The sequence below is a fragment of the Myxocyprinus asiaticus genome, chromosome 46 (assembly GCF_019703515.2).
Source record: "Myxocyprinus asiaticus isolate MX2 ecotype Aquarium Trade chromosome 46, UBuf_Myxa_2, whole genome shotgun sequence".
NCBI lineage: Eukaryota > Metazoa > Chordata > Actinopteri > Cypriniformes > Catostomidae > Myxocyprinus > Myxocyprinus asiaticus.
In genome coordinates, this window is record NC_059389.1 from 17,091,764 (window position 1) to 17,163,852 (window position 72,089).

At 38.5% G+C, this 72,089-nt stretch overlaps 1 protein-coding gene across 1 annotated transcript; it reads left to right on the forward strand.

The window, feature by feature from the left end:
• Positions 1-9,321: 9,321 nt before the first annotated feature.
• Positions 9,322-11,187, forward strand: LOC127435604 (kelch repeat and BTB domain-containing protein 13-like). The gene has a single exon (XM_051689189.1). It carries the CDS (start codon positions 9,440-9,442, stop codon positions 10,112-10,114), a length of 675 nt encoding a protein of 224 aa, XP_051545149.1. The 5' UTR covers positions 9,322-9,439; the 3' UTR covers positions 10,115-11,187.
• Positions 11,188-72,089: the final 60,902 nt, after the last annotated feature.

Sequence of the window (72,089 nt, forward strand, 5' to 3'; positions counted from 1 at the left end):
TAGACTGTCATTTAAAGGGTTAACTTCTGCCGCACCGACTCACATGACACAACAGCATGCCGTCAATTTCCTTGAAGCGCTTCTACGGATGCAGCGCCAACAAAAGTGCCTCTGGTAAGAAAGTTTTTTTAATTGAAACCTATTTGGTTGTAAAGAGTAGAGTCTCTACTTTCGTTTGATATGCCGCTTTAAAAAAAAATCTGTTAATTTTTCATGCATCAGCACGCTGATGAACATAATGTCCACATATGTGGAAATTGGCACCGCATTTCCTCAAAAGTAGAAAAAACATTCAACACTAACAAATCTGTGGGTCATTTTGTTTCATTTTAATATACATTTTGTTATATTTCATTTTGTTATCACTGTCCAATATGATTCTATTCATTAACATTTGTAAATGCATTCCTATATTTACTATGCATTTTCACATTGAGAATAAATGGGTTCATCCAAAAGCTGAAAAATGTTGCTTTCAGAGGCTTTAGATGGAGTTAGGATGAAAATAAGGTGCATTTCAAACTGTTCCGAGACCAGTGCAGACAGACAGCACATTGGAGGTTAAGTCATTCACTAAATAGGGAGCAAGGGAGCATCCTATAGCTTTAAGCTTTTTATCCTAAGTGCTTTAAATCCTAAAATACGACCAAAAGTTCAGTTTTAGGCTGCAGATGATGTTTGGACCACTCAATATGTTTGGCAGACATGGGACAATGGTGATCAGTACATAGATTCAGAATTTTATAATTCTACATTTTATTTTAACATAGTTGGCAGTGATTGGATGATGCTGGACATTAATTTCAAATCAGAATTATTTATTCAGCTTTAGAGAAAATCAGCTATAATGCCTGTAACCTCTCAAAAACATGAATAACCAACACTCCTGGAAACATAAAAAAGTCTGACTTTCTACAACGTAGTCTTGCTGTTCACATATGTGGACATCAATTTTTAGGAAAAAAAAAAAAAAAAAATATATATATATATATATATATATATATATATATATATATATATATATATATTTTTTTATTTATTTTTTTGCTTAAAGCTATAATATATATATATATATATATATATATATATATATTTATTTATTTATTTATTTTGCTTGTTTATTAGGTGCTACTAGTTACAAATAAAAAAGGGAAATGGAAATGGCACACAGCAGTCATGCAGGGGTCTCAGGAGGTACAAAGATGAAGTTTGTCATTCCTGCGACACTAGAGCCACTGAACGGAATTGCAAAAATAAATGTTTTCAAAACAGCTTTCTGAATACGCCCCTCATCTGCAGTTGTTCAGATAGTCCCGCCCCCAACTCACACCATTGGTTGAGTAATGTTGTTGGGGTGGGTCTAAGCAAGTCTCTCAAAACAAACACAGGAATTTTCATAGTGCCACTGAGACACAGTGTTTACAGTTTTTGAGAAAATTAACCTATGAATGGCTTATAGTTAGATAGTTACTCTGCATATTAAGCTGGAATAGAAGAAGTATTTTAACACTGAAAAAGTTACATGTTTTACCTTTAAGTCTAACTCCTAACCCAAACCTAAACCTAACCATAAAGTGTAGCCCTTTACCCAAACCCTAAACATTACCATGATTTTAATCAAAAAATATCTTTCTTCTTAATAGAAGAAAGAAAACTTTGGAGTTTGGAACTAGACAAGGGAAGTGTGTTAACCCTCCTATTGACTTAAGAAACTGCTCCCTCCTGGGTAGCTTAGCGAGAAGTTGCGAGTTTGAATCCAGGGCGTGCTGAGTGACTCCAGTCAGGTCTCCTAAGCAACTAAATTGGTCCGGTTGCTAGGGAGGGTAGAGTCACATGGGGTAACCTATAATGTGTGGTTCTCGCTCTCGGTAGGGCACATGGTGAATTGTGCGTGGATGCCGCGGAGAATAACGTGGGCCTCCACACACGCTACGTCTCCACGGCAATGCGCTCAACAAGCCACGTGATAAGATGCACGGATTGACGGTCTCAGATGCGGAGGCAACTGAGATGAACGGAGAACAGCGTGAAGCCTCCACACGCGCTATGTCTCCACGGTAACGCACTCAACAAGCCACGTGATAAGATGCGCGTATTGACGTGAGATTCGTCCTCCGCCACCCGGATTGAGGCGAGTCACTATGCCACCATGAGGACTTAGAGCGCACTGGGAATTGGGCATTACAAATTGGGGAGAAAAAGGGGAGAAGAAAAAAATAATATTGATTTTTTATTTATTTCTTTATTTTTACTTGGCAAATGTTAAACAAGGATGTCTCAATTTATGTTTATTTCAATCACTTTTGGCATTTTATTATATTTCAACCATATTACAACAATGTGTTATTTTACAAACTGATTTATTTTGCTTGTGGAAAATCAACAGTGTAAATTTTGGAGTTACAATTTTAGTACATGCAAATTTCACAAATGAATCTCTATTGTCTTTTCCTGCAGTCAAAAATGGCCCACTTTGCACGTCCACTGCAACAAATCAACAAATTATTTCCCACTAATGTCAAATAATTTGCTGCAGTGTTACAGGGGTTTAGGAAGGTGCCGTAATAGTTCTTTCTGCCATCTAATATTTTAATATCAGTCTTTTACCATTGGGGGGCCTTTAGCCCCATTGTACCCTATCATAAAAAATTATGTTAGTAAACTTATTTACTGACACATTACCTGATCAAAACTGGTAGCAGGTGGGGAAGCTAGAGAACAATATAAGGCTTGGGGCAAAAAAAAAAAAAAAGAAAAAGGAAATATTTTTAGGTCAGATTTGATTCATAAATGCACAAAAGTGCCGGTCCTCCCAGCAGACAAACTAAGCAAGTTGCTTAGGGCCTCCGATCCACCAGGGGGCCCCCACACTGTCAAAGACATTATAAGTAGTGTTGCGAACATACTGATGGGGGCCCCCAAACTAATTTTTGCTTGGGGCACACAAAAGGCTAGGATCCAGAAAATCAGAAGGTAAAAGGTCACAACTGGTTCTTATTCAGGTCAAAATCTACCCGTTAAGACAATGAAAAGAAGATTTTGTTTTAAACTGTTATTTCTCTTAAACAATTATAAACAAAAAATCATTTTCTTTGTTATTTAGTTTGTTTTGATGTTCTTGACCAAAAACCAAGTACACAAAACTATGCAGTATTTATAACATACTCTTTAACTGTCCCAGGTCAAAAATAACCCAAAGAAAATAGGAGGGTTATAGGTCATTTTTGCTGTTGTTGTTGTTGCATAAATTCCTTTTTGTACAAGCCAAGATATTGTTCAATTATGCCATCTCATACGAATTATAAAAATTTAGCATGAGACTACTGTATGTTGATAAATGCTCAGAATGCTAAAGTTCACAATGTCAAACACAAGATCTGAGGGACGAAATGATTAAACAATTATGCTACGTTTTATTTACTAACCACCTGCAATCCAGTTTAACATAAGCTAAATGTGTTGAAATGTTGCTAATGCACAAAGTCAATTCATTGTCAGCACAAACACGCATCCTTTATATGTAAATTAGGCTTATTATAGATTTTTTTTTATTTGCAAAACTCAGCGATATTTACCTGACACAATTAACATTGTGCTATTACCACCAATGGAAGCCAAGCAGTAAAATTAATTTTCTTAAAAAAAAAAAAAAAAAAAAAAAAAAGAAACAAATGTTTTATTTAACTTTATTAACTTAATTTTATGCAAAAGTTCTTTTTGAATTTTCTATTGATAATGGCAGTAGTAATTAACCATATAATGATCAAATGATGGATAAAATCACTATACCTAGTTATTTATCCAGACGCACGCTGCAGCCGAGAATGTCTTTTTGACATTTTAAACCTAACCCTAAACCTAAGAGCTTAAAATGCATTCATCAATCACCTGCTAAACTTTGGTAGAAGCAGGTGGCAGCATCACTCATACGAAATGACAGAAACACATGCCATTATGTGTCGAGCACCCTGCCAAATGTCCTTTGTAGATCTTGCTGTTGAGGACTGAGTGTACACATCTCCTGTACGGTTGGCAGATCTTTCATTCTCCCCTCTTTGTAGTGGGCTGTTGAAGTCACGAACTCCTTTATACAGCTGGGACGCGAACCGACACACACACACATTCAAACGGTTTGAAGTGGTTTGCTCATGCAGTGGTCCCAGCATGTGTTTTGGTAGGGCAACAACAACACAACGCTCTCTTCTATTGATAGACCATTTCACCTTCTGTTATTGTACCCACCCACACTTCCTTTCTAGTGATCCAAGCTTGTATTTTCAATGGATGTTTGTCCTCCTTTCTTTATGCTGTAGTAGCAGATGTGGTTTATAATTGTGATCAACTGGTTTTTGATTAAGGTGAGTTTTTGGTCACTCTTTGATCTTTTTATTTCATAGTTCAGCCAATGGCCTTTTATAACATCAAGGCTGCTGCACAACACACTACATTGGACCTTTTCACCCTTTCTATTTCTCAGAAGAAGTCAGACACACTACTCTCAATTTACTCCTACTCTACCATTCACATCCTCCGCTCTCAGAAAAATTATAGAATTCAATGAGATACCTGATTTAGCTTTTGTAACCCACACAAAGAAGATATTTTAAGCTCTTCATCTTTATTCTGCCATCCTCACTTTCTTATGTATTAGATAAAAAGAGGTGTATGTGAGATAGAAAGAATAAACCTAACACTTTGTAGTATCATTACTCCCAAAATAGTTCCCCACTGAACACTGAATAGTTTGATTTAAAAATTATTCTAGTTATTTCTTACTTTGCATGATTATCCTCCTGAGACCCGAGTGTGACTGCAATGTGCTCCATTTCCATTTTTGATTTGTAATTAGTAGCACCTAATAAATATGCAAAAATTAAAATTAAAACAATTTTCAAGAGCAAAAAGTTTTCCTAAAAATTTATGTCCACAATATGGACAGCAGGACTAAGCTTTGAAATTTTAAATAATACCAAGATATAGAAAGTCTAATTTTTTTTTAATCAAATTATTTACTATGTTTCCAGGAGTGTTGGTTATTCATGTTTTTGGAGATGTTACAGACATTACATCAGAAATTGGCATAAAACATTCTGATTCAAAGTAATGGCCAGCATCATCCAATCACTGCCAACCATGTTAAAATAAAAGTATACATTATAAATTCTGAATCTGTTTATTTCTGCCAAACATGTTGAGTGGTTCAAACATCATCTGCAGCCTGAAACCTTTGGTTGGATTTTAGGAGTGAATGCACTTAGCTGCATAGGAAAGCTATAGGATGCTCTCTTGCTTCCTTGCTCCCTATTTAGTCAACGACTTAAACTCCAGTGTGCTGTCTGTCTATACTGGTCTGAGAACAGTACAAAATGAACCTTATTTTCATCCAAACTCTATAAAGCCTCTGAAAGCAACATTTTTCAGCTTTTGGATGAACCCATTGATTCCCAATGTTATAATGCACAGGATTTCTAAGGAAAAGATACGCTAAAGTACACATTAGTGTACATTGTGTTTAGCAGCATGGCGTTTAGCTATAAATCGCTCACATTTTAAAAAAGGGCGTATCGGATGAAAATAGAGACTCTTTTAACTCAAACAGGTTTCAATATAAAAACTTAATTAGGTTTCTTACCAGATGTAGTTTTGTTGGTGTTTCTCCCAAAGACAAGCTCCACTGTGATTGGCGCCATGTTATTTTGTCACATGACTTCGTATTTCGAAAGTTTAACTCTTTACTGACAGCCCAGAGTCTCCTGAACTGAGATCAGTTGGTTAAATTAATTTAACTTATGCATTGTGTATAGCAAAGCCAAAATACAATGTCCACGCCTGTGTCCGCAGGGTCGCACAAGGTTATGCTTGATTGCATTTTATTATTTGCATTTATCATTGCTTTTCCCTGCTGACCCAAACAGACCTACGACCCACCAATTGAGAACCACTGGTCTAAACATAGAGGAATTTTATTATTTTCCCCAAACATTTATGTGCTGGCTATAAAATTCTGAAATATAATTTCAATATTTTTCCCCAATTTTTTTTGTGATGAGACTCAGCTATTGTAACACACAAAGAAGATACAGTATTTAAAGCTCTCCTTCTTTAGAGTCATTTCCTCTCTTGCTTGTATATTAGTTATAAAGACCTTTTATAAATAAAAAATGTATAATGTATAAGTTATATGTAAAGAGGTGTGAGGATAAAACCAAACATTTTGTAGTATCATTACTCCACAAATAGTTCCTCACTGAACACTCAAGTGTTTAAAATTAAACCTAGTTCTTCCTTTTACATGTGACTTAACTGAGAGGAAAAACTGAGAGGAATATTCTGGATTCGTCTGGAACACTCGCTTTCATAATAGCCAACTTATACAATGAGGTTACACCACTGAGCGCAATCCTGCATGAAACCTGTTACATAGCCCTGCTCCTGCTGGATTTGCCATCACATGATCAAAACAAAGAGGTCACATGGTCCTGCACATGGCTCACCATGACTCAGCACAGGCAACATAAACACATGATGACCTCTGTTTGTTATGTTTTGAATTCAAGCCATTCCCTTTGTTCTCACAATTTATTATTGTACACTTAGAGAAGCAGATTATTTTTCTCAACTTATAACAAAGGTAGAGGAAAAATGTATCACTCAGAGGTTGCTCTTTTATAGCTAAGTGGACTTAATGAAGTAATTCACTGAAGTATTAACATGGTCTCAGCTGTTTCTCCTAAAAGTCCAAAGGAGAAATACAAAAGACTCAAAAGTAAAAGACATAGTGTAAAAATATAGACCTTTAAAACTAACATGGATAGTATAGTTTGGATAATTTGGTCTTGGGAGAGTTTGATGAGAAATCAGTCAAAATCTCTGACTTTTTACTAATGGCATACTAATTATTTTTTCTTGCAGCCAGGCTTGCCTTTAAATCACCAATACTTGAATCAGTTACAAAAGTTACATAGTTCAAGTGTCTTCACCGTGCTTATCACTTGTGGCTATTTAAAGCATGCATTCACATTTAAAGCAGCTGCAAAGGACTCAGACACGTGACTGTGGTTATACTGAAATCCCATGTGTGTCAAAGTTCAACAGTCACGCAGACACTATTAGCACTTTAAACATTTAGGTTGGCCAGGGGTTGAGCTCTTGACTTTAAGGGAGACTGTGACGAGGAGGAGGGCAGGGCCAGGCCAGGCCGTGAAGGCACATGGCCGGCTCTGAATCGGGCTAATCAGCCGGGAGGGGGATAAAGACGAGATGGAGGTGCCAGTTTGGGAGAGAGAGACGCACACGGCCGCACTGCACTTTTGTTTATGTTGATTTTAAGTTTACAATTAAACTTTATGTTTACTGTTCAGCCAGTTCCCGCCTCCTCCTTGCCCATCTTTTAACTGTTACAGTGGTGCCGAATCCCTGGAAGGAGGATTGATGCGCCGTAGCAGAGTCCTTGCCACGTCCGTCTGCCTAAGAAGGGGAGGAGTGATTCCGTCTGCCAGGGGCTGGAGGAATCGCTGCCGTCCGCTGGGGGAGGAGCGAGCTGGCATCCGTCAGAGGGCAGAGGAGCGGTTGAGGACTGGGCGACAGCGCGACTCTCCTCTCTTTCTCTCTGTCACTCCACCTCGCTCTTTCCCTTTCACCTTTTCCTCCCCTCATCTCTCCCAGGGCTCCATAAATGTGGGGAAGACCTGCCGGCAGGCACGGCCGGAAAGGCAATGCCCCCCCTCCAGGAAGGGAGGGGAGTGCGTCATGTCATTTGTTTATGTTGTTTTAAAGTTTACCATTAAACTTTATGTTTACTCTTCAGCTGGTTCCAGACTCCTCTTTGCCCATCTTTTAACTGTTACACAGACCAAGGGGACTCTACCAGTATAGTTTCCATAGTAATGCTATGAGGGTGCCTGCTGAGCTTCTGTGTCTAGGTGTGTGTAGGTAATGAATTTGAGAACTCTTGGCAACCCATGTTGATCACTCACAGAGATATGAATGCTTATCAGCAAGACCACTGACCTGCAATTAACTCACAACTTGCACAGCAGGAGGGTTCATTGCTTGTTATTAAAGCTTTGAGTGGAGCCATGATGGGATATATTCGGCTCTATCTAATATACTCAGAGGTAAAGGTGTTAGGCAGAATGACAGCCTCTGTCACCATTCACTTTCATAAAATGCAATGAAAGTGAATGGTGACTGAGACTAACATACTGCCTAACATCTCCTTTTGTGTTCCAGAAGAAAGAAAGTCATTCAGGTTTGGAACAACAGTAGAATGATTAATTGATGATACAATTCCATTTTGGGTTGGACTATCTCTGTAAAGGCACGGTCACATTTCCCTTTGCACAGCAAAATTTTGCGGGCAAAGAAGGCATTGGCAGATGTGAAGCACGTGTGAAACAAGCAAAAAACGAATTGCCAAGCTGCTTCTTTATACTCTGAGAGAGTGAGGTTAAAAAGAAACTCGCTGCTAAAATGACATCCTTGTCCATTGAGAATATTCTGTGTAGCTGTGTACAAAGCACTGCCCACACAGAGGTCACTGCCACACAAAGATCACCAAACTTGAACTCCATGCGAGCAAAACTGGAAACCAGAAGTCCATTACAAAAATTTCAGACCGTGTGGATTCCTATTGAGATTACTGTATTTTGCCCGCTGAATCTGAAATGATTGTTAAAAGGTTCAGAATGGAATTGCAATTGTAAAACAAATGAGATTTTTACTCTCACAATCCTTCATGTTTGGACGAGTTACATGCCAAAGTTTAATACTTAGGATTAGGGGTTTGTTTTAATCAAAGAATCTAGAAGCTTAAGTTTAAATGCATCTCTGTTCAGTTGTTGGATAAAATGACATTGCCACAAGCAAGAACAAACTACTAATCAGCATAATTTATCACTGATGCAGTGTAATTAATATCATTGTCCTTAAGTGTTTTGAGCATGTTTTTTCTCAGTCATGCCATTGCTCATATCTGTTTAATGCTTGTCATGAAGCATTGCTGCTATCTATAGGCAATGCTATATTAGTAACAAAATTGGACCACAACACACCATGCACCAGCTGGAGGGAGGACAGTTTTGTTTACTGACACACAAGGGAAATTTCTGTGTAAATAACTTGGTCAGTAAAGAGTTTTATAGTTAGGGTGTTTTAAACATTTTGGTTGCAAAGTATATTGTGAACAGAGATACTTAATATCTTAAAATGGGGTTTAAACAGTATTTATAAATAGAGGACAAGAGAAATTTGATCTCAAGTAGGCTACTACACATGTATATTGTCAAGGTAATAGTCGGAGACAGTGTTTTTGAAGCAAACAAGTCGCTGCTGTTAAGAGACTGTGAATACTTCAGGGCACTTTACTGATCTGGGATGGTAGAGTGCCATCAGGATGAGATTCATGTGAAGAAACTTCCTACTCGTGGTTGTTTCCATCATGTTGGCAGTGGCCAGCGGTGAGAGACCCATTCTGAATGGTGACGAGATTCTGGAAGTTATTGAATGTGCTGCATTCGTCCAGGCAGGACCTCTTGCCAAGCATCTTCAGGATCTTCTCAACTCTGACAATTGCCTGCTCATGTACCAAGCCTCAGCCACCTATGGTGTATGGGGGCTCCATGAGATGTCAGCACAGTTCATTCAAAATATGCACCAAGACCTGCAAGAAGAGTTGAAGAACCTTTCTCAAGAGTTGATTGAACATGTTGAGTCTCAAGTTTCTAGTACATTTGTAGCTGTTGGATCTTATTCCACATGCTCTGCTGATGAGCTTCCTCTTGCTGCCACAAGGACAATATGTTACTTTGATGAAGATGATCAGGATTGGAAAGTCCTCACTGCCTTACCCATGGAGACCAGCACCTCTCTGGTTGGTGTGACCCTCTTGGAGAACATTGTTGGAGGTGTTCACGGTGTTGATAAGAAGGCTGTTGAAAGTAACTTTTGCTATGATGTCAACACAGACACCTGGAGCTTGCTTCCAGGCCACAAACAACTACAGTACAACTTAACTCTAATTGGGTTAGAAGGTTGCCTCTATGCCATGGGAGGAGAGTCTGAGAGAACCACCATGTCCTCAGTTGAGATATATAATGTCACTACAAAGAACTGATCCTTTGCTGCACATATACCGAGACCAGTAGCTGTGGTAGCTTGCAACAAAGCTATGAGCAGGATTTTTGTTTGTATCTGGAAGCCAAGGGAATCCAATGAAATCTCACTAATACATCTCACACCATGCGTGGGTTCTGGTCAGTAAACTCCTGAAGCACCAGAGCTATGTACACTGTATGGTGGCCCACAGGGACAACCTTCACGTTATACGCAATGGACCCAAGGATGACTTCTTGCATTGTTTGATGGACTGCTACAACATCACCACAGGCTAATGGACTTCAATGCCTGGGCACTACGGTAACAGTAAAGGAGCACTGTTTACAGCTGTAGTGAGAGCAGATTCTGTGTTCACAGTGAACCGTACAGTGACGTTAGAGTACAACATGTGGAAACCTCGTAACCAGATGAAAGGTTTTCCTAGGAATGGATCTGTGTGGACATTTCTACTGAGGATTCCGAAGGAGAAAAAAGAACCAAAGTGATTATGTGTTACAGGGGCCCAATTTTTGCAATTTCTGTGTTCTTTTGTTGTGAATAGGTCTTCTTTGAAATTAAGCATGCTTACTTATAGAGCTGAAAAGGGTACCAGCAAACAGAATTTATATTCTTGTCAATTTTAAGTATATACGTGTTTAAGTTTTCTTTCTATAGTTTAAGATCATTGTTCAAAACTTTTTATCTCAGATTAAACATTTGTATATATATATATTATTGGCTGATTTTTTAAATTAATTTATTTATTTATTTTTGCCATGACTAGATCAGGTTAATAAAATAATTTGTAGCTATAAGTGGCAGCGTTGTCATAAAATACGTTCTGGGACGTTATGTGACAGTCCCTCAAGAGCATGTTTGTGCCATTGGCAAGTCTAAAAGGGCAGAATTCAAATGCTTGTCAGATCCATGTGACAGCTGATCCTTCTGCCATGTTCTCTATCCTGCTCAAGGTGACATTTTCATTTAATAGTCATGTAAAGCTTTGAGCTCTTTAAGGACCATAGGGAAAATGTTCTTTCCTTAATAGACAGATTAAGGTATCCATGTCATATCATTTTGAAATGACTGATGATGAGGCTGACACTATATAGACACAAATCTTATGATCGGTTTAGAGACCATTCCCTATTGTAGTGTGGTATTCTAATAAATAGACTTGATTAAAATATATTTCTGTTTATTTCTAAGGAGATTTTTTTTCCCCGACATACCCAATAGCAATACTAAATTGTTTTTAGGTATGTGTCTTTTAGCATTTGCCCATTTTGAATGGTTATAATATAAATAATACACCATTAAATTTTATTATATACACATGCTCAGACATTTCATACAAATTCAAGACTGATATTTCGATAGGCTTAGACTAAACTGCATCATAAGCGCTGTGGCTTAGTTTGCAAGACCTTGTGATTTGTTAGTGTAATAATTTGTTTAGGAAACATGAATGACCCTTAACATTGGGCTTTACAATTTTGAGCAAACTCTGCAGTCTATTCAATGTACTGCAGTGACACACATATACAGAAAGCCCTTAGTTATAATACACTCTGACAACCAGTTAGTGGGATGGATAGCAGATACTACCAATGAGCAAGTAATTTGACTTTCAAGCGCAAGCAAGTAGAACGAGCTCCATGGGTAAGAGCTAAATAAGTTTTGACTGAAAATAACATCATGTGGGTCACCTCAGGACAGAAGCGTTTCAGCCAGCCTGTTCTGCCTCTTCCAAACCATGCTAGGAACTTGTTGGTATGTAGTGCTGGGTAGTAATGGATTACATGTAATCTGGATTATGTAATCAGATTCCAAAAATCTAGTAATTGTAATGGGACAAAATTACATTTTCAAATACTTGTAATCAGATTACTGTTATTTCTTTATGTGATTGCATGTTAATCAGGCAATGGCAGTAAATCGTTCAAAATGTATTGATCCATCCCATACTCTTCTTGTTTTAATCTTTTAATTTTTTTTTTAATCAGCCTACCGCTGATATACTGTAAATTCAGTTAGTCTTTGAGTGTTTTCAGAAGAGAAGGGGGAGGTTTGTGGAATTGCACACACAGACCTGATCCTAGATACTTGCCAGGTTGCTATAATTAAACTGAAGATGTCTCACTCAGCATCTGACCACTGGATTCACAAAAATCATTTCACTTTTAAGGAGACACAGGGCAAAGACATTACTGTGCAATGTAAGCTCTACCTTCCAAAACTTTATATCCTGTCCACTGCAAACGATTCCACATCAAATCTAAAGAAGCATTTGGAGGTGTGCTCCAAACTCCTGACGAACTAATTTGAAATATTATTTAAATTATCACTCTGTGTGTCATACAGCCATGTGTCTCTATGTCTTTGATTGTATTTTTTCCATCAAATGCATCAAAATGCACAAATACACATCATTTTATATTCGCAATGTAATCAACACATAAATGCCGAACCAGTTACATTAGTGCGGTAAAGTTAGTTTTAGTTTTGCAAATTAATTATGTACTCTGCCCAAGGGCGTAGATTTGGTGTGAACATTAGGGGGTTGTATTGTGAAGCGGGGCGTGGGGAGGGGGTTGTACTTGCTAGTCTTGATTATTGGGGGGGGGGGTTATCTCCCCCATCCCCCTAAGGGTACATTTACACAACAACGATGTACTAAAAACGGAAAAGTTTTTCCTTTGCGTTTTTGAAAAGTTTTGTGTACAGACGACAATGTTGTCAAAACGACCCTTGTTCACATGGATCCGCGAAAACAACTAAAAACGCCGTATTATGCATGCCAGGCCAGTAGTTGGCGATGTCACTTTCTAAAGAAACACTTAATGCGCACATAAGCATTCTTCCACAGAGCGGTGAATACAAACAATGAAGATGGCGAAAGTATCGAGCAATTTTGTTTGGACGGACGATGAGGTTGCTTTATTACTACAATTACTTTGCTGGAGAAGTGTCAATAAACTCAAAATGTTGAGCAGCTCAAACACAGTCCTGTTGTAGTTTTGAATGTCTCGCGCGTTATTTTGAAATACTCACGCGCATGCCTATAGACTGAACTCTCAAGATTATTCAATAAACTCATTTTTACCATCACTTCGTCTCCTGCCTTCTTCTGTATTCCTCCTGCTGACTCTTGGGCTGGTAGGAGAGTTAAGTTAACATAACAAGCTGTTGATGTTGACTGGTTTTGGATATCAGACAGAACTCTGATATATGGATATCTTCTGACGGAGAGAGAGGTCTTGTGTACACCAGATCTAACATGCATTTTCACTGCTTCATGTTTTCCTATTCTAAGCATTTCATTGAATATTGTACATGGCATCTCTGTCTATAGGATATGTATATAAGCGGTGGGTGAATTAATTGCCTGGTAATGGTACATCAAATAAAATTAAATAAATAAATAACATTTAAAATACAAATACATTTAACCCATCTGAATCCATACATTAATTTCAAGATTTTCAAATAGCAGGTTCTGCCTACTGTACAATGTTCACACTCCATACAAAACACTCCAAATTAATAAACTGTTGATTATTGATATTTGCACAGACACCAGTATTCATATTGATAATTCTACATATCAAATTGATGCCTATCAATCCATAATTCTTTATATAACACGTAATACGCGTGCGCATGACGTCATCGTTTTCACAAATTCACGTTTTTGTATGAGACGATAATGGCATAGTTTTCAAAAACTTGCACTTTGAAACCTGTTTTCAAAAGTTTGCGTTTTCAGGCCCCAAAACACCATTGTCGTGTAAACGAACACCCAAAACGCATACAAAGTTTTCAGTTTTTAGTTGAAACGTTGTCGTGTAAACAGCCCCTAAGAATCTACTCTGCTTCAAAAATGTAATAGAGTGTGTTTTCACTTTTGTGATAACTTTTGAGACAGTTTTTTTTTCTTCTTTTTAGTGACATTTATTCACAAATAATCTATTAATAAACAAAGATGGTGTTTGTAATGCCAAAATTGCCGGAGTAAGACCACGTTTGTTAAAGGCACACTGGGGTACCTGAGAGCTTCACTATTATATGATCTTTTTTCTGAAAATATGTAAGGCATAAACAGCTAAGCAATATCTTTTATATAAAACACTTATTAATTTAAAAAATACAGTATTGAAACACTGCAAAATACAGTTTTATGGCTGGTAAAAAAGATTTATGACTGGTACATTTTCACAATTCACCCACTATTGGCAAGTGTGGCAAAAAGTTAATTTTGGACACTGCTTGTTGAAAAAATGTGAGAACTACAGTTGCTGAAACACTTGATTTACTTGAATTATTTCCCTATTCAAATCTGCATGTAATTTTACACAGTACAATGAACCTTGAACATGAAGCCCATGTCCTCTTCAGAAAACTATAGTGAATTGTGAGGACCTGCCCAAAACAACTTATCTCTAAGTTGATTAAAAATGTCTAAAGTTATTTTCAACTCATTTTAAGTTTAAAGTCACCTCAGATTTGTTTTAGTTTCATTTTGCCCTTGGTAATTCAAAAGTGGCCTATTGATTATTTCTGATTCAAACCAGATATACAAATGAGACTTGTTTAGTGTGTGTTCATGTTTTTGTCTTTGGTAACAACATCTGTAAGAGTTCTCTAAACAATGCACGGAGCTGTTCTCATTGTCGTAAGCTATTCTTCTGATACTCATGGTTTCAACTGAGGTTAAATGAGGAGGCAGTCATTTGAGGTCAGTTTTTTTCTCCAGGGCATGTTTTTATCTGTACATCTGTCCACTGTGTGCCAAAGGTGGCAGCTAGATTTCTTTGCCTTATAGGGCACATGAGGTCTCTCAATATAGCACCACCTGTGCCAGGCCAGAAATGCCCCAGGGTGAGACATCATTACTATGTCTATGTTTATTCAAATAATTTCCAAATTAAACAGAACTAGTTATGGGTCACTATGGTCAACTAGTCATCCAACAACTGACAAGTCATTTAGTAAAGTCGGCAAGTTTATCTAGATTTGTTAATATGTATATATACAGTATATATATATATATATATATATATATATATATATATATATATATATATATATATATATATATATATAATTTTTTATATTTCTGGTGGTGGCTTTAGCCGTTAGACAGTTTGCATGGCAAAACTCTGAAAAGCTGCGTCTTTAATTCATCCCCTTGTTTCAACCCTAAAAATAGCTTCACCAAGATGTTTGTGGCGATAATGCTATTGCTAAGCCGCACAGCCATAGTATGCAGTGGTACGATAGCCTTGTGTACCGAGAGCACATGCACTCTCCCACCTTGTGACCTCAAATATTTGGGAATGAGCGAATAAAGAGCATACCACAACAGCTTAATTGGTCCTGTGTAAGGAGAGACATGTGCCAAGCATGTGTTTTGGCCTGACTGCCCACGTCAGTGAGCACCCACATGCAGCATCTTGCAATTACAAAATGAGGACAAATTGCCCACAAATGGCAGAGGTTATCTGGGTCCAACATGTTCTCACTGCTACCGTCAGGTAGGCGGTATCGCAGCATCAGGACCCGCACCAGCCGACTCCATGATAGCTTCTTCCCCCAAGCAATCAGACTTCTGAACTCTTGATCTCCCACGATCAAATACATCAGCCCTGCACTTTATTACTCTTTTATCTCACACCGGACTGTCATAAATTATATTACTGTTATTATATTATGTCTCTCTTAACAACTGACTATCAACCGACAGCCTGAATGTCAATACAGTACAATACTGTACATTCTATATATATATATATATATATATATATATATATTTTTTTATATATATTTTAATTTTTATTGAATAATGTGTATCTATATAGTATCTATATAGTAAAAAAACAAAAAAACAAAAAAAAAACAAAAACAGCATATTGTATACTGTACAGTGTATGTTATTATTTGTATATTGTTGAGTGTAATTATGTGTATAACAGATGTTTAAATTGTGTTGTGTTAATTTGATGTTTTAAGTTGTGTAATTATGTATAACAGATGTTTAAATTGTGTTGTGTTAATTTGATGTTTTAAGTTGAGTGTAATTATGTGTATAACAGATGCTTAAATTGTGTTGTGTTAATTTGATGTTTTAAGTTGAGTTTAATTATGTATAAAGATGTTTAAATTGCGTTGTGTTAATTTGATGTTATTGTAAATTGGTATATGTCTCATCACTGTCATGACTGCTATTTTGATCGGAACTGCACCCAAGAATTTCACACACCATTGCACTTGTGTATATGGCTGTGTGACAATAAAGTGATTTGATTTGATTTGATGTTCAGAACTTTTTAATGTACTTGATAAGAAGGTTTTGAATGTGCTCAATTAGGGCTGGGTGATAAAACAATATTGATATTTACAATAATACATTTTCAGTATTTAGCCTGTGTTCTACATCTAGACCAGGGGTTCTCAAGGGGGGTGTACCACCCCCCAGTGGGCGTTCAAAGCATGCCAGGGGGCGATGAGTGCAAATTAGTAGAGAGGGGGCGTTTATCAGTCATGTTAATCAAATCAAATATCATCAAGTTCCTGTTTGCATTAAAATGTTTATCTAGACCCCATTATACGGGTTGGTATGCATTTGTACCACGGTTCATCTGATTCTGAAGTCTAGCGACGCATCTGAAGTATCTGGTTTAGCAGCGTCAAATAGACAGGCGAAGTCACAACCTATGCTAATGCACCTATATGGCTTTGTAGGTGGATACGTCTCAATGGACAGAGCAGCGCGAGCGCAAAGCAGGTGCGTTTTTACTCACAGACCAGTCTTGAGCTCTTAAATGCGTAGGTCTGATCATTGCAGCTTTGCGAGAATCAGTGAGAAGCACGGCACGAGACGTGCAAACCATTTGAATTCGGCACAGAATTACACATGACCACCCTTGAATTTACTATAGTGACACTAACTGTATTTTAGGCAGAAATAGATTCATAATACATATTATCATATCATTACTTCAGCTCTTTTAAATTTGTCATAGGCTATATTAGGGGAGTGAGGGAATGTAATACATTTTTGTTACAACGTTTATATTTTGTATTTATTGCTTTTACATGTGTTTAGAGAAGGGCTACCATTTACAATTACAAAAATGCCATTGTTTGTTTTATAGTAATCATGTTACATCTAACGACGGTAGTGAAGAAGATCCATGCTTCCATGTGCTTACTATGGTCTTGTTACAATTACCACTGTTAAAGCTATAAAAATAAATACATTTTCATAAGGGCAAATGCAAAATACACTATTTTTTTTATTTTTTATAGATGAAACAGAAATGTGTGAATCCCAAAATAAATAGGCTAAAATAATTTTGTTTGAGTGTAAGAAAATATAACTGGTTTTGTTTGCCTTCAGAAATTCCAACAGATAACTCATTTGACTCTGATGAAAGGAATTCCAACTCAGTCACACTGTTAGAATAATTTAGTCACATAAATTAGGTGTTAACTTTTTATAGATGTTATAGATAACCTTACTGTTGTTGATACCAGTAAATTTACATCTGCATCCAACTCAAAATCAATGCTGTAATGTTGAATGAGCATTTCAGTGGGACAAAATACGCAATATTATTGGTTTTTCACTTATTTTTTAAACATAATAACAATACCACTTTTATTATTAGTTTCTGTCTTCGCAGAATATTTATAATTTTAAATATTTTAAACATTACATTTTTAAATGAGCAAACTTACTATTTTCGTATATATACACTGGCTGCCAAAAGTTTGGAATAATGTACAGATTTCAGAACGAAATTGGTACTTTAATTCACCAAAGTGGCATTCAACTGATCACAAAGTATAGTCAGGACATTACTGATGTAAAAAAAACAGCACCATCACTATTTGAAAAAAGTAATTTTTGATAAAATCTAGACAGGCCCCATTTCCAGCAGCCATCACTCCAACACCTTATCCTTGAGTAATCATGCTAAATTGCTAATTTGGTACTAGAAAATCACTTGCCATTATATCAAACACAGTTGAAAGCTATTTGGTTCATTAAATGAAGCTTAACATTGTCTTTGTGTTTGTTTTTGAGTTGATACAGTATGCAATAGACTGGCATGTCTTAAGGTCAATATTAGGTAAAAAATGGCAAAATGAAACAGCTTTTTCTAGAAACTGTCAGTCAATCATTGTTTTGAGGAATGAAGGCTATACAATGCTTGAAATTGCAAAAAACACCGGAAGATTTCATACAAAGGTGTACACTACAGTCTTCAAAGACAAAGGACAACTGGCTCTATCAAGGACAGGAAGAGATGTGGAAGCAGATGTACAACTAAACAAGAGGATAAGTACATCAGAGTCTCTAGTTTGAGAAATAGATACCTCACATGTCCTCAGCTGACAGCTTCATTGAATTCTACCCGCTCAACACCAGTTTCATGTACAACAGTAAAGAGAAGACTCAGGTGTGCAGGCCTTATGGAAAGAATTGCAAAGAAAAAGCCACTTTTGAAACAGAAAAACAAAAAGAAAAGGTTAGAGTGGACAAAGAAACACAGACATTGGACAACAGATAACTGGAAAAGAGTGTTATGAATCTTAACCCCATTGAGCTTTTGTGGGATCAGCTAGACTGTAAGGTGCGTGAGAAGTGCCCGACAAGACAGCTACATCTATGGCAAGTGTTACAGGAAGTGTGGGGTGAAATGTCTCCTGAGTATCTGGACAAACTGACAGCTAGAATGCCAAGGATCTGCAAAGCTGTCATTGCTGCACATGGAGGATTTTTTTTATTTTTTATGAGAACCCTTTGAAGTAGTTTAAGAAGTTCTGATTTTTTTTTTTTTTTTCAAATTGTAATAGTAATTTTTCACATTATTAATGTCCTGACTATACATTGTGATCAGCTGAATGCCACTTTGGTGAATAAAAGTACCAATTTCTTTCCATAAGAGCAAAATCTGTACATTATTCCAAACATTTGGCTGCCAGTGTATATATCTATTAAAATCAACATTTTAACTTAATACCTGCACTATTACGCTACATGCATCAACATAAAGTCCATTTCAAACTCATCTCAACATATATTCAATATTCAAAAGCTGTACATCACTATAAAAGGAATAACCTTGCTATTAAAATGTATAAGAGAAGGGATGTTGTGATAATGCTGCATGAGTATTTAAATCATATGTGGAAATCCCACATATGGCAATGAACAGCCCAAGCACTTTATTTATTGTTTCACGTCTGTCTGAATTAGCACTGGGTGCATGCTTAAAAATGGAAGGGAGTGTATGCAGTTTCAGCTCACCTGCTGCTTTTTCCCTGGGTGATGTTGGAGTAAATGATGAATCGTGTATCAGTGTATTGCTGTAACGGCATTTTAGTGCCATTAATCATAGCACATTATTGATGCTTGTGCACGAGGAAGCAGGAAGAACTCGCGTGCGCGCTTTAAACCCTTGTGCGCATTATTGACAAATATTTACAAATACCAGTATATGGCACTCGTGCCGAGCAATGTCTTGTAAATGTTTTTTGACCATCGCTGTAATAATTGACTGCAAAAAGAAAATGTTCCCAGAAAGGAGAAACGCAGGAGGCTTCTCTATCAGCGGCTTGTTTTCTCCACTTGCAATTTTCATCTACACACAACGCGAGCAGAACTGTGATGCCATCAAGTTGACCCATGTGAAACACATGCGGAGCGTGTCCATCTACAGAGCCATTCAGGTGCATTAGTGAAGGTTGTAACTGTGCCTGTCTGTTTGACGCTTTGTTTTCTTCACCAAACCTTGTGCTCCAAATGCATCATTAAACTTGAGGTGAACCGCGGTGCCAATGCTTACCGAACCGTGGGTGGCAAACTGTACGGTTCGGTTTTTTAACGAGAACCGTTTCACCCCTAATATATATATATATATATATATATATATATATATATATATATATATATATATATATATATATTTATATACTGTATACTAGGTTTGCTCCGATACCAAAATTTTGGCTTCGGTACAATACCAGCCCTGGCAACAAGTTTTTTCAAAAAAGCTTTTTATGAAATTACACAGAAAATTACTTGACTAAAAGTACGGCATAATGTCTTATAGATACAAATTATTTTTTATTTTTTCTGGATTCCATGTTAAATGTTTTAATTAAATGTTTTGATCAAATTGTGTTTAATCAAATACATACTGTACAGCTTTAATCAAATGAAAATATAATAATTTTCAACAATATAGAGCCAATAATAATATTTCAACAATAACAATATATATATATATATATATATATATATTATTTCTGATAAAAAAACCCCAAAAAAGATGCACAACAGAGCTTTACAGTATTAATCACAACATTAAATGAAAACAATCTGATTACCTGAGGCAAAAGGCTGCCATGGCTGAATCACAACATGCTGATATTCAGTACACTTGCTTTTGTGATATTGCTAACAGATAATATTAATAATATAACCATTTAATATTATATTATTTTTATTATGAGTATTATTGTGACTACTTTGAATATTACACTTTTATACAGTAGTACTATTTTTTTTTGTCGTAATATCTTCAATTTCACGGATCCGGTTGAACAGAACTCTTATTTCAGCGGGACTTTTATTTTGAAAGACTATTGAAGTTCTTCCTGTTTGTGAAGAGTTCATTATATCAAGCTTCCCACGACTCACGAGCTGAAATCTCTGAGCTGCAACGGTGAAAACGGTCATTTGAGAGTTCACAGCCGATTATACACTAAACACACTGCTCTGCTGCTCTGCAGATGGATATTATTGGACACACTGCATGAAAATCAAGCATTAGTAGTGTGTGTTGCATTTGTGTGTGCGCCTGCTTGTGAGTGTGTGAAGGAGATGACAGAGCAGGATGGCACCTCTCATTCGTTCTGTGGCATGCATGTGACTGCATATTATTTCATTAAATGACATCCTTCTGCTGTTTAATACACTTGGCCATATAGAGGCTTTTTTTATTATTATTTTCAAATGGTCTTTGATTTCTTCTCAAAACTCTCACATTACATTACATTTTGCTAATGGCAGCATATGGTACCGAAATTAACAACAAGATGATATCGTACTGTTTTAAATTTTTTGGAATCGCAATATTTCATTAGTACCGGTATACTGCGCAACCCTAATATATATATACACTACCGGTCAAAACTTTTGAAACACTTGACTGAAATGTATCTCATGATCTTAAAAATCTTTTGATCTGAAGGCGTATGCTTAAATGTTTGAAATAAGTTTTGTAGACAAAAATATAATTGTGCCACCATATTAATTTATTTAATTATAAAACTAAAATTTAATTAAAAAAAAAAAAAATGTTTTTGAAATTGATGACTTGGACCAAATAATAAAGAAATGCAACCAATAAATGCCCAACATAGATGGGAACTCCTTCAATACTGTTTAAAAAGCATCCCAGGGTGATACCTCAAGAAGTTGGTTGAGAAAATGTCAAGAGTACATGTGTGAAGAGGTTCGCTGGGGGGGAAAGGAGGAAATGGGAAGTCTGGGACTTTAACTCAAAGGTAGGTCTTTAATTAGACAAACTCAGAAATGGCTTTTCAGCAAACTATTCAATGATCATGCTTTTCAATTTCCACAACTCAACACAGTCTTTGCTTATGTGTGGTAGCTCTCTCTCTCTCTCTCTCTCTGTCGCTGGCGTGGTGCCTCCTTATATTGCTCTCCCCAATGCTTACTGCAATTAGAAACAGGTGTAAACATTATAGCGCTCATGTGTGCACTCTTACCGCTTTTTCTCTCTCCAGACGAATGCTCGACCATGCCCCCACCACCACATATCCCCACCGCCCAACTCAGGCCAGGGAGTCATCCGGTCTATCCCCCCCCCCCCCCATTTCTGAAAGGAAGTCCGCGACAGCCATCAGTGCCCCCGGTCTGTGGACCACCTCGAACCTAAACGACAAAAGAGCCAGATACCAGCGGGTGATCCGTGTGTTGGTATCTTTTATGCGGTGGAGTCATTGAAGTGGGGCGTGATCTGAACAGAGGGTGAAGGCATGCCCCAACAGGTAGTACCGGAGAGTGAAGATGGCCCACTTGATGGTAAGACACACTTTTTCAATGGTGCTGTACTTAGTCTCCCTCAGTGAGAGCTTGTGGCTAATGTACAGCACCGGTTGTTCCTCCTCCTCCACCACATGGCCGTGACCCTCCCCCTCCACCACCTGTCCATGACCCAAGTGGAACCCCAGATACCGTACCTCCACCCATCCAACTGCGCACTTCTTGGGGTTTGCCGTGAGTCCCGCTCACCACAGTGACCTCAGAATGGCCCCCAGATGCTGCATATGCTGCTGCCAATCATTACGGTATATAATGATTTTATCCAGATAGGGAGTGGTATAAGCAGAATGTGGTCTGAAGACTAGGTCCAAAATGTAGCCGTGGCCCCGAACAAACCGAACAGAAGTGTCACAAATTGGTGTAAGCCAAATGGTGTGGCGAAGGCCATTGTGTGGTCCTTGTGACAAACCACAAGCCGGCAACAGGGTATTGGGCACCCAAGGCTCATCGATGCACGTGGGCAATAAAGGCTTTCCCGTCTGGTCTGAACTAACAGAAGATCTGCTGTGGCACATGTCACAGAAAATTTTAATGATGGTTACTGGAGGAATGTGTCACAACACACAGTGCATCGCACCCTGCTGCGTATGGAACTGTGTCGCCACAGACCAGTCAGAGTGCCCATGATGGGCACACGTGTGTTGGAACTGGACCTTGAAGCAATGGAAGAAGGTCACCTGGTCCGACGAGTCCCGTTCTTTTACATCACGTGGTTGGCCGTGTACGTGTGCGCTGTTTACCTGAGGAAGTGATGGCACCAGGATGCACTGTGGGAAGACGACAAGCCGGTGGAGGGAGTGTGATGCTCTGGGCAATGTTCTGCTGGGAAACCCTGGGTCCAACCATTCATGTGGACGTCAATTTGACACGTGCCACCTACCTAAACATCGTTGCATACCAGGTACATCCCATCATGGCAATGGTATTCCCTGATGGAAGTGGCCTCTTTCAGCAGGATAATGTCCCTGCCACACTGCACACATTGTTCGGAAATGGTTTGAACATGATGAAGAGTTCAAGGTGTTGCCCTGGCCTCCAAATTTCCCAGATCTCAATCCAATTCAGCATCTGTGGGATGTGTTGGACCAACAACCTCGCAATTTACAGGACTTGAAGGATCTGCTGCTAATGACTTGGTGCCAGATACCACAGGACACCTTCAAGGGTCTTATAGAGTCCATGCCTTGGCTGGTCGGCACTATTTTGGAGGCATGCAGAGGACCAAAAGCATCTTAGGCAGGTGGTCAATGTTTTGGCTCATCTGTGTGTGTGTGTGTGTGTGTGTGTGTGTGTGTGTGTGTGTGTGTGTGTGTGTGTATATATATATATATATATATATATATATATATATATTATAACTCCCTATACACTATTTGGCATAATAATCTATAGGCATCATAATCAATTTAGTTAAGTTGTCCACTGTGACGAGGAGGGAGGCGTGGCTGGACTGTGATGACACAAGCCTGGTGCTGAGTTGACTAATCAGCAGAAGAGAGATAAGGGGGGCTGGAGACACCAGTTCGAGAGAGAGAGACAGACGCACGAAGCTGTGTGTGTGTGTGTGTGTGTGCGTCTTTGTTTATTTTGCAGTTTATTTTATGTTCAGTTTGTTATTAAAGTTTTACGTTGAATGTTCAGAACTTTGTTACATCCACAAACATATGTTTTATGAACTTGTTTTTCTAACAGCGAAGTGAAGGGGTTATAACTGTGTTCCCTAGAGAAGAACTTTAAAATAGTATGTAGTACTGTACATGATTTCCTTTATTGTTTGCATCAGTTAGCATCGCTGCCTGTGGAAAACAAGGATATACGAATTAAGCCAGTTAAGGGTCTGAAAAATTGGCCTTACATGAACCAACATAGTAAACAAGGTCCTGATCTCATGCTACTCTTGAATTGATTGCTAAACTTTTTTGTGCATCTTATAGAGCTTGTTTATTGTTTTGATGTTCAAGTCCTAATTTAGATTTCACAAAATGGTCAGGCTTTATTGACTGTATTTAATGACAAATGGAATGATTTGAACATACAATATAGCTTAACAGTTTTGTTTTCGGGGAATGATTTTCAGGCTCTTACGTGAACAATGAAAGAATTAGTGCTGAATGACTACCACTTCATTGGGTGATGTGTGCACAGGATGTGTGCATTGACAGATCTGAGTGTACACACATGCCCTGAGGCTGGCAGGAAATGCTGGTCATTGGTCGGGGTCGAATGTTACTGACATCATTACATATAAGCGGTGTGTGTCGAAACAACTGGGCTGAGTTCCCTTTGACCTCCTTCCTTCGTATAGAGTACCAGATGCGACTATTTCAAATCGACTGACTAATAGCAAGTTGCTGTTTGATTTTATGTTTACTAATGTTTAACTAAAGAAGTGTTAAAGGAATATTCCTGGTTCAATACAAGTTAAGCTCAATCGACAGCATTTGTGGCATGATATTGATTACCACCAAACATTTTTTAGACTCATCCCTCCTTTTTTTTTTTTTTATTCAAAATGGAGATTACAGTGAGGCACTTACAATGAAAGTGAATGGGGGCCAATTTCTGGAGGGTTTGAAGGCAGAAATGTGAAGCTTATAATTTAATAAAAGCACTTAAATTAATTCTTCTGTTAGAACATGTGCATTATTTGAGCTGTAAATATGTGTAAATTGTAGTATTTATGGTCATTTTAGGGTTTTAGGGTTTACGGCATTGCGTCGACATTGCAGCAAAGTTGTAAAATTGGATATAACTTTACACAGAAAAGGTTAGTAAGCAATTTTATCACACTAAAATGTTAACATGCATATTATTCATGTTTTGTGGCTATACTTTTGAAACAGTAAGTATTTTAAAGTTTGCGGACTGGCTCCATTCACTTCCATTGTAAGTGCCTCACTGTAACCCAGACTTTTGCTTTTTTTTTTTTTTTTAAATAAAAGAAGGGATGAGTCTAAATAAATTTTTGTGGCAATCAACATAATACCACAAATGCTGTCAATTGAGCTTAACTTGTATTTAACCCGGAACATTCCTTTAATAATAATTCATCAGATTAGATTGCCTAAAAAGTGTAATAGTTATGTATATTAATGTATTACTTTAGCTTGAGATGGCACAATAACATTTTTGAACCACATTATTTGTCTGATAGAATCCTGAAAATCACACAAAAATGTACTTTAAAAATCAATATAACATGCATTCGTTGCATAGAATGACCCCAGAACCATTAACATTATGACTGTGTCTTTTCCCAGATATGCACATCTGGGGTTAAGAGAGATGAATGGAGTGTATATGTGTACAGTGGAAGCATGTGTGTATACGTGTGTGTGTGTTCAGGGAATCTGTCCAACCAGAGCCCAGCTGTGGTCGATGACAATAACAAACTCCCAGCAGGCGTGTGGAAAACAGGAAGAGGTGCTGGACAGCAAAGTGGGTTTTAGGGACCATGCCTCACAACAGGAAGTGCAGGGGGAAGCAGAGAGTTTTAACAGCTCCCTGTTTTGATGAGGTCACTCAGTTCGAGCTAGTTTGTTATTGTCAGGACAATGATCATTTTAAGCGCTGGATATCTACATTTGTATGGCAAACAATGAATGTAAGTCCAGAATTGATAACGCTGGAAATGTTGACATACCGCCCCCAAAAACCCCTTTGTTTAAAGGTGATGTGTACAATTCCATCACCAAACAGAATTAATAATGGTTTCAAAGAGGTTTTCTGAACATTCCCCATGCCTTCAATTGGTCAGACAAACAAACAGTCCTGCCCCCAAACTCACCTCATTGGTTAAGCCAGTATTGCTGTGTTGGGCTGGTCGGGATGCTCAAACAAACAGAACAATGTTATGATAGTGCCACAGAGCCACAGCATTTATTCTTTTTTCAGGGAAATCAACCTACTAATGGCTTACACATTGTATCTGCATATTAAGCTGGGATAATTTAAAGTATTTTAACATCGATAAAATGACACTTATGCTTTATGTTATAGAATAAATATAAATGGTTGTGTTTGGTTATAAAGGGCAACTAATTTCAGGGTCAAATACAATTTTATCTCATTGTTTATTTACATTGGGACCACTAATAACCAGTGCTGCGTACTTAAGTGCTGTTAGTTCGTGTGCAGTAAGGCTACTAGTGCACTGGGGATCAAAGCAGGGAATCAGGTCAAGCTTAATAAAGCCACTGCCACTGACCTGGGTAGGAATAGGTCACGTAAGCTGCTCGGTCATTGCAGCTCCCGTTACACTTACTGCAAAATCACCCTATTCTGAGTTTGGGCCTATTCGGACTCCTCGGAATTAGTCACGTGGTAACAGACTGAGGTTATAAGCAGTCTGGTGGTATTTGAGCCAAAAGTGTCAGTTGCCTCCACTTCTTTTCCACTGGGATATTACACTGAATTAATGAGTGATAGCAATGGCTTCACTTAGATGAGTGAAAAGTTCAGTTTAAACTGATCCTGTTCAGTTTGTCACAGGGGTAAAAGCTACTTGAGTAAATGTATTCATTACTATACTTAAAGGGATAGTTCAACTAAAAACTCTGCCATCATTTACTTACCCTCATGTTGTTCCAAACCTGTATGACCTTTTTCTTCTCTGGTATACAGAAGCAGAAAGGATGCAATGAAAGTGAATGATGACTAACATACTGCTTAACGTCTCATTTTGTGTTTCACAGAAGAAAGAAAGTCATACCGGTTTAGAACAACATGAGGATGAGTATTTTTGGATGAACTATCCCTTTGAGTATTATTTTGTAGTATTTATACTTTTCTTGAGCACTGAAACTGTATACTTGTACATTTAATCAATTACATACATTTCCCCTAAGGGTAAATTGTACTCCTTACAATTTTATTTAGACCTTCAAAGCACAAAGTACATAAAGTATTTTACTGGTCATCATGATGCAAACCTATGCACTTACCAAAAAATACAAATTATTTTCACTCAGGTATGTTTCTGGCTAGATACTTCAACATTTAATTGAGTAAACAAATTATTTTGAAGATAGAAATTCTATTTAAGAGTGTTAATGAAGTCATGGTACACTCCAATGAAAGACCTCCAAAATGAAGTGTCTGAATAGCTATTTAATGCAGAACTGTCTGACTGATGGTGCTGACTGCTTCCTCTGTATTAAAGCAGGGCATCATCATGCACTAACCACAAACCTGATTGAATGACTGAATCCTTTTGTACTAAAAAAAATGGTTTACGATTGTTAAAGACCAGATTTGATGGCTCCATTTAAAAGCCTATGTCAAACCAATGCTGATGCCTATACTTTCTTTCTCTCTCCCATTGCCAGAAAGTTGTTCAATCAGCAGTCATGTGACACTTGGGGTGGGAGTAGGGTCTCCGTTTATCATGAATGACTCTAGTCTGAATGTAACAGAATGCACTGCATAAGGGAGGGAGGGAGGGAGGTCCTGAATGGGACTCATTCAGATTACTTTTGATATACATAAGATGTTAATTATCAACACTATGGTTTGGAGGTTATTCAGAAAAGAATCTCTTTATTCATCTACTCCTTACATACAAACAACTCAGGCAATCAAGTTACATGCATTCAAAGTAGAACTATGCATCTACAAATATCTACTAGGACAACTCAATTTATTTTGTATAGTTATGTAGTTATCTTATTTGGGAAGATTGGGATTATTGTTTTCTAAATTTGCCATTTAACTATTCCTTTTTTTCCAAAGCAATTTAAAGTACACATATTCAAATATAGTATAAGGACACTTGTTGAAAACTGAACGTGAGAAATTGTAACACTCAATGCAGCAGCTTTTGGTTGACAGATTGGCAAAGATATCACATATTCTTTTTGCTCTAAAATGTGTATGCGCACGGACCAACCTGAAATATTCAGTACAAAACTGAATTTGAGCCTGATTCAAGCCAAAGAAGTACTATAGCCATATTTCTACTATCGAATCAAATGAGGGCGTGCTAGTGTGTGCCAGGGCCAGTTGTGTTCCCACTGATCCAGGGCTTCATTGTGCCTTCTCTGGACTTCCTCAGGGCCAGTGGCCAAGCACCCTGGCCCATCAATTACCCTTGGGCCAAAGAAGGCCAGCTGGGGATTGAGGCGGGGTCAATGTCAAAGGTGAAGTCAGGTCAGAGGTTTTAGCACCAAGATACTCCTTTCCCAGTTTTGCATATCTAGCTACCAACTTACCTCAACAGATCAACAATCATCAGTACTGGTCAGTAGACAAAATCAGGGTTCTTCTGAATATCTGAGCTGATGAAAATGTGCAATGGCAAGTCTATGGCATCTGCCGAAACAAAGACATGATTAAGTTTACTGTAGCCAAACTTGCCATGTTGTGTTTCCAGTGCACAACGGTACAGGTATGGGAAAGAATTTAAAAAAATTGCAGGCACCGTACAAATCTGTTCATTTCGAGGGCTAGCTAGTCTCCAGAGTCTGATACCTCAGCTTGGGTTTCCCTTTTGCTTGTGAAATGGGCGGGGTGTGTGACGTTGGCACCAGGGCAGCGTATTAAAGACAGGATTTAGGGCAACGCTGCAGGGCTATTGGCCCGATGGTGGGAATGCAGATTGATTTTGGTCTCGCGGCTCAAGGTCCGAGACTGTTGGCCCAGGTTGACTAGTTAATAGCCCTGACTTGCACTGACCCGATAATGGTAAAGAGGCTAGTTTATGTTATCATTTCGTCAGATTTTATTGATGATATGACATGTTATTGATATGTAAGTGGAGATTTCTGTCTTTTTCCATTCCAGTGGATAGGTGCTAAACTTGTATGGCTAGAAATAGCTGCACAGGGGCTTTTTTGCTTAAAAAAGGACTTTGACTTATTACAGGGGCAGTCTGAGATAAGAGATAGATCAGATTACCCCTTGCTGAGTTCGAATCTACATCACATCCTTTTGGTTTTAAGCTCACATCTTTCACCGTCAAGCTACACCACACCCAAATTAACCAGTTTGGTTAATTAGGCTAATATGACTTTAACTCACTTGTCCTTTGTTTGCCATCCATTGACATGGTAAAGAGACAGTAAAGAAGCACTGGCTTGTTTGCCAGCCTTTCACAACTGGCTCTGAGTGTGCAGAGAAACAGAACAGGCTCTTCTGGCTCAGCCTGGCTGTGAGTGACACTGACAGAGTGTCCTGAACTCACTCACCCATCTGTAGCTCTGCACAATGATCTGTGTTCCTAAGACAAGGCCATCAATTTACTGATAGCAGACCGGATGAGGATTTGTGCCTTGCTGCCTGGTCCACATACTGTGACAAGGCGATAGATCAAGACAGGAGGATTAATGTTAAATATCATATCAAATGTGGTAAGAGCTTTGGGGCAGACAGGAAGGAAGTGACATACAGTCCACTGACAATCCTTTTGAGTCATAGTCAGATTTTATGGGTACATAATCGACCTACTACAGTCATATTGATGGTCGTACTACCAGAGGGGAGGGTATTTTAATGTACTTGTTGTTGAGTCAGAGGTAAAGCTTTCATGAGAGATGTTTCTAAATGTCTCTAAGCTATCTATCTAAGGAAGCATTATCCAATCTGTGTTTCAAAACTTTTTATACCCTGTTAAAAAAAAAGACAACTGCATGGGATGTTGTTTTTCTGGTGTCCCCAACAGACTTCCTAACTACTTTAACCAGCAAGTGTTCCCGACTGATCACACTGTGAATTCGGCTACAGTAGGTCGAACGTTTTGCTTCTGAAATCAGTCTGTACTTACTGAAATTCGAACCACTGCCCAAAGTGGAAGTGTCGTTGAAGGTATAGGCACATGTGATATTTGGTTTCCAGGTGAAATTTCCACACAGTGGCACCAAAAGTGAGTTTTTATTTTTAGTTGTTAATGATGTAAAACAGTCAACAGAAATGCATATTGTATTATCTCTACTACCTAACCCAAACCCCAACCCTAAACCTAACCGCCAGTGGAGCAAAACTTTAATTTTAGAGTGAAAATGCAACCTATGAATCATGCTCACCATTGTTTATTTGAACATGATTACTTGGTTCACATGGGACTCTGTAGCACTAGAAGGAAATGTGTTCATGCATGAATTGATGCAAAAATGTCTGATGAGGGGTTGGTGCTTGTCAGTAATTCGGCTGAATGGGGTTAATTTCAGGGTACATGAACTTTCGGAATCAGCATGTTGTTTTTCTGTGTGATTATGTTGAGTAGTCATTGGTCAACCAGATTCCCCAGAAAGACTTTTTGGTTGACCAGCACAGAAAGACCACCTGCTAGACCAGCACTAAACAAAATAAATTAGCCTGGACCACCTTAGTCTAAGCTGGTCTTCTCAGCAGGGAATAGAGAATAGTGTTTCCCTTTATTGTGTTGAAATTAAGGTTTGGAACTTGCAGTGGTAGAAAGCAACTAAATAAAAACAACTGTGAATTATGAGTAGTTTGTATTTTGCTTGTAGTTGGCATTGCTAGCTTGACTGAACCACTGTGAATTACGAGTAGCTTGTATTTTGCTTTTTAGTTAGCATTACTAGCTTGACTGTTGCTTAACAACTTTGAATTATGAGTAGCTTGCTTTTGGCTTGTATTTAGCATTGCTAGCTTGACTGTTGCTTAACCACTGTAAATTATGAGTAGCTTGAATTTTGCATGTAGTTGGCATTGTAAGCTTGACTGTTGTTTAACCACTATAAATTATGAGTAGCATGTATTTTGCTTGTAGTTGACATTGCTAGCTTGACTGTTGTTTAAACCCTTTAAATTAGTGCTTTAAAGTTTGGCCATCTACAGTTTCAAATTAGCTTTCCCAAAACTGGATACTTGTTAACCAGGCCAGTCTGGGACATGTAAACACACAGATACACACTAAGACACCCTCCAACCCAACCACACTTGTCCTCCCTCCCTCCTTCCATCCCAAGAAACCAACATAATCTTTGATTCAAGTCCTAAATGACATCTCTTCCTCTCCTTTCCAACAGAAAGACCTCATGTCGGAAACTAAGCGCTCGCCACTCTAATAGAGAGGAGGCCTTTTGTTCCTGAACACAGTGGGCCCTTCAACAATCACCCAGGAATTTTTCTCACCCAGACAGGCAACAGACGAAAGGGCGGGCGGGGAAGGGCTTAATAAAAGGGGAAGCTGTAGAGATGGTGGAGAGTTATTGTACCAATAAGCAACCTTGCACATCATCAACAGTCACTTACTGTTGTGGCATTTTCTTACGGACATACAGGTAATTGATGTCAAGTTGTCATTATGAGAATTTGACACATTTATAGTCAACAGGGTTCCTGTAACTTAACTAGTTGCATATGTTGAATGCTGGTCCGTACAGGATGTGGGTGTACTGATGTTTTAAGGAGGGTCTTTGACTAGCCTAACCAGCCAGACTTACTTAGTTAAGCATTAAAAGAAAAACCATATTGGTTAAGTTTTGCTGGTGAAGAACATAGTGGAGCTGCTCCATCACCTAGACCTGCACTAAACAAGTGTAAACCAGCCTAAACTAGCATGGGAATTGCATGCTGGTTAAAGGAATGTTCCGGGTTCAATACATCTTAAGCTCAATCAACAAAATAATGTTGTTGTGGCAAAACATTTTTCCACAAAAAAATCATTTAGACTCGCCCCTCATTTATTAAAAAAAAAAAAAAAAAAAAAAGCGGTAACAGTAAGGCACTTACAATGGAAATGAATCGGGTCAGTCCATAAATGCAAAAATTACACATTTAAAAAGTATAGCCACAAGACATAAACATTATACACGTTAACATTATTTTAAGAATAACATTTTTATTGATTCATAGATTTGACAAAGAAAAACAAAACATATATACAATGAATCAACATTTAACTCACACTACTACCCCTACCCCTCCCTAATCAACAACCCCACCCCAACCCTCAACGAACATCCTTGTGGTCTCACATAAGTACACACACACAATAAAATAAATAAAAATAAACATTCATAAAAACAAAGTAAATTAAAAATAAATAAATAATATAATATTATATATATATATATATATAAAATAATCATACACATCTAAAACTAAGCCTCTCTCTCCAAAGTCCCTCCCCGAGAGTTCCCCAAAAACTTCAAATAACTGCCCCATTTCCCATCAAATGAATCCCAGATCCCCAATCTTCTACATGACACCTCCTCGAAAGCTGCCACCCTCCCCATCTCCTCGCACCCCTCCCGAATTGAGGGCGCTCCAGCCGACTTCAATCCCTTTAAAACAATCTGCCTGCCTGTCATAACACTGGTCAGAACCCAATTTTTTATGTATTTATCTCCTATATCGATGACCGCCCCATCGCCCAAAACACAGAGTCTGGGGCAAAATTAAACCCGAGTGCCCAACAAGTCACACACGAAACTCTGAACCTTCAACCAAAATTCCTGGATCTCAGCACACCACCAAAAACATGGGCCGTGTCTCCATCCTCAGATTGGCATTGCCAGCAGGTGGGTGTGTCTTTAAGACCAAGCCTGTACAATCTAGAGGGGGTACAATAGAATAGTAAAATCTTGAATTGCATAAGGTGCACCCTTGCATCTCTAGATACAGACTTGACTTTTTTTAGAATCCTAGCCCACACTCCCTCCTCCAATACCAAGTTAAAATCTTTCTCCCATAATCTCTTAATAGAAGCTAAAGCTCCATCCCCCAGACTCTGAATTAGCAGGGAGTAATACACTGATGCCTCATGACCTTTTCCAAAAGCAGTAACCACCACTCCCAGATTGTCTGCCGCTTTAGGGGTGTGTATGCTACACCTAAAAATAATACAGAGCAGGTGGCGCAGCTGTAAATACCTAAAAAAAAAATGAGATCTGGGAATCCCAAAATGTTGAACCAAATTTTCAAAGGATCTCAACACTCTCATATAGGTCAGCGAGTGTAGCAATCCCCCTCACAATCCAATCTGACCAGCAGAAAGGGGACTTATTAATACATAATTTTGGGTTCAGCCATGTGCTCTAGGCAACATTTAAATAAATGTCCGAATTAAACACTCTGGACACTTTTGTCCATACTGAGTGAAAACACGAGATAACGGGGTGTAACTTAACTTCTCTGGTTAGTTTGATAGAAAGTCTTTGCAATGGCGAAATAGGGGCAAGAACTTCCTGTTCAATACAAAACCAGGGAGGGGAACTCTCAGGTGGAAGTGACAAATGAGCCAAATGTCTGAGACCGAATACATAATAATAAAACTAAATCTTGTGTAGGCCTAGCCCACCTTTGTCAGTCAGCCTATGTAATTTATTGAAATGTAATCTGGGACGCTTACCATTCCAAATGAAGGACTTCGCTATGCTACAAAATTGCTTGAAATAAGAGAGGGGGACATCTACAGGAAGAGACTGTAGCAGGTAGTTGAATTTTGGCATACAATTCATTTTAATAACATTAACCTTCCTAATCATAGACAAATGTAATGAAGCCCACCTGCCCACATCACTTGAAAACCTTTTTATTAAAGGGTCCAAATTAACTCTAACTAAATCACACAAATTTGCTGGGAATAAAATACCCAAATACTTAGTGTCCTGTTTTGGCCACTGGAAGGCGCCCGACTGAAAAGCCGTTACTGGGCAGTACGCTGTCAGAGCCAAAGCTTTGGATTTAGACCAGTTGACTCTGTATCCTGAAAACTTAGAAAAGGAATGAATACTTCTGTTGAGGCAAGGCATAGATCTTGTGTGGTCGGAGATGAATAATAAAATATCATCTGCATAAAGCAAAATCATCTTGCTTTCTTATCGCAACTGCTAATGGTTCCACGGCAAGACAGAACAATAATGGGGAAAGAGGGCAACCCTGCCGGGTACTCCTATACAGAGTAAATTAATCTGAAATGAATCCATTTGTTTGTACCGCTGCTGCTGGGTGTCTATAAAGTAACTTAATCCATCCAATAAAAGTATTCCCGAACCAGTATATTTCCAAAATCTTAAAAAGATAATCCCATTCTACCATATCAAATGCCTTTTCTGCGTCAAGTGAGATGGAAGCGACCAGAGTCTGATCATTCGCCACTGACCACATAATATTGATGAAATGCCTAATGTTGTCAGAAGAGCTGTGGCCTCAGATAAACCCCACCTGATCTATATGTATAAGAGATGTCATAACTTAATTGGTTAGCCAAACTTTTTGACAATATTTTTACGTCTAGCTGGATCAGGGAAATTGGACGATAACTCTTACACTCGCTTGGATCTTTGTCCTTTTTAAGAATCAGACTGATCTGGGCTTGTGACATGGTTGGCGGAAGCTTTCCATTCTTTACTGATTCCGTATAAACTTCTAACAAAAGTGGAGCCAGTTCTGTAGCATAAAATCAAAAAAATTCAGTGACAAAGCCATCTGGCCCCAGAGTCTTGCCTGTAGGCAAGGCCTTAATTACCTCGCCAAGCTCCTCCAAGGTTATCTCAGAATCAAGAGAATTTTTTTGGTTAGTCGTCAGTTTAGAGAGTTCTAATGGTTCCACAAAATGTCTAATATCTTCATCAGTAGACGAAGACGTGGAGCTATAAAGATCAAGATAGAATTCTTTAAAAGCATTATTAATATCAATGGCCGAGGTAAAAATTTCACCACCAGAAAAAGGTGGTGAAACTCTCTCTGCTTTATATATCTAGCCAGATGTTTTCCTGCTTTGTCCCCAGACTCAAAGTATGACTGTCTTGCCCTGAATAGCCAAAACTCCACCTTCCACGACAAAATAGTATTATATCTGTATTTCAGTTGGGTCAATTCTCTGAGGCCATCAGACGATGTTGATGAATGTTTGTGAGAACAAAAATGAGCTAGTATGATTGTTTATATGTGTTTGCACACATAGGAGACCAAACGATATGGCAGTGGATAGCTGTGTCTGTTGTGTGAGAATGTGTGTGCATTTTATTTTATCACCGGTCTCATTGATGTTATTTTGTCATAAACCATACATCATCATATGGTCTCTCTTTAAACTCTATAAAAATATAATCCTAAGTAAAATTTGTTTAGCCTCGGCAATTTTAATATTCCCTTCCAGCTCCACGTGTTCTCGTGCTTTGGATTTTTTGATGAATGAGGCATACTCATTCCGGCCCCTAAGAACCGCCTCCCAAGCCACGACTACAGAGGATACTGAGGACTAGTTGGTCTTCATATAAACATCGATTTCGGCCTTTAACATTTGTTGAAATTCAGGATTTTGCAAAAGGGATACATTAAAGCACCAACTATATGATTTCTTTTTCTCCGTATGTGGCAACACCTCTAAACTCACCAGGGTGTGATCTTAGACTAAGATGTTTCCAACTGAGCAATAAACAACAGATGAAATGAGGGACTTAGATATAAAAGATAAATAATAATAATTAAAATATAATTAAAAAATAATCTTATGTACTGATGAAAAAAATTTATACTCCCCACCAGAAGGGTTCAAAAGTCTCCAAATATCTGTAAGACCTGTGAAGTGTCACTGTTGCTCTAGGGAGCTTACACACTTTTGCTTCACTATGATCAAGGACTAAGTCCATCAAAAGATTAAAGTCTCCTCCCAATATTATATCATGAGGGGTGCCAGCGGTTTGCAACATCCCTTCAATATCTATAAAAAAGCCCTGATCAGCAGCATTAGAAGCATAAATATTAGCCAAAATTATTTGACCCTGAATTTCTGCTAAAACAATAATGACTCTTCCTAATTTATCTTTTATCTGTTTGAGACATTTGAATTGTAGATGCTTACTTATCGATGTAATGTCTCCCCTGCTCTTACTTGAGCCAGCACTAAAGAAAACATGTCCACCCCATGTCTTCCCAAATTTTTCAGCTTCCTGCAGGGAAAGATGCGTTTCTTGGAGAAACACTATATCATATTTCTTACGTTTAAGAAAATAAATAACCTTCCTTCTTTTTATGGGGTGCCCCAACCCATTCACATTTCACGTGGAGAGAGACAATCTGCTCATATTAACATTTGATATTTTGACATATTAGAAAAAATAGATTGTGTGTCAAAAATAAAATTATAACGACCACATTCCAACATTAGTGCAACAATCAAACCCCGAACTTCCCCCAGAACCAAAAAAAAAAAAAAACTGGAAAAAAGAAAAACGTGCGCCAACTGCCGTCCATCCCTCTTAACTCAAACAGTCCATGTACACCTACAAGAGCCCCCGTGACAACTTTGCCATCAGATTGTTCATTCCGGTGCTTCTATACAAATTTTGTGAGACAGAATTACACAGCAGAAAATAATCTATAAAACAAACTCCAGCCAATAGGAGGCATAAGCGCAAAGAGTGTGTAGATTCATCCACATAACTGTCCCGAAGGTGTGTTCCTCCACAAAACAAACTCCAGCCGCTAGTGGAATCAGCACAAAAAAAAAACAAAAAAAAAACGTTCGGTTTCCTCTGGCAGTCAAACGAATGTTCAGTGAGCAGGCTCATTCGGCTGTTACATGAGTGCAACAAATCACCTAATCACTCCAATGTCCTGCAAGAAATATTCCACAAAACAAACTCCTGCCAAGAGGAGGCATAAGCACAAAGAACATGCAGATTCATCAACAAACTGTCCCGAAGGAGTGTTATTCCATAAAACAAACTCCAGCTGCTAGGTGGAACCAGCACAAAAAGAAACAAAAAGGCGCTCAGTTTCCTCGGACAGTCAAGTGAATGTTCAGTGAGTCAGGCCCACTCGGCTGCAACGTGAGTACAACCAGATGACTCACTCCATTGACTTTATGAAGGACATTGCTTGCTGTGGGCATGTAAATATTTCGCGGCCATCCTTAGTATCTATTCTCAATTTGGCCGGGAACATCAGGGCAAAAGAGACCTTCCGCTGATGTAAGAGTTTCTTGCATTCCTTGAATCGATCACATTTCTCTCTTGTCTGGGAACAAGAAAATGCTGTGGTTCTTCCAAGAAAGCCTTCCTTTACTCCTTGCCTCACGTAACACAAGATCTTTATCGGATGATCGCAGAAATTTGGCCAGAATTGACTGGGGCCTGTCTCCCTCCGCGGATCTCTGAGCCAAAACTCTGTGAGCTCGCTCGATTTCCAGCTTATGGCCTGTTATGTCGAGCAGACTCGGAAGAGCCCGTCTAGGAATTTCACCATATCTCTGCCTTCTTCGTTCTTAGGAATTCCAACAATTCGGACGTTGTTTCCCGGTTACGATTCTCCAAGTCTTCCAACTTTTCCCAGGCACACTCCGAATCTGATTTGGTCACTAGCGGGTTAGCAGCTAATTCCCTCTCCGATGACTCCAGATAATCGATCCGTTTCTCAGCATCTGCCACTCTTGTAACCATCTCAGTGAATTTCGTATCCATGGCAGTGATCAATCGACGTATTACAGCAAGATACTCCAAGTCAGCAATGACCTTCGTCAGCATTGCAGACATGTTCATCAATTGATGCAGAATTTCCCGGGCTTTCACCATATGCTCCTTGAAACAACCACACCGTCTTTTTCCAGAGCAGCCTGTATTTCTCCTGAGGTTACCTGTGGGTTTTTCTTTGTATCCTGAACAATTCCTCTGGCAGTTGTGGCTGAAAACTTTCTTGGTCTACCTGACCTTGGCTTGGTATCAAGAGAACCCTGAATTTTCCACTTCTTACTAAGCGATTGAACAGTACTGACTGGCATTTTCAAGGCTTTGGATATCTTTTTATGTCCTTTTCCAGCTTTATAAAGTTCCATTACCTTGTTACGCAGGACTTTTGACAGTTCTTTTCTGCTCCCCATGGCTCAGTATCTAGCCTGCTCAGTGCATCCACGTGAGAGCTAACAAACTCATTAAATATTTATACACTGACACTAATTGCAATTTAAAAAGCCACAGGTGTGGGAAATTAACCTTTAATTGCCATTTAAACCTGTGTGTGTCACCTTGTGTGTCTGTAACAAGGCCAAACATTCAAGGGTATGTAAACTTTTGATCAGGGCCATTTGGGTGATTTCTGTTACCATTATGATTTAAAAAGGAGCCAAACAACTATGTGATAGTAAATGGCTTCATATGATCACTATCCTTATTTAAAAGACATTTTTTTGCATGATCAGTCACATTTTCAAAATCAATGCCAAAATTTCACAATTTCTGCCAGGGTATGCAAACTTTTGAGCACAACGTGTAAGTGTCTTTTAATATCTCCAGAGCCTGAGGATTTTGAATTCTTTGACATATTGTCTTCCTACAACAGTTAAGAATCAGGGTGTATCGAATCTCACCATTTTATGACACAAAAAGTATTAAAACTAGCAAAGTGCGCAGAGCCCGCCGTTCACACGTCCGAACCTCGCATGGCTCCACGCGACTCCTAACATTAGTTAAGTATGATAAAACCATATATATATATATATATTTTTTTTTTTTTTTTTTTTTGGAAATCCACATTATGCCACAAATGCTGTTAATGGAGCTTAACTTGTATTGAACCCGGAACATTCCTTTAAGCTGGCCTTTTCAGCAGGGAAGCATCTGCAAAATGCATACAATGAAACCAAAGTAAACAACTTTAATCAGATCGACCACTTTTATAAATTTTGACAAGTCTGCAAACTGGGCAACATCAATAGGGACATCTGCAAAACAATAAACAATTGACATTGTAGGGCATTAAAATAAGGTTTGTTTCCCATAAGAGGAGAGGCACCAGAGCTCAGGCAGAGTTCCAGAAACTCTCCTCACCATCCAGCAGCTAACAAAGGTTTCTCTGAGGTAGCTACGATGACCTCACTCACTTACATCGTGGGTGTCGGAGTCCATTTTGAAATGCTCTTTTCACATGGTGTGTTTTCTTAAATCTTCAGCTCTCCAAGGGAGCCAGGCGCAAAGCCACCTCCTTGGAGCCAAAATGTCTGGCAAGCTCCACAGAGGAACAAGAAGCAGTTTTACACTGACAGGTCCTGTCGAGTTTAGAAATAAAACCCTCATCCATCAAGTTCTACTCGGTCTTGAGTACCATCAGACAAGACTGGTGTTGTTTGCAATCACCCCTCACAACAATGTGCGGAGTGTTCCGTTCTGTTTTCTTTTGCCTCATAGAAAGACTTTATTTATGGGCTCTATCTGAGGTAACAGAAAATGTGTTTAGCTCAAACAAATGTTGCATTAAGATGCTGCGGTTACTGTGTTTGATGTGCTACAAAGTTGGCAGAGACGAAAAGAAGACTGTCAGAATGCTCAAAGGGAGACGTCTTGCTGATGGCTCCTGAATGTCGATCTTCTGTCTTCTCTCTGGGGTTGAACAGCTTGAAGTGAGGCTCTATTGAACTGAATTACTATTAAAAACGAGCTCTATCAGCAGCTAGCTAATTAACTTTGACTCATTAATGATAATGTCACACATAGTTCTCACTCTCCAGAGGGAAACTCTATTGTATTGTATTAGAGTAAAATTGTAACTTATTTGAAACAAATTTGATACATAAATGGCATTAAGTCTATTAAGCTATTTTTAAAGTTTTTTTTTTTATTATTATTTCATGTAATTGCTGTCAAAGAGAAAAATTGTTTTTAAATAATTAACAGATATCATTTGTGATTTTTCTTTCCTATGGGTTGTTTCTGTTAAATTTTACATTTTATATGCATTCAGATTTATTTTTCACTCTTGGGACAGAGTGAACAGTGAGTAACACAGAAAGAGAGAGGTTGCTCATTTACTGTAACTGTGACACATCTAAAATGGAAGCAAACCAATGATTAAAAACTGTAGCTGGCAGTCTTTATGCAGTTCCAATTCTCTCTTCCACAGAATGTATTTTATCTGGGTTAGTACTGTAGTTCAATAATCAGGTGGAAAACATTCAGTTATTGGAATGAAGCCAATCCCTGGCCTTATTGTAACTCTATGACACAATGCCTGTGGAATCTCACAACACAGAATACAATAGATATACAGGGTGCATGCCAGAGTGGAACGCTGAGACCCAAAATTCCACCCCCCTTTCCACTGTACAGTTAGTGCACTGGTGCTAAACCCAAACCATCATTGTGAGATTCACTGACATTTTAATAAGAAATCATGATGCTTTTGCTGGGGGAGAGTGAAATATCTATTAAAATCTAGAGCAAAATCTGCACCATAACTCTTGGGCTTTTATTAAGGCCTAAATTATGACAAAACAGGTCTCAGCTTTCAAAATGAGTCACATCTATCTATGGAGTGTAGAGGTTGATAGGGTAATCTAAGATGTCACTGGATCATTAAAGGGATAGTTCACCCCAAAATGAAAATTCTGTCATCATTTACTCACCTTCATCATCATTCCAAACCCCTATGATTTTCATTGTTTGTGGAGCACAAAAGGAGATATTTTGCTGAATGTCTAGGCTTCTCTTTTCCATAGAATGAAAATAGATCTCAAGGATCTCACAGATCCAAATCTCATGAAAATTATGTGACTGTGGCATAATTGTTTGCAAAAAGAAAATGACAATACATGGTCTTTTACACGTCTCGCCCCAGCTCTGAAGTGAACTGTCCACTGAGTGGTGCTAAAAGCAAGTTACATTTTCTCTCGAACAGATGAGGTTTTTTTGAAGTGAATGATCTATCGAGTTTTATATCAACAAAAAAGACCTCCCTACCCTAAACCTAAAACCTAAACCCAACTAATAGTGTCATAAAAGCAAATGTGAGGTGAAAAACGCAACAACATAATTTTATGGTGCACTTTCTGCTCACATATCGACTTGCATGCTCTTTAGGACTCGTACCCTGGTCTATACATTGCAAGTGCAGTGGCCTATCACGCAATTTGATTGCACTCGAAGCTTATAAATGTAGTAGTTCATGTAATGCAAACTTTAAAATGTATTGCCTTACATGTCATGATGTCAAGAGACAGCATTGTGTGAGGAACAGAGTGAAAAGTGTTTATGAACACTTATATTCTGATCTTTTACTCGTGATTTATGCAAAAGCGAATAAAATTCGCCTCTAGTGTTTATTTCACCAGGAAACTGCTGTGATACATACAGCGAGCCACGTAAAAATTATTTAGCAAAAATGAAGGTATAGTAACGTGATTCTATGAGACTAGGTTGTAACTTTGAATTTTCATTTTTGGGTAAACTATTTCCTTAAGAGCAGTAGTGTAGTCTACGGCATATGCAGCTATCTTTCTTAGGATTTTGCGTATGTCTACCTAAAATAAGTGATGATACGTATGGCTACCAGAACAAGGAGGCTTTTGACCCAGAATTTTCAATCAACTAACGCAATGCCATAGAACCGTTAAATGAATTGTGTTTTTTATTTTATTTTAAAAGTGTACAGAGCTTCTTCCTAAACGCGCACAGAGCTGCGGGAGGCGGGAACGCAACTGATGGCACAGGCTGTCTTGCCTTAGCTGACAGTCCGACTAAGTTGATCCACCAATCAGAACGTTCATTTCAGACGTGATTGGATATTTGCTAACCAATAATATTTTCCGATTCAGTAAGGGCAGGACATTTCCAGCATCTAATGCTGATGCACAAGCATCCCTGGAGTAACCATAATTTGCACTGTAAATATAATTCACCTGCTAAACGTAAATATATACGTTTAAATTTAATGTATGCAATTAAACTTTGTGAATTATAAGAGCACACTTTGTTTACTACAGGGAACAATGTGTCAAAGCTGACTACGGTGTCCAAATCATCTGGATTCCTGGTCTGTTCGGATTGTTTTGTAAACCAGATAAGGATCCAAACAAGAACTCCCTTATGTTAACTGGCTTATTTCAAATGCTAAATGAACACTCTGTTTGCCAAACAAAGTGTAGTTGTGAGTACTTGGCGACATAGAGAAACTAACTGGTCATTGTTTATGTGAGCTTCATTTCCTTTGTGTTAATGTAAAACCCTCCCACTGGCCAATTGGAGGTTGTTTAGAGCTGTTTAATTTTATGTTTACACATTCTTACCTCTGTGCAAGTTAGCTTACATGAGTGGGCTCCACTTCGAATATTTATGTTTTAATATTGAAAAATGAATTATTCTGCCTGTTAAATTGTACCTGTAGGAAGTTGAGTGTTTAAGGGACATTACTTAATGCCTTTGATATTGTTGGTTTGGATATCCCTGCTTCTGAATAGGCTTGTGTTTACATTGAAATCATCAATAAAACTGGGAATTATAAGGTTATTTAGGGCTTATGTAAATTGTAAGTGGTGCATAATTATAGTAGGCCACTTTGAGAGTGTGAAGTGCCCGAATAATGAAGAATCACAGTCCTATGTCCCTTTTTCCTTTTCTCTCTGTGCAGTAGTGTGGTTTGAGCCTCACATCTCAAAATGATGGGGTGGAACATCTCTCTCTCTCTCTCTCTCTCACTCTCCCTGGAACATCTAGTGCCAGCATGTCCTCAGTTCACCTGTCTGCCGTACTGCAGCACTCTTAAAGGAACACCGCCCCTCTGTCTCTGGCTTTTCTAAATGTAGTCACATTCTCCTACTACAGTCAGACAGTCACGGTTTCCTTCTGCTGTAAAACTGGCAATAGATCAGGCTAAAGTTATGCTATTCTAGTTGTAACAAGTGTGTTCCCTACAGCAACACTTTATTTTAATATTATAGTCAGTCTTTTTTTTGTTTTTTTCAGAAGACAATGAATTCAGGCAAGTAACACAAATGGAGTGTGATACGAAGGGTATTTGGGGGTTATTATAAAAAATTAAAAAGGAAGGGTATAGAGACAAGATTGTTTTAAATATAGTTATATATACATGGGGTAAATTAATTAATTTCTACATCATTTCCTTTGTCTTTAACGAAAATTTAATTTATTAAAGCGCAAGGGCTTTTGGGTATCCCACACAGCCGCAATTTTGTACTTGATAATTTTGAGTTAGTAGTACTCAAAGCCAAAGTTTAAAGAATGTATAAAAGTATAGTTATTTCAAGTACTGTTTTATTAGGACCACTTAAAAGTTTTTATTAATGACAACTTTAGGGTTTAGAGAGTAACGGTAACTTAATTACAACTAGTAAGTATAGTAAAATCAAGCTTAAATTGAGCAAATATATTTTTTTACAATGTTAAATAACTATTAGTGTTTACAGGCTTTATTTATTATTTTATTAATATTTAAATTATATATAGAGAGAGAGAGAGAGAGAGAGAGTTTTTTTTTTCAAATTATGAAAATGACATGACCTTTTAATGATTAAACCACATAATAATAATACATAGGCTTAAATAAAATAATAATAAATAATATATATATATATATATATATATATATATATATATATATATATATATATATATATATATATATATTATTTGGTTTAATCGATAAAATATTTATTATAATTTATTTATTTTTACATCTGACACTCAAATCTTACAGATGGCCACTGTCTGTCCAAATATATATGACATTATTTATTATAGTTAAACATTATGAGATTAAGTTGAGAAGATGTTAAATATACACGGCTAAAATCAATATATGTCTTGCTGCGTGCCTCACTCTTTAAATACCATTCTAATTTAAATGGACGTTTTAGAGATGCGTGACCTCTGGTCTCTCTTTGTCTTTCTTTCCCCCTGTCCTTCAGGGCACGATGGGACGTCTGCAGACTTGCGACTGGCGGAGGAAGAGTGCAGCCCTCAGTTTGTGTGTGTGATGGGGCTGTGGAGTGAGTTAACAGAGCGTCTATGTGGCGCTGCCGGAGCTGCATTCCCCATCACCACAACGAACCCGCTGACCTGCGCACGCGGCCACGCCTTTCACTCAGAATACACGTTCACACAGACAGAGAGACATTCAAAGACAAGTGCCCCCTGCTGGAGACACGTGGAAGTTTCCGTTTAATTTTTATTTACCCCCTTTTTTCTTTTTTTTTTACTTTATTTAATTACAAATGTAGCCTGTACAGTTTCTTAATTTGTTAACCAAAACAATATTTTGTGTGTTTTTATATCTATTTGTGTGTTACATTTTACAATTTTGTAAACTATTGAATTGAACTGTTTTGTGTTTCACAATTGTTTTACCGTTTTATTGCTGAAAAGCCTGTAATAATTTGTTCCATTGTGACATGGTACCAAAGTGTGACAACGTGCCCCACTATTGGGTCAATAAGCGTACAATGATCTGTATCCTTTATACTGGGCAATAAAGGATGACACTTGCAATAGTTATTTTTGCAGCCAAGACTCGAAGGTGACTTTTAAAAATAAACATACCCTGAGAACTATTCACTGGAGTTAAATGTATATATTTTAGTGGTGGCTCAGCGGTTAAGGCTCTGGGTTACTGATCAGAAGATTGGGGGTTCAAGCCCCAGCACTGCCAAGATGCCACTGTTGGGCCCTTGAGCAAGGCCTTTGACCCTATCTGCTCCAGGGGTGCCGTATCATGGCTGACCCTGCACTCTGACCCCAGCTTGGCTGGGATATGTCAAAAAAGAATTTCACTGTATATGTGCAAATGTGTAATAAATTAATTTAAAAAAAAATAATTTAATTAATTAATAATCACCTTCATTTATTTTTCACACCAATTCTTTGTGTATCTCCCTCAAATGTTATCCCCATTAAGCTTGTTTGCATCACATCCTTATTTACTCTCTCTCTCTCTCTCTCTCTCTCTCTCTCTCTCTCTCTCTCTCTCTCTCTCTCTCTACAGTATCTTCTCTCAGAAACCACACTCGGAGTGGAAAAGGAGTGAAACACAGAGTCTCTGTGCACGAACAGGGCTTCTTTTCTTTAAGAGACGCAAACTGTTTTCTTAGCCTCAAAGGTCCAGAACAATTTGGGTTTTAGTCGACAACAAAATCTCTATTACGTCCCTATTTCCCCGTCCGTCCGTCCAGCTCTGACTCACCCACACACACTCACACTTGCATAGATTAATTCAGTCTTGTCTATCCATCTCGGGGGACAACTTTAGCTTTTTCCAGTCAACAGACAAAGCCTCAGTGTGTGTGCACGTACAATTAATGTTCACTCTCACAAACGCCTTAATTTTTCCCTGGAAAATTCATGCTCGTCCATGTGCGTGGCTAAAACTGAAAGATAAGTTCCATTGCAAACCACACATTCCATTGCAGCCATGGAAAATAAATAGTCCCACTGGCTAGCTCATACATGAAGTGCAGCTTTGGCACGGGTCTGGTGCTAACATAGCTAATGAATCTAACCCCGCTGGGCAGCCACTCTGTTAATGTAATTACTTTGCCGACTTCATCGAATTAGAATCACATTTCACTCAAATGCAGCACAATCTGTCTCTCGGTCTAGACGGATGATGAGAGAGTGTGTCAAGCTGTCTGACATTAGATCAAGAGGTGTCACAATTAGCAGAATTAAAGAAAATGTTCTTGACAGAATTTCATCAGTTGAAATAAAAGGTCTAGTACATATAAGGTGGAATAGAATTAAATAACCAAATGGGGAGATAGATTGACAGGACCAAATCTCACTGTAGACAAGATATGATGTTTAATTATTAGGTTTGTTGTTGGTGACATAATGCTGTCAGCATTCAGTGCTTTGCATTATTAAAACTGATCAGAACATTTTAGAATGGGTGTGCACCAGTACATTCTCTCTTCATTCTGTATAGAATCATGTATAGAATGCATAGATTAAAAACTGTTCTAACGTGAACCTATTGTGTGTTTGTGTGTGTGTGTGTGTGTGTGTGTGTGTGTGTGTGTGTGATTGAGACAGCCCTAGAAATGTCCGACTCACTGATCAGTGCCCTGACTTCTAAACTAGGGAGCTGACGCACCTGTTGTCAGTGCTCGAGGTGAGCCAAGTGTATCTGTCTGCATCCCGCAAGACGATGAGGAACACCCACTACACGACATGTCCACTAAAAGGAACATAAAGTGATTACATTGGCTAAAAGAACTTTTAAAACCCAATGCAATCACTGTATGATTCATGCTGTCTTAACTGTGTAAATATAACAAATAATATCATTAAAATTATGTCACATATTATATTATTAAACCAAATATATACAGTAAATGTTGAAATAAAAATGTTCTCTGTTGTTTTCTCCAGTTAGCTCACAAGCTAATTGGTTAGCAATTTAGCTTAGCACATTGCTTGCTTCTTCTACTCTTCATTTTCATTAAATTTCTCCTCACTGTCACTACCTAGTGAAGCGGCGGTATGATTGTTTTCAGAATTTTTAAGTTGCGGTATGTTTATTGATTTTACAATGTTTTAATTTTAAAATCTTTGTGGTTAGGTTTAGGGGTAGGGAAAGGTGTAGGTGTAGTTTTGCTGCAGCACTCCTAATAAACACAACAAACAGTGTATGAATGTGACATCCAACTGTTGCAAGACTTCAGCATTTCTTGGTTATTTGAAGGGGGGCTTAATTTGTAGTGGGCATGCCTTGTAGTGGGCTTGTCATGTAGTGGTCTTGCTAGACAGACCCTTCTCAAGTGAGCCGGTACGTACTGGTACGCCATCCTGGCAATGATGAGAAAATGATGTCACAGTACCAGCAGGTACTCTTGCGTACCGGCATCTCTTATAAGGTTCTAGTATGGTGTCCAGCTCCTGTGAAACACTCAGGGAGAACCCCAACCTACTCTGATGGCCAAACGCTCAGGGAATTCTTCCCACTATGTTGTAAACTCGAAATTCTATGAAAGCTCTGACTTGACAGTTGTGACATTATGAATAAAGAACCAATATGGCTGCTGTCTCAACAGTTAATGGTAGTTTATATATATTTCTTTTTAATACGCTATTTTTTTAATTATAGTCAGTGTCAGCCTGGTGCACTTTCTAAGTTCTTAAACATTTTGCAAGAACATACAGAGATGATTTAATTAATTAATTTAGTGATTAAATATAATTAGTTGTCATCAACAACAAAGCAACAAAAAGTTTTGTTATGGCGTTATGAGCGTTGCCATAGACAGTGATGAGTATGAGGACATGAAAAGACCGAGCTGAATCTCCGAGTTGTCACCTCGTAACTACAGTAATTCCAACAATATGTGAATGCACTATTTGGTCAGTAAGCAACCTCCTAGTAACCCCCTAGAACAATTTAGCAATGCATAACAACCACTGGTGTAAAAAGTACTCAGAAATTATACTTGAGTGAAAGTATGGATACGAGTGAAAATTTTACTCAATTATAAGTCCAAGTATCTAGCCAAAAACATACTTGAGAGAAAGTAAAAAAGTATTCACATTAAATTGTTTAAGTATTAAAGAAGTAAAAAATTACTTTTTTATAAGCTAGAATGAAATCAAGAGAGGAGATTGTTTGAGAGAGGATGTTGTTAAATTTGATTGGTTTAAGTAGCCTTTTTACTGTCTCTGACGACTGTCATATTTCTCCCCCATTGGCATTCGCAACACAGTCAAAGAATCATGTTACAATAACTACATTTTTTCAAAATAATTTTTATGTGGCTTGTTGTATGTAACGCGGTAATTTCCTGGTGGAATGAACACTAGAGGCGCTACAATAATTACTTTTATCCCCTTTCACTCAAATCATGAATAAAAGGGCAGATTATCAGTTCATAAATGCTTTCTTTTTGCTCTGTTCCTCACACAATTCTATCACATGACATATAAACACTTTAACTATTGTGCATGACTTATTTTAACGTTTACATTACATAACCAACTACATTTACAAGCTTGTTTAAATGTGATCAAATTGCGCGGTAGCTCAACTGACAGAATGTCGCATATGCAATACAATGGATCGGGGTACGAGTCCTGAAGAGCATGCGAGTCAACACATGAGCCAAAAGGGTCATAGAAACACCACAAAATGAGGTGGTTGCTTCAGAAATTGTGTTTTTCATGTCACATTTTCTTTTTATGACACTATCAGTTAGGTTTAAGTTTAAGGTTTAGGGTTGGGAGGTTTTGTTGATTTAAATCTTGATAGAACATTAACCATGAAAAACCTCATCTGTTGGGGAGAACATTTTCCTTGCTTTTAGCACAACACAGTTGACATTTCACTTCGGAACTGCCCTAAGACATGTAATGAACCACATAATTTTATTTTGCAAAAACGTTGCCACAGTCAAGCAGTGTTTGTTGCATGGGAGAAAGCACTCACAAATTGCAACGACAGAGCACCCAGCAATTTGAGACAGAGAATTGTTTTCTGAGGTTTGCTACCAAACCTTGCTGTTGAGCAGATGGATGAATTCAATCAAATTCATAATTTATATTTACTTAGATTCCATAATTTTAATGTTCATTATTATCATCATTATCATTGCTGGTTTTATAGTTATTATTATAATGAATAGTTGCCTAACAACAACAACAACAATAATAATTCAGAAAATAGGTAGTAGAAATGTATGAATATAATTTAAAGGTGCACTCAGTAATATTTCCTCATTAAAAACTTTTTACTCCTAAAGAAATGAATACTAACTTTTAAACGTAGATATAAAATCATGAGCAATTACATGAGATGAAGACTCCAGTCATATCAGTAACCTTATAAAAGCTGTTTTATTCTACATGGAGAGGGTCCGCACATGGAGGCTGCCATGTTAGAATCACATGACCAGCAGAATACTATTTGCTTAGTCTCAGTAACCGCCTTGATATTGGACACTTTCACTTTTGGATTAAATTAATCATGGCTGACTGTATAGTGAATTTCTACAAAGGCATCTGAAACTAAAAACTATTGATTTTAAATGAAGCTGCATCCAAGCTGCTAAGTGTCACTGTAGGTCCAAGATGACACAAATGCAAAAGTTACTGAGTGCACCTTTAAATATGAAGGCAAGTGTAGAAATAAATGGCATGTACACATTTAATTACAAAACTTTATTTGCAAAGTGAATGATAATTTTTGACTTTATAACTGTCCAATCTGTAGAAGTGGCAGGAGTATAGAATAAAGTTTAAGACAAAAATTGTCAGTGTTTCTCACTTCATGCTCATAGTTTTTAATGAATACATCACATTCAGTCAGGTGGTCATATATGGTCTAGTCGCACAAATATTTAATCGTTTCCAAAGCTCAAATCAGATCCGAAATTCCGCCTCTGCAGATGGTCGGAACTCTACACAACTGCCATGCGACACTGCATTTGAAATGACTGACATCTGGTCTGTCATCTGTCATTTGTCAGATGCAGTGAAAAGGCAACTTCAGTCCAGCAAGACTAAATAAAACGATCTGCAAAAATGTAGTGTGTACTTTTCAAGTTTAAATAAAACTGTAAGGAGTAAAAAGTACTATTTTTTCTTTGGAAATGTAGTTAAGTAAAAGTACAAGTATTCTGTTTAAATTGCACTTGAGTAAAGTACAAATCCCAAAAAATAATACTTAAGTTTTTTTACTCCCCTGATAACAACACATTAAAACAGAACACTTTAGCATTTCCTGGCAACAACCCACAACACCCTGTGGCACCAACCGTTGCAACAAATACACAAATCACATTTTGTTTAGAAAATGTAAATATCTAGTATGAATATGTAATTTGTAATCTCTGTTGTCAGTGAGTTTTCAAGAATATTGACAAGGTTTAATTGTATACTGCTTAGCACAAAATACTTGAAAAAAAAAAGAGTTTGACTGTGTTGAGCTCAAAAGGATTCTGATGAAACATTAATTTGCCGTAGATCTCTATGCTGTGTGAATGTGCAAATCTCATGTAATATCCTCTGGGCTAGAGCTTCATTTGCCCTGATGCAAGTGCACAAGTCGTGTACACTGTGTTCCCTATCTGCAAAGCAGATGCGCAGAGTGGGTGAAGCGCTTTGCTGTCAGCTGCTGACATTGTGCAAGACTAAAGGTTATTGTGTGTGTGTATGGATTTGAATGTACTATATATATGCCTGATTGTGTGTTTAAGTTGCTTCCAGCACTTTTGTTCTCATGGCTAGTTCCACTGCAAACTGTTATTTAAGCCATCTTTCAACATTTGCCCGCATCCTTTGGATTCCAGTATGTAGAGTTCCCGTAGTGACATTTATTACACAGGAACTGCTTTTATGCCATAGGTGAGCTAAGAGCCTCACGTATAAATGTAGCCATCCAGCAGGTGGTTTTGAAAAACACTGTACAACGCCATTAATTCAGGGCTTCAAGGAGCTGCAAGCACTATTAGCGCAGGGTGATAGCCGATTGGCTCTCCTGAGGCACTTCCCACCTCAGAACTCATTTCTAAAAAGGAACATGCACTTGTGGTGGTCACCATGGCAACAGCTGGCTCCAGTGTGACAATGCTCCGTCGGAATTCCGGATGGATGATCCAGGTTGTTCCCACGCTACACGGCGAGGAATGCCTCTTTAACAAACAAGGGAATCCGTCTTTAAAAATGGGAAATTGCAAGGTTAACCCTGGCTGATAGTTACATTAGCATTTACATAACTGTTATTGCATCGAATTTGTGCCCATTTTCTCATTTCAACCCTTTACATTTTGCTTGAATTTTTTTGTGCAGCAATATCGACTAAAATGAGCAAATATATCTTAATATATCATTTATGTGAGACAAGAGTACAAGAAGAGTAGGGCTCCAAAGAAATGTGTTAGTGAAGTGAAAATAGGGTTCTGTTCCAAAACTTAGTAAATCAAATCAAAATCAAATCAAATCACTTTATTGTCACACAGCCATATACACAAGTGCAATGGTGTGTGAAATTCTTGGGTGCAGTTCCGATCACCATAGCAGTCATGACAATGATGAGACATATACCAATTTACAATAACATCAAATTAACACAATGCAATTTAAACATCTGTTATACATAATTAAACTCAACTTAAAACATCAAATTAACACAACACAATTTAAGCATCTGTTATACACATAATTACACTCAACTTAAAACATCAAATTAACACAACACAATTTAAACATCTGTTATACACATAATTACACTCAACAATATACAAATAATAACATACACTGTACAGTATACAATATGCTGTTTTTTTGTTTTGTTTTGTTTTTTTGTTTTTTACTATATAGATACTATATAGATACACATTATTCAATAAAAATTAAAAATTAAAATATATATAAAAAAAGTATATATATATATAGAATGTACAGTATTGTACTGTATTGACATTCAGGCTGTCGGTTGATAGTCAGTTGTTAAGAGAGACATAATATAATAACAGTAATATAATTTATGACAGTCCGGTGTGAGATAAAAGAGTAATAAAGTGCACGGCTGATGTATTTTGATCGTGGGAGATCAAGAGTTCAGAAGTCTGATTGCTTGGGGGAAGAAGCTATCATGGAGTCGGCTGGTGCGGGTCCTGATGCTGCGATACCGCCTACCTGATGGTAGCAGTGAGAACAGCCCATGGCTCGGGTGGCTGGAGTCTCTGATGATCCTCCGAGCTTTTTTCACACACCACCTTGTATATATTTCCTGGAGGGAGGGAAGCTCACCTCCGATGATGTGTTTGGCAGTTCACACCACCCTTTGCAGTGCTTTGCGGTTGTGGGCGGTGCTATTGCCGTACCAGGCGGAGATACAGCCAGTCAGGATGCTCTCCACAGTGCAGGTGTAGAACCGTGTGAGGATGTGGCGGTTCATTCCAAACTTCCTCAGCCGTCTCAGGAAGAAGAGGCGCTGATGAGCCTTCTTCACAACGACTTCAGTGTGGACAGACCATGTGAGTTCCTCAGTGATGTGGACACCCAGGAACTTGAAGCTGCTGACTCTCTCCACTGGTGCTCCATTGATGGTGATAGGACTGTGTTCTCTGTCTTTTCTTCTGAAGTCCACCACAAGCTCCTTTGTCTTACTGACGTTGAGGGAGAGGTTGTGCTCCTGACACCAGTGTGTCAGAGTGTGCACCTCCTCTCTGTAGGCTGTTTCATCATTGTCAGTGATCAGACCTACCACCGTCGTGTCATCAGCAAACTTAATGATGGCATTGGAGTTATGTGTTGCCACACTGTCATGTGTGTACAGGGAATACAGTAGTGGGCTGAGAACACAGCCCTGCGGGGCTCCAGTGTTGAGGGTCAGTGATGAGGAGATGTTGCTGCCTATTCTAACCACCTGGCGTCTGCTTGACAGGAAGTCCAGGATCCAGCTGCACAGCGAGCTGTTTAAGCACAGAGCCCGGAGTTTCTCATCTAGCTTGGAGGGCACTATGGTGTTGAATGCTGAGCTGTAGTCTACAAACAACATTCTCACATAAGTGTTCTTTTTTTCCAGGTGGGAGAGAGCAGCGTGTATTGTAGATGCAATGGCATCATCAGTGGAGCGGTTATTGCGGTAAGCAAACTGCAGCGGGTCAAGATTGAGTGGTAATACAGAGCAGATGTAATCTCTGATTAGTCTCTCAAAACATTTGCTGATGATGGGGGTCAGAGCAACAGGACGCCAGTCATTTAAACAAGTTATTTTTGATTGTTTTGGAACAGGCACAATGGTGGATGTTTTAAAGCATGTGGGGACTACAGACAAAGAGAGGGAAAGGTTGAAAATGTCCGTAAAAACACCAGCCAGCTGGTTCGCGCACGCTCTGATGACGCGGCCCGGAATGCCGTCTGGACCCGCGGCTTTGCGGATATTCACCCGTCGGAAGGATCGGGTTACATCCGCTACAGAGACGGAGAGTGAACTAACCTCTGTAGCTTCGGCCGTGAGAGCTCTCTCCGCGAGGGCGGTGTTATTTCCCTCGAAACGAGCATAAAAAGTATTTAGCTCATCCGGTAGAGAGGCAGCGGTGTTCATGGCAGAGTTTTTATTCCCTTTAAAGTCCGTGATGATGTTAATTCCCTGCCACATGCTTCTAGAGTTGGTGGTGTTAAACTGTCCTTCAATCTTGCTCCTGTACTGGCGTTTTGCTGTTTTGCTAGTTTTTCGGAGGGCATATCTGGCTTGTTTATGCTCCTCCGCGTTCCCGGAATTAAAAGCGGAGGTCCGCACATTAAGTGCCGCGCGAACATCGCTATTGATCCACGGCTTCTGATTCGGATAGATTCGCACAGTTCTGGTCGGAATCACTTCCTCTACGCACGTTCTGATGAAACATATTACGCTATCAGCATAAAGCTCGATGTTGTCATCAGAGGCGGACCGGAACATCTCCCAGTCCGTGCGATCAAAACAGTCTTGTAGCGTAGAGTCTGATTGGTCCGACCAGCACTGGATCGTTCTGAGGGTGGGTGCTTCCTGTTTCAATTTCTGCCTGTAAGCGGTCACAATGAACGTGGCCTCAGGGTGCGTGGTTTCCTGCTCACTTATACTCCCATACAGTTCCTTGAGTGCCCGGTCTGTGTCGGCTTGTGGGGGAATGTACACAGCAGTGATAATGACCGCTGTGAATTCCCTCGGTAGCCAGAATGGTTGACACAGAAGCATAAGAAATTCCAGATCAGGAGAACAGAAAGACTTGATGGAATGTACGTTCCTCTGATCACACCAGGATTTGTTGATCATAAAACATACACCACCTCCTCTAGTTTTACCTGAGAGGTCTTTCGCTCTGTCCGCTCGGAGCATGGAGAACCCCGCGGGTTCAATGGCTGAGTCTGGAATCTCCGCAGACATCCAAGTTTCCGTAAGGCAGATAATGCAACAGTCCCTCGTCTCTCGTTGGAAAGAGATCCGCGCTTTCAGCTCGCAGAGCTTGTTATCCAGAGACTGAACATTTACCAGTAGAATAGTGGGTAGCGGGGGTCGATTTGCGCGGCGTCTTACTCTGATGAGAACGCCGGCTCTGTTTCCCCTTATCCTCCTGCGTTTCCGCGGCCGTGCTGCCCAGACAAAGGGCTCCGCTTGTGTTTTTGTAAACAGCGGGTCGGCATTGAGGAATGTGAAGTCCGGTTTTCGGTGTGAGATCGCTGAACCAATGTCCAAAAGTGTTTGTCTGTTGTAGACAATAAGGCAGACAACATCCAAGACAAAAAACATAAGAATTGTAAACAAAACAAACAAACCATTGCTATGTTGTGTCGGAGCTCGCAACGCAGCAGCCATACTCGGCGCCATCTTGAGTCCCTAAGTAGTAAGCTACCTATGTGCATTTAAAGGCATCTTCGGTGTGCTCCCAGTGGGAAAATTAGGTCAAAGATACCTTCTTTTGGCAATATTCAAAGACAACATCAAATGGAGGACTATTCTTGGTGGAGAAGCCAATCCTTTTGCTCAGTGAAAAATACAAGATGGTGGACAAACAAATCTAAATAGCCTATAATTCATTCAATAAAAAAAATAATAAAGAAAGAATAGTTTCAATCTAATTAAATATGGACTATTTGACCCAATATTTGTGTGTGCTATGTATTTTTATGCTTATTAGAGTATTGAATCATTAGCATAGCAGCATGCTAATGGCAGACTCTATTGAAATCAATTGTGAGTCGAGTCAAAGTCCCATTCAAGGCAAGTTAAGGGGTGTAAGGGTATAACGATTCATTCGTTTTCTCGATGCATCGATTACTTATCCTGCCGATCTATATGCATCGATCTTGAAATATGGTTTTTATATTGAGAATCGTTAGTGTTGGTCAATAATCGATTTAAAATGCGAAAACTCAGATGAATCGTGATTCAACAAAACAGTGTACAATATTTTAAAATCTATAAATATTTAATAAGTTACAAGTGTGGGGAGTCACGTGACGCCATGCGAGGTTCGGACATGTGAATGGCGAGCTCTGCACACTTTGCTGCTTTTAAAACTTTTTATGTCATAAATCGGTGAGATTTGATAAACCCTGATCCTTAACTGTTCTAGGAAGAAAAAATGTCAAAGAATTCAAAATCCTCGGGCTCTGGAGACATTAAAAGACACTTACGTGCTCAAGCTGACGCCCCTGACAAGGCCGCAGACCAGGGACTCGATTTGGCCAGAGAAGTGCCTTGAACTTGTCGGCAATGCTGACGAAAGTCATTGCTGACTTGGAGGATCTTGCTGTAATATGTCGATCGATCACTGCCATGGAGATGAAATTAACTGAGGTGGTTACAAGAGTGGGGGATGTCGAGAAACGGATCGATTATCTGGAGTCATCGGAGAGGGTATTAGCTGCTAATCTGTTAGCGACCATGGTGGATTTGGAGCGCATCTGGGAAAAGTTGGAGGATATGGAAAATCATAGTCGGTGGAATAACGTTCGCATTGTTAGAATTCCTGAGGCTGAAGAAGGTTGGGATATGGTGAAATTTCTGGATGGGCTCCTTCCGAGTCTGCTCGACATAACAGGCCATAAGTTGGATATCGAGCAAGCTCACAGGGTTCTGGCTCGGTGATCCACTGAGGGAGACAGGCCCGATCAATTTTGGCCAAATTTCTGAGATCATCCGATAAAGATCTCGTGTTATGTGAGGCGGGGATTAAAGGAAGGCTTTCTTGAAGAACCACAGCATTTTCTTGTTCCCAGACTTTGCAAATCCGACAAGAGAGAAACGTAATCGTTTCAAGGAATGCAAGAAACTCTTACATCAATGGAAGGTCGCTTTTGCACTGATGTTCTTGGCCAAACTGAGAATAGATGATAAGGATGGCCACAAAATATTTACATGTCCCCAACAAGCGATGTCCGTCATAAAGTCAATGGATTGAGTAAGTTAATCTGTGGTACTCACGTTGCAGCCAAGCGGGCCTGACTCACTGAACATTCACTTGACCGTCTGAGGAAACTGAGTGCCTTTTTCGTTTCTTTTTGTGCTGGAGTATTTCTTGCAAGACATTGTAGTGATTAGGTCATTTGTTGCACTCATGTAACAGCCGAATAGGCCAGCTCGCTGAACATTCGTTTGACTCTCCGAGGAAATTTGTTTATTTTTTATTTTTTTGCTGGTTCCGCTAGCAGCTGGAGTTTGTTTTATGGAGGAACACACCTTTGGGACAGTTATGTGGATGAATCTACATGTTCTTTGTGTTTATTCCGCCTATTGGCTGGAGTTTGCTTTATAGATTTTCTTCGGTTATGTAATTCTGTTTCACAAAATTTGTATAGAATCACCGCTAGGAAAACTTCTAGCTATATATATAAAACAGAGAGTCTTTTTCTACCATTCCCTCAGTGAAATCTGCTGGTGGGGAAATATTTACCTCAGCCACTGATATTAATAATGCTTTTAAAGAATTCTATCTTGATCTCCATAGTTCCACGCCTTCGTCTACTGATGAAGATATTAGAAACTTTGTGGAACCATTAGAACTCTGTAAACTGATGAATGAGCAAAAAAACTGACTTGATTCGGAGATAACCTTGGAGGAACTTGCCGAGATAATTAAGGCCTTGCCTACAGGCAAGGCTCTGGAGCCAGATGGCTTTGCCACTGAGTTTTTTAGATCTTATGCTACAGAATTGGCTCCAGTTTATATGGAATCATTAAAGAATGGAAATCTTCCGCCAACCATGAAGCAAGCCGGATCAGTCTGATTCTTAAAAAGGACAAAGATTGAAGCAAGTGTAAGAGTTACCGTCCAATTTCCTTGATCCAGCTAGACGTTACAATATTGTCAAAAAAAGTTATGACATCTTTTATACATATAGATCAGGTGGGGTTTATTCGGGGCTGTAGCTCTACTGATAACATTAGGCATTTCATCAATATCATGTGGTCAGTGGAGAATGATCAGACTCCGGTCGCTGCCATCTCACTTGATGCCAAAAAGGCATTTGATATGGTAGAATGGGATTATCTTTTTAAGATTTTGGAAATGTATGGGTTTGGGAATATGTTTATTGGATGGATTAAGTTACTTTATAGACACCCGGCAGTGGCGGTACAAATAAATGGATTAATTTCAGATTGCTTTATTCTGGATAGGGGCACCTGGCAGGGTTGCCCTCTTTCCCTATTATTGTTTTGTCTTGCCCTGGAATAATTAGCAGCCGTGATAAGAAAGGAAGATTATTTTCCAGGGTTGATGGCGGGAGGCATGGCGAATAAGCTTTTGCTTTATGCAGATGATATTTTATTATTTGTCTCCGACCCCACTAGATCTATGCCTTGCCTCTACAGAATTATTAATTCATTTTCTAAGTTCTCGGGATACAGAGTTAATTGGTCTAAATCCAAAGTTTTGTCTCTGACTGCGTACTGCCCGGTAATGGCTTTTCAACCGAGCACCTTTCAGTGGCCCTTCAACCGAGCGCCTTTCAGTGGCCCAAACAGGGCATCAAGTATTTGGGTATTTTATTCCCAGCAAATTTGTGTGATTTTTAAGTTAATTTTGACCCTTTAATAAAAAGGTTTTTGAGCAATGTGGGCAGGTGGGCATCATTACATTTATCGATGATTGGGAAGGCTAATGTTATTAAAATGAATTGTATACCAAAATTCAACTACCTGCTTCAGTCTCTCCCTATAGATGTCCCCCTCTCTTATTTCAAGCAATTTGATAGCATAGCGAAGTCCTTCATTTGGAATGGTAAACGTCCCAGATTACTTTTCAGTAAGCTGCATAGGCCGATTGACAAAGGTGGACTAGGCCTTCCTAAGATTTTGTTTTATTATTATGTGCGTGTTCTCAGACATTTGGCTCATTGGTCGCTTCCACCTGAGAGAGCCCCTTCCTGGTTTTGTATTGAACAGGAAGTTCTTGCCCCTTTTATGCCATTACAAAGCCTTTCTAACAAACTAACCGGAGAAGTTAAGTTACACCCCGTTATCTTGCATTTGGATTGTGTTTAATTCTGACATTTATTTAAAAGTTGCCTCGAGCATTTGGCTGAACCCAAAATTATGTATTAATAAGTCCCCTTTCTGCTGGTCAAAGTGGATTGTGAGGGGGGTTACTACACTCGGTGACCTATATGAGAGCAGAGTGTTGAGATCCTTTGAAAATTTGGTTCAACATTTATGAATTCCCAGATCTCAGTTCTTTAGGTATTTACAGCTGCACCACCTGCTCTGTACTATTTTTGGGAGTAGCATACACCCACCTAAAGTGGCAAACACTCTGGGAGGGGTGATTTCTGCTTTTGGAAAAGGTCATGAGGCATCAATGTATTACTCCCTGCTTATTCAGAGTCTGGGGGACAGAGCTTTAACTTCTATCAAGAGATTATTGGAGAAAGATTTAAACTTTGTATTGGAGGAGGGAGTGTGGGCTAGGATTCTAAAAAATGTCAAGTCTGCATCTAGAGACGCAAGGGTGCGCCTTATGCAATTCAAGATTTTACATCGATTCTATTGGACCCCCTCTCGTTTGTATAGGCTTGGTCTTAAAGACACACCCACCTGCTGGCTAGGCCAATCAGAGGATGGAGACACAACCCATGTCTTTTGGTGGTGTGTTAAGATCCAAGAATTTTGGTTGAAGATTGAGAGTTTTGTGTGTGATGTACTGGGCACTCGGGTTTCATTTTGCCCCAGACTTTGTATTTTGGGCGATGGGGTGGTCATCGATGTAGAGAATAGACACATAAATAGTTGGGTCCTAACCAGTATTATGATCGCCAGACAGATAGTTTTAAGGGGATGGAGGTTGGCTAGAGCGCCCTCATTTCAGGAGTGGTGCTCGGAGATGGGGAGGGTGGCGGCTTTTGAAGAAGGGTCATTTAGAAGACTGGGGAAATTGAACTCGTTTGTGGGGAAATGGAATTTGTGTGTGTGTGTGTGTGTGTGTGTGTGTGTGTGTCTATAATCATGTATGACCAATGGGATGTTGTTGGGGGCCTGGGTGGGGTTGGGGATTGGAGGGGGAGGGGTAAAAGTGGGGGTTAATTGTTGATTCTGTGTATACATGTTTTGCTTTTCTGTGTTTAATATGTGAATCAATAAAAAATTGTTAATCAGAAAAACAAATACAAATACTAAAAAATAATCATTTATGAGTAAAAAGAATATAAAATATTAAATAAGTTACAAGTGTGTTTTAATGGAGACGGCGTTTTCACTCTCACTGGAAATTTTTCTGAACAGCTTCGAGCACCTTATGTCTGATCTCTCCTCAGGACATCCACTGAGAATCACATGAGCAATTGACAGCTTGCGCTCTTGTTTCGTGTGACATGTGCTCAAATCATTGTATTGGCTTATTGGCAACTCATTGGCTGCATCCGACAACTGGAAAGTGCTACCTACGGAGGCTGTATACGAATGTAGGATGAAAATAAAGTACTTTTCAAACTGTACTGATACCAGTTTCTTTAAGAGTTCCATTCATCCAAAAGCATTGTCGGTATAGCCATTAACTGATTAGGCAGCAAGTCAGCTGCCTAAGTTTTAAAGTGCAGCCTTTGCGTGGCCACTACTGAAATAAAATGCTGTCATTGCGGGGAAGTCATTGAAAGTAAAATATGAAATACTTTTGTAGTTACACTGGGCTCTGAAATATTTAAGCGGCACATTGCACTCTGTTGTATTCCAAGAAACCTGTTTGTACTAGTGATGGGTCGTTCATGAACGAGTCATTCATGTTGAACGAATCTTTTATGTGACTCAGAAGAACGAGTAGTCTCAGTGAGTGATTCGTTCATTTTGTGTTGGCCGCGCATGCGCATTGCGCAACCTCCATTCTTTTGTTACGTGAAAACCACAAAGGCACTGTACAGGAAACAGAAATAATTAGTTCACCTTTCAACTCTTTTGGTCCGAGTCATTCGTTCTTTTGTCACGTGACAGCCATATATGCTATGCATTGCTCACACAGGAAACAGAAATGATTAGTTCACTTCTCGAGTCTTCTTGACCAAGTCGTTCGTTCTTTTGTGGCATGACAGCCGTATGCGCAATGCATTGCTCACACAGGAAACAGAAATGATTAGTTCACCTCTCGAGTCGTCTTGTCCAAGTCGTTCGTTCTTTTGTCACGTGACAGCCGTATACGCTATGCATTGCTCACAATGGAAACAGAAATGATTAGTTCACCTCTCGAGTCATCTGGTCCGAGTTGTTTGTTCTTTTGTCACATGACAGCCGTATATGCTATGCATAGCGGATATGGCTGTCACATGACAAAAGAATGAACGACTCGGACAAGAAGATTCCAGAGGTGAACTAATCTTTCTGTTTCTCATAATTTGTCCTTGGCTGCATTATAATTTTTTCCTTATTAAAAAGCCTTTATTTTTGTCACACATTATACATTTGCACATTGAAAATCAGTGAAATTAATATTTTTTTTGCATATCAGTCAGAGCACAGGGTCAGCCATGATACAGTGTCCCTGGAGCAGATAGGGTCAAGGACCCAACTGTGGGTGGTGCTGGGGCTTGAATCCCCAACCTTCTTGTCATTAACCCAGAGCCTTAACTACTGAGCCACCACTACCTGGGACTATAATCAAAGTTTGCATAAGTAGATGTGTTGGGGGGGATTTGGCTATTGAAATTTTACATTTGAATTTAATTCTGCTCAAATGAACAAAATGACATGAATAAAGATTTGTTCATTTTGCTGAACGAGACTCAAAGATCCAAGTCAGTAAAATGATACGATCTTCACATCAATAGTTTGTACTTGTATTTAATATGTTTTCTTTCAAGCTGCTTTTGGTGCCATAAACTATGTTAAGTATTTTGTCTTTCTTTTTCTTGCCTAAGACACATTAGGGGGAGTATTTTAAGAATCCTGTAAATGCATTTTACAAAATGCATAATCGAATCAAATTTTATTGTGAATCAAATCGTTCTGAAAAATTCTGATTTTTTTTAAATTTTTTAATCAAATCGAAAACGTATGAATCATGAATCGAATCGATTCGCTTTCAACCCAAAGATTCACACCCCTTCATCTTGGCCATCTTGAGAATGCTCCCAGGCTACTATTTTCTATAGATACAAGCGGCATATAAGTACAGCCCCAATCTACTTGAATGGGGAAAGATCAAATCTCCAAAATGGTTGGTCGAGATTACACGCAAATAACACATTTCAAATCAGCAATTAAATCTGATGATAATTGTATCATAAATTGTGCTTCTTTAGCTCAGATCATGCAAAAAAACTCAGGCTGGTCCAGCTAATGTACATGCGTATTCTCAAGTTAACTTACATGTGATGTCTTTATTAAAATTTTGATTGGATCTTTTAGCTTTAAGGCGGGATGTCTTTTCCACACCAGCCATATTGGGCATTCCAATTTCTCCCATTCATTTGAATCCACAGTTTTCTTGAGTAACCACTGGGCGGCACCATGATGATTCTAACAGAACTTTTTCACAGACTGTGATGACGCGTTTCCGCCTTATTTAGCAGCTTAAATCTAGCAAACTTTTTTATATTATTCATTTTTTAAATATTGAGTGTAACTTTATAACATTATACTTTGTGTTATATTACCCTGGAATTATTAAAAAAAAAAAAAAAAAAAAAAAAAACGGATTACCACAGCTGTAAGGGGATTTCTATTACAGCTCCTGAGAGAGTGACAGTACATTTTCCTTCTTCTCCCATCTGACTGTCTTAATCCACCGCTCTCTGTTTTTTGGGGGGTTTTTTGTCTTCTGGAAAGTCATTCAAATGTAATAGTGGTTTTTTTCTTTTGGTCTTGGAGCAAATGGGTAAGTGAAAATAATATTTGCTGTGATCTCCCATTCACCGCTGTCGAAGTTTACCCTGCAATCGTTTACTTCCACGTTCCAAAACCCGGAGTGTGAAAATGGTCTATTAGGGATTTCCCGATACTGATATTAGTATCGGATCTGATACCACAATCATGTACTTGTGCTCATAAAAATGCTCCGATACCAAAAATCCATGCCATCTGACATACGAATGTCATTACGTAAACAATCAGCACACAAATTCTAATCACGTTATGCCCTAGTGAGATTATTTAACCACAAAAGCTGCAATTTAATGAGATAAATACACTGCCTGGACAAAAAAAAAAAAAAAAACGTTTCATACTCTAATATTTTGTTGGACCACCTTTAGCTTTGATTATGGCACGCATTCGTCGTGGCATTGTTTCGACAACCTTATGCAATGTCACAACATTTATTTCCGTCCAGAGATGCATTCATTTTTGGCCGAGATCTTGTATTGATGACGGGAGAGTCGAAAAACTCTGTAAAGTCTTCTCCAGCACTTTCCAAAGACTCTCAATGGGGTTAAGGTCAGGATTCTGTGGTGGCCAATTCATGTGTGAAAATTTTTGGGCCAGGCAGTGTATATAGTTTACTTTGCATGTGCAGCGTGCTTCAAATGTGAGCAGTGCACTAATGAATGTGTGGAGACAGTGTTGTGCCGACACTGGCTGCACCGCACGTACTGTACCTTTTCAAGCTCCTCCTTGGCTCATACTGGGAAACCACTGTCATGAGCATCGAGCGCACTGTTTGTTGCAGATGACAGCGAACAGAGCATGAGTACTTTGTAGCGTGAGGCTCATACAGTACATACTAATTTAATTAAATAGCAGGCTTTTGTGGTTTATTAATCACTTTGAGTCACGTAGCGCCTGGCTTTTCCTTACTGAAAAGCTACCATCATCACACAGAAACACTTCAAAATAAAGGCTCAGTCAAAATAAAAGCTCAATTTAAATGAAAATAATATGACAGAAATATATCACTATTGTAAAGTTATGTAATATTCACTGTATTACTACTACTACTACTACTACTACTACTACTAATAATAATAATAATAATAAATCTATGGCTATTGTATTATATTTAAGCAATATCTCACATCTGTGATGCTCTGTTATACTGCGCTTTATTTGATAAAATATAACTCCAATGTTTTATTTTGGATTGTGCTGTGAGGTTCTGTATATAAGTACTTCATTTAATAAAAAATAATACAACATTATGTTGAAAATTAATTGTTATATTTTTATTTGATTAAAGTTTTAATTAATTCGTTTATTTAAACATTTTGATTATAACACTGAAATAATCTGTAGATATGGAGTTCAGAAAAAAATAAAACACTAACACAGGTATCAGACTCGGTATCGGCAAGTACCAAAAAGAAAGTATCGGTACTCATACTCGTTCTCAAAAATGGTATCAGGACATGCCTATTTCTAGTTGTTGCTGGACTGTTTTCTGGTTCCGTTCTCCAAAAGAAACTACCAATACAAGCGTTTCAGATGGAGAAAAACAACCATTTTAAGTGTTAGTTGGCGTAAAAATTAGTTCAGCCTCAACTTGTGCAGTTAGTGGCTGCACAAAGCATTTAATGATATCAACGTAACTTACCTCGGTTAATAGCTTCACGCTATCCACCCAATACTTAAAGGGGTTATGACATGAGGAATCAAATTTTCCTTGATCTTTTGACATAAAAGAGGTCATTAAAGTCTTAAAGGAGAAGCAGCACCAAAACTGAGCGTTTCTTATCGGGGGTCAGAATTATCATTGTTTTACAAATGTATGACTGTTTTTAGTGCAAAAAAATATATATATAAAAGTTATAAGTGAACCTCAAGGAACATATTAAAATAATAAAAAAGACATCCTGACCCCTTTAAACTTTGACCAGTAAGGGATTGTCAAAAAAGGTCATCGTGACTCTCTTAAGTATCAGCACTTTAGAGCTAGATGATTTGTTTGTTTTTTTTGTAAATTATTATTATTATTATTATTTTATTTTTTTTGGACAATTTGAAAACTTTTTACATGCTTAATATCACATTATCCACTAAGAACATACACCTATGCTAGTGAAAACACTGGAGACCGGAAACTAAAACAGGCGTCTGTTATGAATCGTGGAACACTGTGGAAAAAGGTGGATACAAGTGGTCCGTCTCAGCTAAAATATCTCCAGGGATGGGTGGATTCCTTTAAGAAAGTATTCTGGGACCTGGGTAGCTTAGCGAGTATTGACGCTGACTACCACCCCTGGAGTCATGAGTTTGAATCCAGGGTGTGCTGAGTGACTCCAGCCAGGAGGGAAGAGTCATATGGGGTAACCTCCTCGTGGTCGCGATTAGTTGTTCTCACTCTCAATGGGGCGTGTGGTAAGTTGTGCATGGACTGCGGAGAGTAGCATGATCCACCACATGCGGAGTCTCCATGGTGTCATGCACAGCGTGATAAGATGCACAGATTGACTGTCTCAGAAGTGGAGGCAACTGAGACATGTCCTCCGCCACCCAGACTGAGGTGAGTAAGCGCCACCACGAGGACCTACTAAGTAGTGGGAATTAGGCATTCCAAATTGGGAGAAAAGGGGACAAAAAAAAAAAAAAAAAAGTATTCTGGGCTGAATACTAAATACTCTTTCTTAAATGTATTCAGTAAAGTATTCCGAATACATCACATAAAAAAGTAATGTATTCAGAATACAAGAATACTTTTAGAATACAAATTCATAAATGCAAAGCACAATTAGAATTATGTGTGATATGTCATTTTTTTTTTTTATTTATTATTATTTATTTATTTTATCCCCTTTTCTCCCCAATTTGGAATGCCCAATTCCCACTGCTTAGTAGGTCCTTGTGGTGGCACGGTTACACACCTCAATCCGGGTGGCCGAGGACAAGCTTCAGTTGCCTCCGCTTCTGAGACAGTCAATCCGCACATCTTATCACATGGCTCTTGTGCATGACACCGCAGAAACTCCACATGTGGAGGCTCATGCTACTCTCCGCGATCAACTTACCATGTGCCCCACTAAGAGCGAAAACCACTAATCGTGACCACAAGGAGGTTACCCCATGTGACTCTACCCTCCCTAGCAACCGGGCCAATTTGGTTGCTTAGGAGACCTGGCTGGAGTCACTCAGCACACCCTGGATTCGAACTCGCGACTGAGTCGCTGAGCTACCCAGGCCCCCGTGCTATGTCATTATTATCTTATCTGGACCGGCTACATCTCCACTATTAACATCTAAGTGAATCTGAACAGCTTTCTTTAAATTAGATGTGGAGTTAGACACTGAAGACAAACAGAAGGCAGTTTGTGGTCAACTACATAATTTTAATATTTTAATAACATTTTAATATTTTTCTTAACCTATTATTTGATTGGACTGACAAAAATTAATACATTTTGACACAAAATTAGATCAGAAATTTATTTTTGAGAAGATAACTAGATACCACGTGCAGAAATTAAACAAAATAGTGAGGTCATGTGACAACAATGTAGTAAATTAATGATTTTAACTAGGCTTACTTGCATATTTCCATATTAAAGCCTAATTCTTAATTTTATTTTCTATCATTTTTATTACCAACACTTTTATTTGTGGGTGCTTTTGATTCATTTTCTCATCCTTTGTTTGTTGTTATTGTTGTTTTATATATTTTGTGAACCACTTCGTATGAAATGTTTTTTTTTTTTTTAAGTCAGATATAAATATTAATATGCCTGTATGTTGCAATACGTGTCACACTAAACTAGCCTCCCATATGTCTATAAGCCACACATTTTACAGTAGTTATTTACACAAAGTTTTTCTTTTGTTGTTTGGACTCTGATCTACCTCAAGTCCTTTTCCCTCTTTCAGTCTTTCCAGTACTTTCTCCCATATTTTACCTATTCATAGGATTATTGTCATTAATAACTGCTATTTCTCAATAGCCCTTCATTCTGCAAGAGTCTGATGTGGACATGACTCAGCAAATGCTTATTGAATGCTGACCATTTTTACACAGAAGCAAGTGTGTTGCGTGTGTTTGTGCGCTGTTTAGAAAACTGTTTCTTACTTGATTGACAATCATTCTCTTTCACATCTGCCTTATTTGTGTTCATTATGAGAGAAGTATTCTAAAAGTATTCTCACAAAATGTTATTAGGTAACTGTATTCTGAATAGCCTACGTAACACCGTTACATGAATTCCGTTAAAGCCCTACCCTGAATATCTCTGGCCAAGTCTCCCATACACTACTCAACAGAAGCGCTATTTGTAATGCACAGAGTTGCTGCCTATGAAGGGCGTTCAAAATTGAAAAACTGAACAAAATTGAAAACTTATAAAGTTCCACTCCAGTTATTATGCTTCCTTATGCCACAACCAAAAATGCGTTTTTGTTTGAAAACTCAGATTTTGCTACATTTACGCCTCCTTTTGAAGTTTTCAAAAAAGCTCTGTAGTACCGCATACTTTGGAAAAAGCAATGTTTGGAAACTGAAAACGGATTAGTGTAGATTTTGCCTTAGAAGGCAGCTGCCTATGTAGGCAGTAGACAGCAAGGCAGCTCACAAGGTTTTGGAACAGACCAGTGAGCCTCGATCCATCATCTTCTCTCTTGTATCTCTTTCTCATCCCTTCATCAAGCATATCAAACAAATGAGTAACCAGGCCTGGACATTGTCTTAGAAAGCTCAGTAGCAGGTTGTATGACATTTAACTCAGATGGCCCTAAAAAGGGCATGATTGGCCTATCTCTGCCTCACACACAAACAGACCGATCAACCTCTACAGCCGACCAAGTACAGAGACGTTTGACAAGGGCGCCCACCCACTGTCAGAGGCAACAGGTGTGACTTCACAAGCTCTGTAAATTATACAGGGCTCTTTAACTGGCTGCAGGGAAACGCATGTATGTACATACAGTAGGTTCAATGAAATTTCCCTGAAAGGCAGAGAGCATTGAGTCATAAACAGCTGGGCTCTTATACTGGATGCTAATGATTGCTTGAAACTAAGTCTTGACCACAGTAAAGGATTAGCTCATCTCTGGTAAAAGCTGAGCCACAGCAGATTTTTATAGATTCAAATAATCCATTTTCTCTGCCTTTTTGTCCAACATACTCCTATTTTGCTGTTTTACTTTTAGGGAGGAAAATAAAATACATAATTAGACGTATGATCTCCTAATAATTTGCAGTAAAACCCACAGAAATGGGAATGTCAAATCTGTGCATTGAGGACAGTGGTGCAATTATTGTAAACTAAAGCAATAAGCCAATGAAGGCTGAGCAATACAGTGAATTTACCACAGTTCAGGGGTTTTGTTAACCCTCAAGCATGGTAAAATCAATGTAATAAATGGCCTTATTGGCTAATAGCTTTATTTTTCTTGAGGAGTTGTATTAATATGACAACAACATTCCTCATCTGCTATTTTACAACAACTTTGAACATATTGCAGTTGTTACAGTTAAAGGAACACTTTACCCAAAAATGCATATTCTGTCAATATTTAATTGTTCCAAACCTGTATGACTTTATTTCTTTTGCGGAACACAAAATGAAAAACAATAATGAATATCCCAGTCCATCCAAAACAATGGCAGTGGATAGTGCTTCACTTTAAAGCTTAAAAAAAAAACACCCCAAAGTATTTTCATATTAAATCAAAAGTAGTTTATGCGGCTTGTGCATAATAGTCTTCTAAAGGCACACGATGGGTTTTGGTGAAAAACAACCAGAAATTAAAGTCATTTTTCATGGAAAATCTTCTGAAAAATTTTGTCTGTTGCATGTTCATGTGCAGCGAGAACTTGTGTCGTCTGGTGCTAAAAAAAAAAATGAATTGCTGTGTGCTTCTCCTGTGATGAAGGATGGTGGTGGGGGAAACCATTTTGTCATATGCCCCACTGGAGAGAGAAGGAATGTAAGACCAGCCTAATAGAATGTGTGCGTTCATGTACAAGTGGTTTAATTTACATGCCCTAATGAGTGTTGCCATGGGCATATCTTTCTCTGCTCACTGGGTTTGCCTTATGAGGATGAAGATGTAATGTTATGGACTCTTCTAATGTACAAAAGAAGCTGTTTACAAATTTGGCAGATGCTTGGCCATAGTTTATAGTTTTAGGAGTTGCCATGGAAACTAAATGGAATGTACTCACCAGTTGCATCATGTTCTGGTTCCTGAAACAAGCTTTCAGCTGTACACTGATTAGAATGTCCTCAAAGTAAACAAAAGAACAAACACACAGCAGCACAGGAACAGCTTTTACTGGGAAAATAAAATGAGTGCACATGTGAAGTTAACCCTAAAGATACTGTTATCTTTGCATTTGTCAAAGTAATTTTAGTAGTGGCTATAAACACTACAGTTATAACCCTTTCCTTAAAAAGTACTGTGGTGGTATAATGGTAAAAATACAGTGATTGTTTAAAATGATAATACTAAAATACTTTGATATATACCATGGTACTGAATGATTACTATATTCATATACCATGGTTTTTACATGGTACTCTAACATAATTCAGAGAATACCATGGCATTACTTTGGCACATGTCCAGAAACATAGCAGTCTATTACCCTTTTTTGAGGGTATAATTAAAGGAATATTCTTGGTTTAATACAAGTTAAGCTCAGTCACCAGCATTTGTAACCTAATGGTAATTACCACAAAAAAACAAAAAACAAAAAACATTCTACTTGTCTACTATTCTTTTTAAAAAATTAAATTGTATTAAAAAAATTGATTGATTCCTACATTAAATAAAGAAGACCAAAACGTATATACATGGAATCAACATTTAAACCCCACAACAACCCCTCCCAATCCCCAACCCCACCCTGACCCCCAACAAAAATCCCTGTGGTCACATATGAGTATATACACACAAAAAAAGCAAACAAACACACACACACACACACACACACACACACAAAAAAAAATTATATGTATATATATATATATATATATATATATATATATATATATATATATATATATATATATATATATATCCCCCATTTCCCAACAAACAAATCCAAGTTACCCCTTCTTCCAAATGACACCTCTTCAAAAGCCACCACCCTCCCCATCTCCATGCACCACTCCCGAAATGGGGGCGCCCCAGTCGACATAATAATCAAAATAATCTGCCTGGCGATCATCACACTGGTCAGAACCCAATTCTCTATGTGTCTATTCCCCACATCAATGACCGCCCCATCGCCCAAAACACAGTGTCTGGGGCAAAACAAACCTGATTGCCCAACACATCACACATCACACACAAAACTCTGAACCCTCAACCAAAACTCCTGGATCTCAACACACCACCAAACAACATGGGCCATGTCTCCATCCTCCGATTGGCATCGCCAACAGGTGGGTGTGTCTTTAAGACCAAGCCTATACAATCTAGAGGGGGTCCAATAAAGTCTATGTAAAATCTTGAATTTCATAAGGTGCACCCTTGCATCTCTAGATGCAGACTTGATGTTTTTTAGAATCCTAGCCCATACTCCCTCCTCCAATACCAAGTTCAAATCTTTCTCCCATAATCTCTCGATAGAAGTTAAAGCTCTGTCCCCCAGACTCTGAATTAGCAGGGAGTAATACACTGATGCCTCATGACCTTTTCCAAAAGCAGTAATCACCATTCCCAGAGTATTTGCCATTTTATGGGGATGTATGCTACTCCCAAAAATAGTACAGAGCAGGTGGCGCAGCTGTAAATACCTATAAAAATGAGATCTGTGAATCCCAAAATGTTGAACCATATTTTCAAAAGATCTCAACACTCCACTCTCATACAGGTCACTGGGTGTAGTAATCCCCCTCACAATCCACTCTGACCAGCAGAAAGGGGATTATTAATACATAAATTTGGATTCTGCCATATGCTTGAGGCAACATTTAAATAATTGTCTGAATTAAACACTCTGGACACTTTTGTCCATACCAAGTGCAAAGGCGAGATAACGGGGTGTAATTTAACTTCTCAGATTAGTTTGATAGAAAGGCTTTGCAATGCCGAAATAGGGGCAAGAACTTCCTGTTCAATACAATACCAGGGAGTTATTGAAATGTAATCTGGGACGTTTACCATTCCAAATGAAGGACTTCGCTATGCTATCAAATTGCTTGAAATAAGAGAGGAGGACATCTACAATGAGAGATTGTAGCAGGTAATTAGATTTTAGAATACAATTCATTTTAATAACATTAACCTTCCCAATCATAGACAAATGTAATGAAGCCCACCTGCCCACATCACTCGAAAACCTTTTTGTTAAAGGGTCAAAGTTAACTAACTAAATCACACAAATTTGCTGCGAATAAAATACCCTAATACTTAATGCCCTGTTTGGTCTGCGTAAAGAAAAAGCTTATGTGCCATACCTCCCGCCACCACACCTGGAAAATCCTCTTCCTTTCTTATCGCGGGTGCTAATGGTACCAGGGCAAGACAGAACAATAATGGAGAAAGAGGGCAACCTCAAAATAATCTGAAATTAATCCATTTGTTTGTACCGCCGCTACTGGGTGTCTATAAAGTAACTTAATCCATCCAATAAAAGTATTCCTGAACCTGTATATTTCCAAAAAGATAATCCCATTCTACCATATCAAACGCCTTTTCGGCATCAGGTGAGATGGCAGCTACCGGAGTCAGATCATTCGCCACTGACCACATGATACTGATGAAATGCCTAATGTTATCAGAAGAGCTGCGGCCCCGGATAAACATCACCTGATCTATATGTATAAGAGATGTCATAACTTTACTTAATCAATTAGCCAGAATTTTTATAATATTTTAATGTCTAGCTGGATCAGGAAAATTGGATGGTAACTCTTACACTCACTTGGATCTTTGTCCTTTTTAAGGATCAGACTGACCCGGGCTTGTGTCATGGTTGGCAGAAACTTTCTATTCTATTAATGATTCCGTATAAACTTCTAGCAAAAGTGGAGCCAGTTCCATAGCATAAGATCAAAAAAATTAAACGGCAAAGCCATCTGGCCCCGGAGTCTTGCCTGTAGGCACGGCCTTAATTACCTCGCCAAGCTCCTCCAAGGTTATCTCAGAATCAAGAGAATTTTTTTGCTCAGCCATCAGTTTAGGAATTCTAATGGTTCCACAAAGTTTCTAATATCCTCATCAGTGGATGAAGACATGGAACTATAGAGATCAAGATAGAATTCTTTAAAAGCATTATTAATATCAATGGCTGAGGTAAATATTTCACAACGAGCAGATTTCAGGGGAATGGTAGATTAAGACACTCTCTGCTTTACATATCTAGCCAAAAGCTTCCCTGCTTTGTCCCCCAACTCAAAGTATGCCTGTCTTGCCCTGAATAGCCAAAACTCCACCTTCCGTGACAAAATAGTATTATATCTGTATTTCATTGGGTCAATTCTCTGAGGTCATCAGACGACATTCGGCGCTTCAGCTCTGCCTCTGCACTTTTAATATTCCCTTCCAACTCTACTGCTTTGGATTTTTTGATGAATGAGGCATACTGTATGATCTGACCCCTAAGAACCTCCTTAAGTGCCTCCCAAGCCACGCCCACAGTGGATACTGAGGACCAGTTGGTCTCCATATAAATATTGATTTCAGCTTTTAGCATTTGTTGGAGTTCAGGATTTTGCAAAAGGGAAACATTAAAGCACCAACTATATGACTTACCCTTCGCCAAATGCGGCAACACCTCTAAACTCACCAGGGCGTGATCCGAGACTAAGATGTTTCCAATTGAGCAATCCACAACAGATGAAATGAGGGACTTTTTGACTACTGGTCAAAAGTTTTGAAACACTTACTATTCTTTATTATAATTTTTTTTTTTTTTTTTTTTTTTTTTTTAGAATAATAGTAAAGTCATCAAAACTATGGAATAACATAAATGGAACTATGGGAATTATGTTGTGACTATAAAAATCCAAAATAAATCAAAACTGTGTTATATTTGAGCATCTTCAAAGTAGTCACCCTGTGCCTAGAATTTGCAGACATGTACTCTTGACATTTTCTCAACCAGCTTCTTGAGGTATCACCCTGGGATGCTTTTTAAACAGTATTGAAGGAGTTCCCATCTATGTTGGGCGCTTATTGGCTGCTTTTCTTTATTATTTGGTCCAAGTCATCAATTTCAAAAACTTTTTTTTTTTTTAAATAAAATGTTAGTTTTGTAATGAAATAAATTAATATGTTGCCACAATTATATTTTTGTCTACAAAACTAATTTCAAACATTTAAGCATACCTTCAGATCAAAAGATTTTTAAGATCATGAGAAACATTTCAGTCAAGTGTTTCAAAACTTTTGACCAGTA

Coding starts and splice junctions, on each gene's coding strand:
- LOC127435604 (XM_051689189.1), top strand. CDS start 9,440: ATGTTGGCAGTGGCCAGCGGTGAGAGACCCATTCTGAATGGTGACGAG.